Source organism: Pristiophorus japonicus, chromosome 7 (assembly GCF_044704955.1).
Source record: "Pristiophorus japonicus isolate sPriJap1 chromosome 7, sPriJap1.hap1, whole genome shotgun sequence".
Taxonomy (NCBI): Eukaryota; Metazoa; Chordata; class Chondrichthyes; family Pristiophoridae; genus Pristiophorus; species Pristiophorus japonicus.
Window position 1 is genome coordinate 60,087,646 of NC_091983.1, and position 72,089 is coordinate 60,159,734.

Below are 72,089 nucleotides of genomic sequence, written 5' to 3' on the forward strand. Positions count from 1 at the left end.
CATCTAAGTCTATCAGCATAACCTTCTATTCCCTTCTCCCTTACATGCTTGTCTAGCCTCCCCTTAAATGCATCTATACTATTCGCTTCAAGCATTCCCTGTGGTGGCAAGTTCCACATTCTCACCACCCTCTGGGTAAAGAATTTTCTCCTGAATTCCCTATTGGATTTCTTGGTGACTATCTTATATTGATGGCCTCTAGTTATGCTTTTCCCCACAGAGTGGAAACATTCTCTCTGTATCCACTCTATCAAAACCTTTTATAATTTAGGTCACCGCTCAACCTTCTTTTTTCAAGAGAAAAGAGACACAGCCTGTTCATCCTTTCCTGGTATGTATACCCTCGCATTTCTGGTATCCTCCTTGTAAATCTTCTCTGCACCGTCTCCAGTGCCTCTATATCCTTTTTATAATATGGCGACCAGAACTGTACACAGTTCTCTAAGTGTGATACAGGTTTAGCATAACTTCCCTACTTTTCAATTCTATCCCTCTAGAAATAACCCCTAGTGCTTGGTTTGCTTTTTTATGACCTTGCTAACCTGTGTTCTGACTTTGTGATTTGTGTATTTGTACTCCGAGATCCCCTTGTTCCTCTACCCCACTTAGACTCGCACCTTTCAAGTAATAAGTGACCTCCCTATTCTTCCTACCAAAATGTACTACCTCACTTTTATCTGTGTTGAACTTCATTTGCCAATTATATGCCCATTCTGCAAGTTTATTAATATCCTCCTGTAATTTGTTGCAGTCCTCTTCAGTATTGACTATCCCCCGCCCGCCCATTTGGTGTTCTCGGCAAATTTAGAAATTGTGTTTTTGGTTCCAAAGTCTAAATCGTTAATGTAAATTGTGAACAGCAGTGGTCCCAGCAATGATCCACCTTCTGCCACTCTGAATAGCTATCCTTTACTCCTACTCTCTCTGCTTTCTGTCTTGAAGCCAGCTAGCAATCCATTCTGCTACTTATCCCCTGACTCTGCATTCTCTGACCTTGTTCATCAGTCTATTATTGGGTACCTTATTGGTAATTAATGATAATGAAGTAGATGTAATTTATCTCCTACTCTCCCTGTTACCTCTTCAAAAAGTTCAATTGGGTTGGTCAACCAAGACCTTCCCTTTTGAAATCCATGTTGACTATTCATTATTATATTTTTGGTTTCTAGATGTTCTTCTATTTTCTCCTTTAGTAGGGATTCCATTATTTTTCCTACCATCGATGTTAAGCTGACTGGTCTATAATTCCCTGTACATGTTCTATTCCCCTTCTTAAATACAGGTATTATGTTAGCTATCCACCAGTAATCTAACGAATTATTAAATATGTGTAGTAATGCCTCTGCAATCCCTTTCCTAGATTCTTTTAAAATGTATGGATGCAAACCATCCGGACCAGGGGTTTTACCCTCATTGAGTTTGATTAGTTTATTTAATATATCCCCTTTTTAAATTTTAAATGCACTCATCTCATTACTAATCTCATCATCCAATGTCATGTCCACCTGTTCTATCTCCCTGGTAAATATTGAAGTTAAATAATTATTTAATATTTCTGCCATTTCTCTATCATAATATTATCCTGTCTATCCTTTAATGGCTCTATTCCCATCCCAACCTTCCTTTTTTATTCATAACAATATAAGAAATAGGAGCAGGAATAGGCCATGAGGCCCCTCGAGCCTGCTCCGCCATTCAATAGGACCATGACTGATCTGATCTTGGACTCAACTCCACTTCCCTACCTTCTCTCCATAACCCTTGACTCCCTGTAAAAGGGGCCAGTAAAATATTTTACTATTTTGTTTTATGTTCCTTGATCATTTAATTTCATAGTTCTTTGCCTTCCTAACTTTTTTTTGACCTCTCCTAACCTCTTCATTTTCTCCCTTATCATGCACTCCCTTGCTGTCTATGTACTTCATGTATGCCTCTTTCCTTACCCTCAATTGTCTTCATGGAGTCCCATTAATGTTTAGTTTGTTCTTTCCTTTTAGCAGAATATAATTTTCCTGCACTCTGATGAACACCGTTTTAAATGTTTCCTATTTCTGTTCTACATCATGTTTTGCCAATATTGTTGCCCATTTTATTTTCCCCAAGTTCTATTCTCAACCCCTCAAAATCAGCTTTTCTCCAATCTGTTAATCTGGTTTTTGTCATACTTATGTCCTTCTCAATTATCTCTTAAAGCGTATTATATTATTGTCTAGATGTTCCCCTACTTTTATTTCTCTTATCTGCTCTGGTTCATTCCCCATTACTAGATCCAGTAGCGAATCCTCCCTTGTTGGGCTTTCTACATATTGGGTTAGAAAGGAGTCCTGTACACATTGTAGGAACTCCATTCCCCTTATTCTCTTTACCTACTTCTTTTGTCCAATTAATATCATGGTAGTTGAAATCCCCCATGATTATTATTCTATGTTTTTTACTCATTTACTATGTTTTTAACTCATTACGTGTTGCCGTCTCCCAAATCTGTGACCATCTTTCCATGAATTCAATGTTTGAATCCCTTCAATCTGGTTTTCGCCCCTGCCACAGTACAGAAACAGCTCTCGTCAAAGTCACAAATGACATCCTTTGTGACTGTGACAAAGGTAAACTATCCCTCCTCATCCTTCTGGACCTGTCTGCAGTCTTTGACACAGTTGACCACTCCATTCTCCTCCAACACCTCTCCACCAATGTCCAGCTGGGTGGGACTGCACTCGCCTGGTTCCATTCTTATCTATCTAATCATAGCCAGAAAATCTCCTGCAATGGCTTCTCTTCCCACTCCCGCATCGTTACCTCTGGTGTCCCCCAAGGATCTGGCCTTGACCCCTTCTAATTTCTCATCTATATGCTGCCCCTTAGCGAGATCATCCGAAAACACGGAGTCAGTTTCCACATGTACACTGGTGACACACAGCTCTACCTCTCCACCACTTCTCTCGACCCCTGCTTGGTATCTAAATTGTCAGATTGCTTGTCATATATCCAGTACTGGATGAGCAGAAATTTTTTCCAATTAAATATTGGGAAGACCGAAGCCATTATCTTTGGTCCCCGCCACAAACTGCGTTCCCTAACCACTGACTCCTTCTCTCTAGCATCAATCTGAGAGTGAACAAGACTGTTCGCAACCTAGGTGTCATATTTGACCCTGAAATGAGTTTCCAGCCACATATCCACAGCATAACTAAACCACCTTTTTCCACCTCCGTAACATTGCCCGCCTCCGCTCCTGCCTCAGCTCATTCATGCCTTTGTTACCTCTAGACTTGACTACTCCAACTCACTCCTGGCTGGCCTTCCATAGACTACACTACATAAACTTGAGGTCATCCAAAACTCAGCAGCCCATATCCTAACTTGCACCAAGTCACGATCACCCATCACCCCCTGTGCTTTCTGACCTACATTGGTTCCCGGTTAAACAACCTCAATTTCAAAATTCTCATCCTTGTTTACAAATCACTCCATGGACTTGCCCTTTCCTATCTCTGTAATCATTTTCAGCCTCACAACCCCACAAGATGTCTGCGCTCCTCAAATTCTGATCTCTTGAACATCCTTGATTATAATTGCTCAACCATCGGAAGGCCGTGCCTTCAGCTGCCTGGGCCCTAAGCACTGGAACTCCCTCCCTAAACCTCTCCGCCTCTCTACCTCTCTTTCCTCCTTTAAGACGCTCCTTAAAACCTACCTCTTTAAACAAGCTTTTGGTCATTTGTCTCAATTTCTTCTTTTGTGGCTTGGTGTCAAATTTATCTGTTTTGTCTTGTAACACTGTTGTGAAGCACCTTGGGATGTTTTACTATGTTAAAGGCGCTATATAAATAAGTTATTATTATATCTCTAATTTGTCTGCATATTTCTTCCTCCACCTCCCTTCCACTATTGGTTGGTCTGTAGACTACACCTATTACTGTGATTGATCTTTTATTATCTTTTATCTCTATCCATATGGATTCTAATTTTGCCTTGCTGATAGCTGCGTCATTTTTTTCTGCTGCCATTATGTTATCCTTAATAAGTACAGCTACTCCACCTCCCCTTTTTCAATCTCTATCTTTTCTAAATATGTTATACCCTGACATGTTTAATTCCCAGTCCTGGTTTTGCTGCAGCCATGTCACAGTAATCCCCATTATGTCTGGTTCCTCACAACGCATGATTGCCTCCAGCTCCCCTGTTTTATTACGGAAACTGTGTGCATTGCTGTACAAAGTTTAACTCATTTTTAATAGGATTTCCTTTCACTTTATGTTTAACCATCTTTTTAGACTCCAGGGTGCAGAAATTCATCACACTGCTGCCCACGACCGGCGAGCTACTGCCCAAAAATCCCAGTTTGGTTAAAAAAAATCACCTACCGCCCAACTAGCGTCTGGCGGTAAATTCATCAGAGAATTACTGTCGGCAGTAATCCATACTGTGTATCCATGGGAACATCCCCCAAAATGCCAGTTTCATCACTAAGATCGGCTAAGATCCTGCCAAAATGTCCATTCTGAAAAAGATGGTCTTACCTCGATCTTGAGCGGACGGTACGGACAATATGAACATAAGACCATATGAAATAAGAGCAGGAGTAGGCCATACGGCCCCTCGAGCCTGCTCCACCATTTAATATGATCATGGCTGATCCGATCATGGACTCAGCTCCACTTCCCTGCCCACTCCCCATAACTCCTTATTCCCTTATTGGTTAAGAAACTGCCTATCTCGGTCTTAAATTTATTCAATGACCCATTTTCCACAGCTCTCTGAGGCAGCGAATTCCACAGACTTACAACCCTCTGAGAGAAGAAATTCCTCCTTATCTCAGTTTTAAATGGGCAGCCCCTTATTCTAAGATTATAGAAACATAGAAATTTGCAGCGCAGAAGGAGGCCATTTCGGCCCATCGTGTCTGTGCTGGCCGACAAAGTGCCGCATGGCCCTTCGTCAGCAGTCCTAAAGGTTACATACAAACCCATGAACAATAACAGAAAGGCAAAGCACCCAGCCCAACCAGTCCGCCCCACACCACTGTAACACCCCTTATACTAATCGTTCCCGCTTTCATTTTCATCAGACAGCCTCTTAGCGTCCCCCTCACAGCTCACACCACCACTCAGTTTAGTGTCATCTGTAAAATTGGAGATATTACACTCAATTCCTTCATCTAAATCATTGATGTATATTGTAAAGAGCTGAGGTCCCAGCATTGATCCCTGCGGCACTCCACTAGTCACTACCTGCCATTCTGAAAAGGACCCGTTTATCCCGACTCTCTGCATCCTGTCTGCCAACCAATTCTCTATCCACATCAGTATATTACCCCCAATACGATATGCTTTGATTTTGCACACCAATCTCTTGTGTGGGACCTTGTCAAAAGCCTTTTGAAAGACCAAATACACCACATCCACTGGTTCTCCCTTGTTCACTCTGCTAGTTACATCCTCAAAAAATTCCAGAAGATTTGTCAAGCATGATTTCCCCTTCATAAATCCATGCTGACTTGGACTGATCTTGTCACTGCTTTCCAAATGCGCAGCTATTTCATCCTTAATAATTGATTCCAACATTTTCCCCACTACTGATGTCAGGCTAACCGGTCTATAATTACCCGCTTTCACTCTCCTTCCCTTTTTAAAAAGTGGTGTTACATTAGCTACCCTCCAGTCCATAGGAACTGATCCAGAGTCGATAGACTGATGGAAAATGATCACCAATGCATCCACCATTTCTAGGGCCTCTTCCTTAAGTACTCTTGGATGCAGACTATCAGATCCTGGGGATTTATCGGCCTTCAATCCCATCAATTTCCCGAACACAATTTCCAGCCTAATGAGGATATCCTTCAGTTCCTCCTTCTCACTAGACGCTCGGTCCCCTAGTACTTCCGGAAGGTTATTTGTGTCTTCCTTCGTGAAGACAGAACCAAAGTATTTGTACAATTGGTCTGCCATTTCTTTGTTCCCTATTATAAATTCACCTGACTCCGACTGCAAGGGACCTATGTTTGTCTTCACTAATCTTTTTCTCTTCACATACCTATAGAAGCTTTTGTAGTCAGTTTTTATGTTCCCGGCGAGCTTCTTCTCGTACTCTATTTTCGCCCCTTAATTAAACCCTTTGTCCTCCTCTGCTGAATTCTAAATTTCTCCCAGTCCTCAGGTTTGCTGTTTTTTCTGGCCAATTTATATGCCTCTTCCTTGGATTTAACACTATCCTTAATTTCCCTTGTTAGCCACGGTTGAGCCACCTTCCCCGTTGTATTTTTACTCCAGATAGGGATGTACAATTGCTGAAGTTCATCCATGTGATCTTTAAATGTTTGCCATTGCCTATCCACCGTCAACCCTTTAAGTATCATTTGCCAGTCTATTCTAACCAATTCATGCCTCAAACCCATCGAAGTTACCTTTCCTTAAGTTCAGGACCCTAGTTTCCAAATTAACTGTATCACTCTCCATCTTAATAAAGAATTCTACCATATTATGGTCACTCTTCCTCAAGGGGCCTCGCACAACAAGATGGCTAATTTGTCCCTTCTCATTACACATCACCTAATCTAGGATGGCCAGCTCCCTATTTGATTCCTTGACATATTGGTCTAGAAAACCATTCCTAATACACTCCAGGAAATCCTCCTCCACCGCATCGCTACCAGTTTGGTTAGCCCAATCAATATGTAGATTAAAGTCACCCATGATAACTGTTGTATCTTTATTGCATGCATCCCTAATTTCTTGTTTGATGCTGTCCCCAACCTTAATACTACTGTTTGGAGGTCTGTACACAACTCCCACTAGCGTTTTCTGCCCCTTGGTATTCCGTAGCTCCACCCATACCGATTCCACATCATCCAAGCTAATGTCCTTTCTTACTATTGCATTAATTTCCTCTTGAACCAGCAATGCCACCTTGCCTCCTTTTCCTTTCTGACTATCCTTCCTAAATGTTGAATACCCCTGGATGTTGAGTTCCCAGCCTTGGTCACGCTGGAGCCATGTCTCCGTGATGCCAATTACATCATACACGTTAACTGCTATCTGCGCAGTTAATTCGTCCACCTTATTCTGAATACTCCTTGCATTGAGGCACAGAGCCTTCAGGCTTGTCTTTCTAACACACTTTGCCCCTTTAGAATTTTGCTGTAATGTGGCCCTTTGTGCTTTTTGCCTTGGGTTTCTCTGCCCTCCACTTTTACTTTTCTTCTTTCTATCATTTGCTTCTGCCCCCATTCTACTACCCTCTGTCTCCCTGCATAGTTTCCCATCACCCTGCCACGTTAGTTTAACTCCTCCCCAACAGTGCTAGCAAACACTCCCCCTAGGACATTGATTCCGGTCCTGCCTAGGTGAAGACCGTCCGGTTTGTATTGGTCCCACCTCCCCCAGAACCAGTTCCAATGTCCCAGGAATTTGAATCCCTCCCTTCTGCACCACTGCTCAAGCCACGTATTCATCTGAGCACGTGGCACTGGTAGCAATTCTGAGATTACTACTTTTGAGGTCCTACTTTTTAATTTAGCTCCTTGCTCCCTAAATTTGTCTTGTAGGACCTCATCCCGTTTTTTTTACCTATATCTTTGGTACCTATATGCACCACGACAACTGGCTGTTCACCCTCCCTTTTAAGAATGCTCTGCACCCGCTCCGAGACATCCTTGACCCTTGCACCAGGGAGGCAACATACCATCCTGGAGTCTCGGTTGCGGCCGCAGAAACGTCTATCTATTCCCCTTACAATTGAATCCCCTATCACTATAGCTCTCCCACTCTTTTTCCTGCCCTCCTGTGCAGCAGAGCCACCCACGGTGCCATGAACTTGGCTGCTGTTGCCCTCCCCTGATGAGTCATCCCCCCCAACAGTACCCAAAGCAGTGTATCTGTTTTGCAGGGGGTTGACCGCAGGGGACCCCTGCACTATCTTCCTTGCACTGCTCTTCATGTTGGTCACCCATCCCCTATCTGCCTGTGTAACCTCTACCTGCGGTAAGACGAACTCATTAAACGTGCTATTCACAACATTCTTAGCATCGTGGATGCTCCAGAGTGAATCTACCTGGAGCTCCAGTGCCACAATGTGGTCCGTCAGGAGCTGCAGGCGGATGCACTTACCGCACACGTAGTCGTCAGGGACATCGGAAGCGTCCCTGACTTCCCACATAGTACAGGAGGAGCATAACACATGTCCGAGCTCTCCTGCCTTTATTTTACCCTTAGATAAACTTAATTTGGCAACAACAATGCTAAAGGTTATTTACTGATAAAGAAAAGAAAAAGAAAAACTACTTACTAATCACCAGCCAATCACTTACCCCCTTGGCTGTGACATCACCTTTCGATTTCTTTCTACTTATTTTTAGCCCTCTCACCCTGCTGCAGCTGCATCGGCTGGCCTCACGAGCTCCTGCCGTGCCTTTTATAGGCCTCCCCATGCTGCCTCATGAACAACACTGCTCCCCACTGGCCTCGCGAACTCCGGCTTGGTCTTTTTATAGGCCTCCCCATGCTGCCTCATGAACAACACTGCTCCCCGCTGGCCTCATGAACTCCTGCTGGGCCTTTTATAGGCCTCCCCATGCTGCCTCACGAACGACACTGCTCCCCTACGTTAAAGGCGCTATGTAAATGCAAGTTGCTGTTGATATACTACCATGGGCCTCAGCTTTGCCAGACAGAATCAGCCAGGGACGGCGGCTGTGCTGTTCCCCATCATTGAAATGTTGGCAGCTCAGTGTCTAGGCTCTCAAGCTCAGAATTACCACTTAGCAAGGTACTGGAGGGCAAACAGTGACTGGGACCACACCCCACCATCACACAGCACTTTTGGGAGAGAAATCCAAGCCTGCAATGAATTATTGGTTGCCCTCACGCATCTCGTTGGTCGCCGACGAGACCACCTCTGCTATCTCGGTCCATATTTTCTGGTATGCCTTTGGGGTGGGCTTCCCACGCCCTTACTGTGTCAAATCCACCCCAGTGTGACTCGACCTCCTGCAGGAGGGAGGCATTTGCCTCGTCCGAGATACTCCTGGCTTTTTTGCACCCTCCAATGTGCTCCTCTCCCAGCTCACTGCTCTCTCCAGCATCAGTCTCCACAGCGTGTTGTGATGCCTCCTCCTCTCTCTCCATTATAGGCCAAATTCAATGAAATATGTGGCTGCTAACACCTACCTTTTGTTTGCCTACTTGCTGTGAAGCTCTAAAGTCTCCCTCCTTCCTCCCAAAGCAGCCACACCACACCCAGCCACGCCTTCAGTCCCTCTGAGCTCCCTCTCTATCTGTCTCCTCTTCTATGCATTTCATGGTGACCCTTGACCTCCAGAATCACGGGAATCGAGCGTTGCCATGCCATTGCTAAGCACAGCCACACTTTACGGCAGAAGGTCAAAAAAATGTAACGCTACCGTCCATTTTATATCTCTCGTGGTAACGCCCATTTTCAAAAGTGGAGACTTGGTGGTTTGAGAATGGGCGAAAAGCCGGCGATCTGAAAACCCTTTTTTACCACCCACGCCGGAAATATCACTCATTTTTGGGCGATAACCACAAAAGTGGAGATTCTAGCCCATAGTCTCAGAATAAGGGACCACCCATTTCAAACTGAGATGAGGAGGAATTTCTTCTCTCAGAGGGTTGTAAATCTATGGAATTCTCTGCCTCAGAGAGCTGTGGAGGCTGGGTCATTTTTGGTGGGCCCAATTTTGGTGGACCGCCCAATTCTTGGCGGTCTCGCGGTGGTTGGTCAATCTTCACCGCCCAGTCCCGCTGGGGCGGAGTGCTGGCAACATTGGTGTGGGCGGTCCTGAGTGGTACCTCAGCAGAGTGCGATGGACGGTCAGCTCCGGCGGTGCAGGGTAAGTTGTCTGGGACTCGGGACTCTTTGGGTCCCCAGTTCTGCGCATGCGCACTCTTCCATCAAACTCCCCCCCCCCCCCCCCCCACCCCCCCCGCCCCACCGAGAAGAGCAATTTGGAGGCTGATGTTGGATCACAGGTATCTCCAGGTAAGTTTAGATTTGTAATATTTTTGTGCAGTGTTTTTGATTTATTTATAATACTTATATTGCTATTTTACTTTTATTTATTTATGTATGTTCCCGATGTTGGGGAAGTCCAGAACCAGGGGACCTAGATAAGGGATAAGCCATTTAGGACTGAGATGAGGAGAAACTTCTTCACTCAGAGTTGTTAACTTATAGAATTCCCTACCGCAGAGAGTTTTTGATGCCAGTTCATTGGATATATTCAAGAGAGAGTTAGATATGGCCCTTACGGCTAAAGGGATCAAGGGGTATGGAGAGAAAGCAGGAAAGGTGTACTGAGGGAATGATCAGCCATGATCTTATTGAATGGTGGTGCAGACACGAAGGGCCGAATGGCCTACTCCTGCACCTATTTTCTATGTTTCTATTTGTTTATTTATTTATTTTTGTATTTTCCGGGGGGAGGGGGGAGTAGATCTCTGGGGGTGGGGCCGGCGGGGAGGACTAGATCTCTGGGTTGGGATTAGATCTCTGTGGGGAGGACTAGATTGCTGGGGGTGGGGTGAACATTGTAGTTTACATACCGCCGACAAACCATTAGCATAAAACCACATTTTTTTCAGAATGGTGTGCAGCTCCGGTGGCATGTTGGCAATATGCTACCAATGTTGGACTTTTGGGCAGTCTGTAGGGTGCTTCGTGTGGGCGGACGGTATGCATACCACCCGGCGGTATATCGCTGATGAATTTCCCGCCGGTCGGTATGTGGGCGGTATGTAGGTATTTTTTGATCAATTTCGCGATTTTGGATGGTGTGGTGGCGGTATGTCCACCAGTTTTGGCCCTTAGTCACACCCTGTGAGTCTCCAGAGTTAATGAGCTCGTGAAAGTATATAGTTATTAATAAAATCCTGTAAATTTCTCTTAGGTGTCAGGATGAGATCTTGACAAGAAAATTTGCTCAAATAAAGATGTTGCGCATATATATATAGTCCACTGTTATAATTTGATTCAATAACATGTAATGTTAGGGCTGGGTTTCGGTGATCTGTTAGCTCAAAAACTGTACACTCAAATACCAACCATAATGTCTGGCCTCCAAGTTCTGGAATTATCTGTCATTCAAAGCCACCCGTCCTGGATTGGTAACCCTTACTTGGTCTTAGCTAAATGAGGTACTGTCAGGACCCATTCTTGTTGTGATAGGCAGATGTCTCCCTACCAAAATGACGCGTCTCTTATCCTCTACCATTGTAATTTTTACATCCTTCCTCATCAGTGACAGTCGCACCATTGCTTTGTTGTAGTTATTGGTTAAAAACATGAGTAAAATAAAAATCCTCATTCCCTTGATCGAATCAGCTGAAGAACATAAGAAATAGGAGCAGGAGTAGGCCACCTGGCCCCTCAGCCTGTTTCGCCATTTAATAAGATCATGGCTGATCTGATCATGGATTCAGCTCCACTTCCCTGCCCACTCCCCACAACCACTTACTCCCTTATCGATTAAAAATCTGTCTATCTCCGCCTTAAATATATTCAATGCCCCAGCCTCCACAGCTCTCTGGGTCAGAGAATTCCATAGATTTACAACCCTCTTAGAGAAGAAATTCCTCCTCATCTCAGTTTTAAATGGACAGCCCTTATTCTGAGACTATGGGCTAGACGTTCCACGTTTTTTGCATGCTTAACGGCCACTTAACGTCCATTTTACCGCTGAAATGACATATAACGGCCATATATCGCCCATTTAGCCACAAAATGGAAACTGATGGGCATTTTTCGGAAACTTATCAGCGAGCGTTACTTTCCCCATGTGCTTAACGCCGGGAAAAAATAATACCGCCCGGCCACTTTTTTTGGGCGGAATCATCAGAATGGGCGAAATCAACGCCCATAATATCACCCAGCGTTACTTTCTGCATGAAATTAATGCCGAGATTCATTAATACCGCCCACCCATTTTTTTTGTCGTAAAGACCACAGTTGGCGAAACTAATGCCCAGGAGATCGCCCACCATCGTTTTCACCACCTCATGTACATATTGCCCACAATATCGCTCGCCCAAAAAACCGCCCAGAAAAAGTGAAACTGTTCTAAATTAAAGCCAGCGGTATGGCTGCCATTTTTAAAATCGAAGATCGCTTCATTCAAAAGGCTGCTTCAACTTCGGGGGAGTTTGCATTGACTCTGGAGTTCTTCTCAGGTGAAGTGACCATCTCAACAGACATATTTTCAGACTCTGGACTATTGAGGGTTTAACCTAGGTGTATTTTAGTGAGGAAATTATTGCTTCTGATCAATCGCTATTATACTTTCATTGCAATGGGGCCAGCCATTTCTCAGCCTGCATCGATTAATACGCAGATGCTGCAGAGTGCAGATGGCTCAATATGTGATGCACATCATTATGTGCACAATTTAAGATGTGCAAGAATGAGGAGGAGGGCCAGACCATACACACCCCGCAAGTACAGGGAAAAGAGGTCTTACCTCGACGTGTCCGACCACACCTGCCTTTAGAGACTGCACTTCCACAAGGTGGTGATCAATGAAATATGTGAGCTCATCAGGCCACATATGCAGCCTGCCATCAGGACATCAGTGTCGGTCGAGGTCGAGGTCAAGGTCACCGTGGCACTGTCTTTATACGCGTCCGGTTCCTTTCGGGCCTCCGCGGTCGAGATTTGCCCTCTGTCTCACTATGCCACCCATCGCTGCATTAGACAGGTCACGGAGGCCCTGTACGCAAGAAGGATGGACTTTATCAGCTTCCCCATGACCGCGGAGGCTCAGACTGACAGAGCTGGAGTATTCAACCGCATTGCTAAGTTCCCCAGAGTGCAGGGAACTATACAGTGCGCTCACATCGCCATTGGGCCACCTACTCAGGACACGGAGCGTTTTCGTAACAAAAGGATTTCACTCCCTGAAGGTCCAACTAGATGTCGACCACAACCAGATAATAATGGCACTGAATGCTAAATGTCCGGGCACCTTTGATGAGGCTCACATCCTGCGTGAGAGCACTGTCTCCGACATCTTTAAGAGTCAGCCACAAGGACAATGCTGGATGCTTGGTGATAACCGATATGGCCTAGCCATCTGGCTGATGACCCCACTGCGTGACACCCACACCGAGGCCGAGAAGTGATCCAACCGGAGCCACAGAGACATACGCAATGTGGTCCAGAAAACAATAACTCTGCTTAATTTAAGCAACACTTCAGATGTCTGGACCACTCAGACGGAGAGCTACAATACAACCCTGACCAAGTAGGTAAATTTGTGGTCGTGTGCTCCATGCTGCACAACCTGGCTATCAGGAGGGGACAAGAATTGCCAGAAGGGACTGATGCTCCTCCTCAGGAGAGAGAGAGAGAGAGAGAGAGAGGAAGAGGACGACGAGGGCTGGACGCTGACCTAGGGGCAGACAATCAGGCTGGCTATGCAACCATGCCCACGACACCCTCCAGACTGCAGGAAAGGGCCCATGGTGGCTACATAGCTGCAAGACTCTTACGTGAGGAACTGATATCTCAGCGATTTGCCTGAAAGAACGTTGCTGTGAATGACAATGTTGACACACTGCTGTGTGTGTGCAGCTTAGACATCAATGGTGCCCATCACCTTGGTGCCAGTTAAAGTTTACGTTGATTGAAGTTAAGTTGTACTTAACCCTTTCATGATAAGGAATCACCAGTGTGTAATGGTGCAGCTATCTGAAACAATGCGCAACAAGGTTATGTTCAATAAAAAAAAATTTATACCACCATTGATCTTAAATCGTAAGTATTACAGGCAATAACACCCAACCCCTGCCCACACCACACTTTTTCCACCATTGACATCAATCAAATGTTCAACATGTCCATCAACACAGAATACAAAGGCAAAGCAGGAGCCTGGTCCCCTCCCCCCCATAGATTACAACAAATTGCATACACCCAGATGGAGATATAACACAGCCATCACCTGTGGACATACACCTCACTTTCCTTCCCCCCTCCCCTTCTTCTTCCCACCTTTACCTCCTCGCTCCACGGTGCCTGGCGAGTAATGCCTCAGGTGGTGCCTCATTGGGGGATATAAACGCAGAGGCAGTGCTTGCACGGGAGCGGGGGTTGCCGAGGGGGCAACATTCTCTGATGCAGAAGCAGGATCTTGGTCCTTCCTCTCATCTGTCGTTGCAGTGGTGGTGCGGAACCTAGGGGTGGAGTGCCGCGCTCTGGGACCACTGGGAGGCCTGTGCCAGCAATATTCCTGGCTATCGCATCCAAGGCCTCCGCCATCCATGGAATGTACTCAGTCACGGTGGCAAGCTGTCGCAATATGTCCCCCAATGCTTCGATGAGCTGGTCACCAATGTCTATAGTCCTCCTGGACAACTGTACCATTTCTCCGCTCTCCGCTCTCGTGGCGCTCGTGAACCAGAACTGCCGCGTCCACAAGGCCTTCGCAGGGTCGGCACTGTCCTGGGGACAAATGGGTTGCCCTGTGGCGAGGTGCTTGGGGCCGGTACCTCCAGAATGGAGGCGGAAATGACCGGAGGATCACCAGATGGCCTTGGGGTGGAATGGCTTCTGGAGCGTGGCGATGCAGGTTCCTCGAAGTCCACACTCTCATCCAGCGGATTGACGGACGAGAATCGGAGCTCGTCATGTAGGATCGTCCGGAGACAATCAGGCTGGCTATGCAACCATGCCCATGACACCCTCACCTTCTGACCTCTCTGGTCTTTCCTGGGGCCGCGCTAAGGTTATTAGTGGAGAAGAGGGTGCTAGGGTCGCAAAGTGAATCCAACGCTACACACAGCATATGCATGACAAAAGCACCACCGCTCTCAAAATCATCAGACATCACATTTCATGACCATCAACACATTTGCATTGCAATGATTATCATTAGGTCAGCATTATTTCTAGGACAATTTTAGAAATCATCTATCATATATGATTGTTTGGATTTGAGTTGGTGTGGCATCTATTGACTTTACATCAAGCAATGGTTAAAGCTTTACTCACGTGGCATCACTTCAGGGTCTGCAGATGCTTCCATGGCTGTCCGGGTGTGCTTCCCCACGAGTGCGAGCACCCGCTCCTCCATGTCAGTGATGTCGCTGCTGACTGGTGACTCCCCACCCGTTCGTCTCTGCATGGACCTCATCGTCGATAGCTTCTTCTGCAAAAGGTGACAGGATGACATGGCGTGATATCATTGCTAGGTACTGTCACAGAGACTGATATAACACATAACCGACAGATGTACAGGCCTTGGTGAGACCACACCTTGAGTATTGTGTGCAGTTCTGGTCTCCTAATCTGAGGAAGGACATGTTTGCTATTGAAGTGCAGTGAAGCTTCACCAGACTAATTCCTGGAATTGCAGGACTGACAAATGAAGAAAGACTGGATCGGCTAGGCTTATACTCACTGGCATTTAGAAGAATGGGAGGGGATCTCATAGAAACATATAAAATTATGACGGGACTGGACCGGTTAGATGCAGGAAGAATGTTCCCGATGTTGGGGAAGCCCAGAACCAGAGGTCACAGTCTAAGGATAAGGGGTGAGCCATATAGGACCGAGATGAGGAGAAACTTTTTCACCCAGAGAGTGGTGAACCTGTGGAATTCTCTACCACAGAAAGTTGTTGAGTCCAGTTCGTTGGATATATTCAAGAGGGAGTTAGATGTGGCCCTTACGGCTAAGGGGATCCGGGGGTATGGAGAGAAAGCGGGAGTGGGGTACTGAAGTTGTATGATCAGCCATGATCATATTGAATGTCGGTGCAGGCTCGAAGGGCCGAATGGCCTGCTCCTGCAACTATTTTCTATGTTTCTATGTAATCATGCTTATGATCATTATCATTCTTTACCTAAAAATGTGCAGTGTGACCGCAGGCTTTGAGTAAAACATTCCGGGTAAAAGTGGAAGACCTCACATCTGCTGATAGTCACTCATGACTTTTACAAATCAAATTATATAAATACATGTAAATAAATGTTGTACTTACTCTTGCGGATCCCACAAGGTCATTCCATCGTTTGTGACATCGGTTGCCCTCACGCATCTCATTGGTCGCCGACGAGACCACCTCTGCTATCTCGGTCCATATCTTCTGGTAGGCCTTTGGGGTGGGCTTTCCACGCCCTCCCTGTGTCAAATCTCTCCCGCGTGACTCGACCTCCTGAAGGAGGGAGGCATTTCCCTCATCTGAGAACCTCCTCGCTCTTTTGCGCCCCCCAATGTGCTCCTCTCCCAGCTCATTGCTCTCTCCACAGTATGCTGTGATGCCTCCTCCTCTCCCACCATTATAGGCCAAATTCGGGCAAATATGTGGCTGGTAACAGCTAATTTTTGTTTCCCTATTTGTTGTGAAGCTCTAAAGTCCAAAACCAGCCACACCACACCCACACTTGCCTTCAGTCCCTCTCCTCTCCCTCTCTCTTTGTCTCCTCTTCTGCACATGTCATGATGACTCTTGACCTCTTGAATCGTGGGAATCGAGCACTGCTAAGGACGCAACACTTTATGGCAGAAGGTCAGCGAGATTTAACGCTACCACCCATTTCATATCGCTCGCGGTAACGCTCAATTTCAAAAATGCAGACAAGGTGCTTTGAGAATGGGTGAGAAGCCGGTGATCTGAAAATCCATTTTTACCGCCCACGTCAGAAATAACGCCCATTTTTGGGCGATAAGCACAAAAGTGTAAAATCTAGCCCTATGTCCCCTAGTTTTAGTTTCCCCTTTGAGTGGAAATATCCTCTCTGCATCCACCTTGTCGAGCCCAATCAATGGGCCCAAGTTTCGGCCTCAGTTGCTCCTGATTTTTAGGAGCAACTGGTGTAGAACGGAGTATCTTAGAAATTCAAATTCTCGGCATTTAGTTTGCTCCAGTTCTAGTCAGTTAGAACAGTTTCACTTTGGAACAGAATTTTTTTTCAAAAGGGGGCGTGTCCGGCCACTTACGCCTGTTTTCAAAGTTTCGGCAGTGAAAACTTACTCCAAACTAACTTAGAATGGAGTAAGTGAAGATTTTTGTACGCTCGAAAAAACCTTGTCTACACTTTATAAAATCAGGCGTAGGTTACAAATCAGGCGTAGGGAATGGGGAGGGGGGTTTAAAGGGAAGTTTATAAACATTAAACACTTCAGTTTTACAAATAAAGAGCCATCATCAATAATAAATGATAAAAACATCAATAAATCAACCAATAAATCAATCCAAAAAAATTAATAAGAAAATTTTTTTTTTTTTAAATGCAATAAATAAAGCATTTTCTACTTACTGACTGCAGCACCGGGAGCCCTCCAACAGCGTGCTGGGATGCCCCCCCCCCCCCCCCCCCCCGTGTGTCTCTGTCAGTGTTTCTATCTCTCTGTCTGTCTGTGTGTGTGTGTCTCTCACTCTCTGTCTGTCAGTGTCTGTGTTTCTGACAGCGAGGGGAGGGGGAGGAGTGGGGTAGAGGGAGAGAGGGGGGGGAGGGGAGGAAGGGGGATGGATGGGGGAGAAGGGGGGAGAAGGGGAAGGGGGAGAAGGGGAGGCGGGGAGAGGAGAAGGGGGAAGGGGGGAAGAGGAGAAGGGGAAGGGGGGGAAGAGGAGAAGGGGAAGGGGGGAGAGGAGAAGGGGAAGGGGAGAGAAGAAGGGGAAGGGGGGATGAGGAGAAAGGGAAGGGGGGGGGAGAGGAGAAGGGGAAGGGGGAAGAAGGGGAAGGGGGAAGGAGGGGAGAGCAGAAGGGAAGGGGGAAGGAGGGAAGAGGAGGGGGGAAGGAGAATGGGGGGAAGGGGAAGGGGAAGGGGGGGGAAGGAGAAGGGGGGGAAGGAGAAGGGGAGGGGGGGGAAGGAGAAGGGGAGGGGGGGAAGAAGAAGGGGAGGGAGGATGAACGGGCCTGGCCGGGCCCAAGACTTCGGGCAGGGCCCATCCCCAGCACCAGATTTACAGGTAGGTGGCATTGGGTTGGGGTCGGGAGCGCGGGTCGGGTCGGGTCGGATCCGGGGGGTGGCGGTCGGCAGGTCGGGTCGGGGGGGGGTGGGGGAGGATGGAGGTCGGGTTGGTTCAGGTGGGGGGTGCGGGGTGGGGAGGGAGGGAGCGTGGGTCGGTTCGTGTCGGGGGCGGGGGGAGGGAGGTCAGTTTGGGTCGGGTCGGGACCGGGTGGGGGGTCGGGTCGGGAGCGCGGGTCGGGCCGGGGAGGGGGGGTGGTGGGAGGGAGGGAGGGAGGGAGGGAGGTTCGGGTCGGGGGGAGAGCGCGAGTTTGGGTCCAGTCCGGGGGGTCGCATTCGGTCTGGTCGGGGGGCGGTGGGGGGGGCGTGGTGAGAGTCGGGTCGGGGTCCGGGGTCAGGGGGTGAAGCGGGAGTCGAGTCGGTCGGGAGGAAGCAGGAGCCGGGCGTGGGAGGCAGCCTTATGCATGCAGCCCCAGTGAGGCCATTCGGCCAGGGCTAGGGGCTGCGTGCTTTGGGCCCCTCCCACACAGTTTTGGGCACCTGGAGCTACTGCACATGCGCGCCCACTGTAGCACGCATGTGCAGAGGTCCCGGCACTGTTTTCAGCGCAGGGACCTAGCTCCGACCCCTACAGCTCGTGCTGTGCCGCGCCAAGGACCAGTGGACCAGCAGGGAGCCGGAGAATCTGGAAGTTTTTTTAGGCGCACTTTGTGGCGCGAAAAACGGGCGTCCAGGTCGGGGCTGCGCCGTTCTAGGCGCAGCCCGAAACTTGGGCCCATTATCTTAAGTTTCGATAAGAGCACCTCTCATTCTTCTGAACTCCAATGAGTATAGGCTCAACCTACCTTCATAAGTCAACCCCCTCATCTCCAGAATCAACCTAGTGAACCTTCTCTGAACAACCTCCAATGGAAGTATATCCTTCCTTAAATACGGAGACCAAAACTGTAAGCAGTACTCGAGGTGTGGCTTCACCAATACCCTGTACAGTTGTAGCAGGACTTCTCTGCTTTTATACTCTATCCCCCTTTCAATAAAGGTCAACACTCCATTTGCCTTCCTGATTACTTGCTGTACCTGCATACTAACCTTTTGTGTTTCATGCACAAGGACTCCCAGGTCCCTCTGTATTGCAGCACTTTATAATTTTTCTCCATTTAAATTATAATTTGCTGCTCTTTTTTTTCTGCCAAAGTGGATAACCTCACATTTTCCCACATTATACTCCATCTGCCAATTTTTTGCCCACTCACTTAGCCTGTCTATATCCCTTTGCAGATTTTTTGCCTCCTCCTCACAACTTGCTTTCCCACCCATCTTTGTCTCCTCAGCAAACTTGGCTACATTACACTCGCTCCCTTCATCCAAGTCATTAATATCAATTGTAAATAGTTGAGGACCAAACACCGATCCCTGCGATACCCCACTAGTCACTGTTGGCCAATCAGAAAATGACCCATTTATCCCGACTTTCTTAGTTAGTCAATCCTCTATCCATGTTAATATATTACCCCCACCCCGGGAACTTTTATCTTGTGCAGTAACCTTTTATGTGGCACCTTATCGAATGTCCTCTGGAAATCCAAATACACCACATCCACCAGTTCCCCCTTATCCAGCCTGCTCGTTACATCCTCAAAGAACTACAGCAAATTTGTCAAACATGATTTCCCTTTCATAAAACCATGTTGCCTCTGCTTGATTGAATTATGCTTTTCCAAATGTCCTGCTACTGCTTCCTTAATAATGGACTCCAGCATTTTCCCAACAGCAGATGTTAGGCTAACTGGTGTATAGTTTTCTGCCTCCTTTTTTAAAATGGGGATGTTACATTTGCGGTTTTCCAATCCGCTAGGACCGCCGCAGAATCCAGGGAATTTTGGTAGATTGCAACCAATGCATCCACTATCTCTGCAGCCAATTCTTTTAAGACCCTAGGATGTAAGCCATCAGGTCCAGGGGACTTGTCCGCCTTTAGTCCCATTATTTTACCGAGTACTACTTCATTAGTGATAGTGATTGTATTAAGTTCCTCCCTCCCTACAGCCCCTTGATTATCCACTATTGGGATGTTTTTAGTGTTTTCTACCATGAAGACCGATACAAAATATTTGTTTAACATCTCTGCCATTTCCCTGTTCTCCTTTATTAATTCCCCAGTCTCATCCTCTAGGGGACCAACATTTACTTTAGCCACTTTTTTCCTTTTTATATACCTGTAGAAACTCTTACTATCTGTTTTTATATTTCGATTCGCTTTTATAGCTTCCGTCACAGAATGACAGCTACATAATAAGCAGCACACTCACATACTAGAAATCAGATTCATGGTTTGAAAATCATTATAAAAAGATCTAGAAGGCAGATGAGGGGTGAAAATCAATCGGAGAGTTATCGGGATCTGGAACGCACTGCCCAAAAAGGTGGTGGAAGCTGATTCCGTCAAAAAAAACCCCAAATAAATCCCAAATCTCGTGCATGCACTGTACATGGCCTTCGATCTTTTCCGAGTCGAGAGGCCTGCACCTACCGCCTACTCCCGCTACTGCCCACTACCTCCCGCTGCCTGCCGCTCTTTCTCCCGCCGAGAAAACCAGGATGAACCTCCCGCCCAATCGGCCCCAGCGGTAGCGGACAGTAAAAAAGCAAGGACTGCCCGGGTAACACTGAGAAACGGGTAGGAGTGGCAGTTGACGAATTTCAGGCCCCTGTTTTATAGCTCATTTATAGATATAGATTTATATATAGATTCATCGCATCAGATCAATTTTGCACATGATGTTCATTTCATAGAAACATAGAAACATAGAAAATAGGTGCAGGAGTAGGCCATTCAGCCCTTCTAGCCTGCACCGCCATTCAATGAGTTCATGGCTGAACATGAAACTTCAGTACCCCATTCCTGCTTTCTCGCCATACCCCTTGATCGCCCGAGTAGTAAGGACTTCATCTAACTCCCTTTTGAATATATTTAGTGAATTGGCCTCAACTACTTTCTGGGGTAGAGAATTCCACAGGTTCACCACTCTCTGGGTGAAGAAGTTTCTCCTCATCTCGGTCCTAAATGGCTTACCCCTTATCCTTAGACTTTGACCCCTGGTTCTGGACTTCACCAACATTGGGAACATTCTTCCTGCATCTAACCTGTCTAAACCCGTCCGAATTTTAAACGTTTCTATGAGGTCCCCTCTCATTCTTCTGAACTCCAGTGAATACAAGCCCAGTTGATCCAGTCTTTCTTGATAGGTCAGTCCCGCCATCCCGGGAATCAGTCTGGTGAATCTTCGCTGCACTCCCTCAATAGCAAGAATGTCCTTCCTCAAGTTAGGAGACCAAAACTGTACACAATACTCCAGGTGTGGCCTCACCAAGGCCCTGTACAACTGTAGCAACACCTCCCTGCCCCTGTACCCAAATCCCCTCGCTATGAAAGCCAACATGCCATTTGCTTTCTTAACCGCTTGCTGTACCTGCATGCCAACCTTCAATGACTGATGTACCATGACACCCAGGTCTCGTTGCACCTCCCCTTTTCCTAATCTGTCACCATTCAGATAATAGTCTGTCTCTCTGTTTTTACCACCAAAGTGGATAACCTCACATTTATCCACATTATACTTCATCTGCCATGCATTTGCCCACTTACCTAACCTATCCAAGTCACTCTGCAGCCTCATAGCATCCTCCTCGCAGCTCACACTGCCACCCAACTTAGTGTCATCCGCAAATTTGGAGATACTACATTTAATCCCCTCGTCTAACTCATTAATGTACAGTGTAAACAGCTGGGGCCCCAGCACAGAACCTTGCGGTACCCCACTAGTCACTTTCTGGTGAGGAATTTGAAATGACCAGGGGAAAATATTTTAAAGTCAAATCTAAAGGCAATATATCTGAATGTGCGAAGCATTCACAACAAAATAGATGAATTAATAGTGCAGATAGAAATGAATAGGTTTGATCTAATAGCCATTATGGAGACGTGGTTGCAAAGTGACGAAGATTAGGAACTAAGGCACCGATTTTCAGCACCCCACCGCCCGCTGTCGCTGACTGCCGCCCACTCCCGCTGACATTCCTCCTGCAGATCTGCCCAGTGCCACTTTGGAGGTGGCCTGGAACGGGCGGGAGGGGAGAGCCGACGGGAACAGTGTTCTGACTTCAGTGGACGGCCGAGTGGCGCAATTGAACTCCCGCCTGCTGAGCTCCAAGATTCCTGTGGGCGGGAGTCGGCGGCAAAGCTGGAGAGGACCGCTGGCTGGAGGCTGGTTCCCGACGGTAAGTCTGAAGAACTTGGAAAAAAAGGTAAGAGAACATTTTTAAAAAGAAATTTCAACCATGACTTACCTGCATGGGGTCCCCTGAAGGTCTTCGGATAGTTTTTGTATTTTTTTATTTTCAGATCTTCGACCCTCCGTGGGCCCAACTCCATCCTCGGCGGCAAGCTCCTCTGCCGCTGAGACTGCGACCTCCCGCCCGCTGCCGCCCAGATTGGCAGCGTACGTCTTCCATTTGCCACCCGCCGACCTTCGAGGGACCTTCTTCATGAATATCCCGCCCAAAGTACCGTCCGGTACATCGGCGGCACTTGGGCAGGCGGAGGCCTTGCTGAAAATCGGCCCCTAAATATTCTAGGATACTTAACTTTTAGAAGATATAGGCAAAATGGAAAAGATGGAGGGGTAGCCCTGAAAATAAAGGATGGGATAAAGACAATAGAGGGGAAAGGATCTTAGCTCTGAAAATCAAAAAGTAGAATCAATTTGGGTGGAGCTAAGAAACAGCAAGGGGCAGAAAACATTGGTGGGAGTTGTTTATAGTTGTAATGTAGGGCTGAGTATAAATCAGGGACTCAGAGACACATGTAACAAGCATAATACAGTAATCATGGGGGACTTTAATCTACATATAGACTGGGCAAACCTAATTTGCAGTAAGAGTGTGGACGACAAATTCATGGAATGTATACAAGATGGTTTTCTGGATCAGTATGTTGAGGAACCAACGATGGAACAAGCTATTTTAGATCTAGTATTGTGCAATGAGAAAGGGTTAATTAATAATCTTGTAGTGAAGGGGCCCTTAAGGAAGAGTGACCATAATATGATTAGAATTTAATATTAACTTTGAAAGTGATTTAGTTAAATCCGAAACTAGGGTTTTAAATCTAAACAAAGCAAACTACATAGGTATGAGGGGCGAGTTGGCTCAGGTAGATTGGGAAACTACATTAAAAGGTGTGATGATAGACAAACAATGGCCGGCATTTAAAGAATTAATACATCATTTACAACAAATATACATTCCTTTAAGGCACAAAAACCCCACAGGAAAAGTGGTCCAAATGTGGCTAACAAGAGAAGTTAAAGATAGTATTAGATCAAAGGAAGGGGGTTATAATGTTGCCAAAAGGAAGATTGGAAGGATTTTAGAATTCAGCAAAGGAGGACCAAGAAATTGATAAAGAAAGGGAAAATAGAATGAGAGTAAACTAGCAAGAGACTTAAAAACAGATGGTAAAATCTTCTATAGGTACGTAAAAACGAAAAGATTAGCGAAAGTAAATGTGGGTCCCTTACAGGCTGCGACAGGAGAAATTATAATGGGGAATAAGGAAATGGCAGAGAAATTAATCAAATACTTTGTGTCTGTCTTCACAGAAGAAGATGCAAAAAACTTCCTGGAAATAGTGGAGAACCAAAGGTCTAGCGAGAATGAGGAACTGAAAGATATTAGTATTAGTAAAAATATAGTACTGGAGAAATTAATGGGACTGAAATCTAATAAATCCCCTGGGCCTGATGGCCTACATCCTAGGGGTTTGAAAGAGGTGTTAATACGGATTCTTTTTCCCTCAATCTGTTTCAGCGAATACACTGACGCGAACACCTTCTTGCCTTTTCTGTAAAAGACCTTTATTGAAGATTCTCCAGCCGGGACTTGTCAAGACAAAGGAACACTCTCAATCAGAGCCTGTTTACCTTCCTCTGGACAAGCCCCTTTACAGCGCGAAAAGCACGGTAGTTATACATTTTCAAAACATAACACATTTGATTAGCACTTGGTCTGTCCACTCCCTTTCTTCCTCCCCCCCGCCCCCCGAGTATGTCCAATGGCAGGCGAGGAGGTCTCCTAATTAGAGCTGGCCCCGAGGTCAGCTTGTTTATAGCCTCATTAAATTCTTCTTCTTTATCAGTAAAACCTATTTCCCTCTTATCAGTAAAAAGCATTACGTTATTCTTCCCTCCTTATTAGTGAAAACCATTACGTTATCTTCTCCTATCTGTGATTGCTTTTTCTTTCCCGTGACCCGTGTTTAACCTCAACTCTCAGTAACCCCCTTTTTTTCTGTCGATTCTGCAATGTCTGCATCTTGACATTTCTTTAGCTATTTTCCCATGATTCCCTATCTCCATCCCTCTGCCACATTTACAATCCTTCTGTATCCATTCTCAGAGGTGGCTATAGAGATAGTGGTTGTCATCTTCCAAAATTCCATAGATTTTCGAATCGTTCCCATCGATTGGAAGGTAGCAAATGTAACCCCACTATTTAAGAAAGGAGGGAGAGAGAAAATGGGGAACTACAGACCAGTAGTTAGCCTGACATCAGTAGTCGGGAAAATGTTAGAATCTATTATTAAGGACGTGGTAACAGGGTACTTAGAAAATAATAATAGGACAAGGCAGAGTCAACACGGGTTTATGAAAAGGAAATCATGTTTTAAAATCTGTTGAACTAGCAGATAGATAAGAGGGAACCAGTGGATGTGGTGTATTTGGATTTTCAGAAGGCATTTGATAAGGTGCTGCACAAGAAGTTATTAAACAAAATTAGGGGTAATGAGATTGGGGGTAATATACTAGCATGGATTGAGGATTGGTTAACTGACAGAAAACATAGAGTAGGAATAAACGGGTCATTTTTTTGGTTGGCAAGGATCAGTGCTTGGGCCCCAGCTATTCACAATCTATATCAATGATTTGGATGAGGGGACCAAATATAATATATCCAAGTTTGCTGATGATACAAAGCTAGGTGGGAATATAAGAGGAGGATACAAAGAGGCTTCAAGGGGATATAGACAGGCTAAGTGAGTGGGCAAGAACACGGCAGATGGAATATAATGTGGAGAAATGTGAAGTTATCCACTTTGGTCGGAAAAATAGAAAAGCAGAGTATTTTTTAAATGGTGAGAGATTGGGAAATGTTGCCATTCAGAAGGACCTTGGTGTCCTTGTACACAAATCACTGAAAGTTAACTTGCAGGTACTTTACTGTCTTACTTGTGTAAGACCCTGGTAAGACCACACCTGGAGTATTATGTACAGTTTTTGTTATGCTCATAATAAATGGTCAGACCGAGTACTGTGTGTAATGAGCAAGTGTGCCCTTAACTCCTTTATTGTAGTTCCAGAGTGCAGGTACCTCGTAGGTCGTCTGCTTATATACTGTACTCCCAAGGGATGCTGGGATCCCTTGGGACTCCAACAGGTAGGCCCTCTGGTGGACAGGTGTGATGCAGGTTACAAGGTTACAAGGGATTAAATACATAACATCACTCCCCCGTGAAGTCAACAATATACTTATTTACAAGGTGAGATGATCTGGGGCTTTGCGCTCCCTTGTCGATCGTCTCAGTACAAATGTTGGTGTGGTTGGGTTGGTCAGTTCTTCATTGGGCTGTTGGGCAGCCGGCCTTGCCGGGCTGCTGGGGATTATGAGTTCTGTTTCGTGGTCAACTGTGATGTCAGTTGCCACGTGTGTGTGTGTTGGAAGATCAAAGTTGGTGGTGTCCTCTTTAGGTTGTACGTAGCTGTTGGTGAACCGCAGTTTAATTTGGTCCAAGTGTTTTCTGTGTGTTTGTTGACCTAAAATACCCTACTCCCCTCTTTGGCTGTGACCGCGCCAGCGAGCCATTTGGGACCATGTCCATAATTGAGCACAAACACATGATCATTAATTTCAATATCGTGTGACAAGTTTGCGCGGTCATGGTACACACTCTGTTGATGCCGCTTGTCCTCCACATGATTATGTAGATCAGGGTGGACCAGAGAGAGCCTTGTTTTAAGCGCCCTTTTCATGAGCAGCTCGGCTGGGGGAATCCCTGTGAGTGAATGGGGTCTGGTGCGGTAGCTGAGCAGTACTCGAGACAACTGGGTCTGCAGGGAGCCTTCCGACACGCGTTTCAAGCTTTGCTTGATGGTCTGGACTACCCGTTCTGCCTGGTTGCTGGATGCGGGCTTGAATGGCACAGATGTGACATGTTTGATCCCGTTGCGGGTCATGAACACTTTGAATTCGGCACTTGTGAAGCACGGGCCATTGTCGCTGACTAAGACATCAGGCAGGTTGTGCATGGCAAACATAGCTCTTAGACTTTCAATGGTGGCCGTGGACGTGCTTCCAGACATTACTGCACATTCAATCCACTTTGAGTAAGCATCTGCGACAACCAAAAACATTTTGCCTAGGAATGGGTCTGCATAGTCTACATGTATCCTTGACCATGGTTTGGATGGCCAGGACCATAAACTTAGCAGTGCCTCTCTGGGTGCATTGTTTAACTGAGAGCAAGAGTTGCACTGGCGTGCACATGACTCTAAATCTGAGTCGATGCCTGGCCACCACACGTGGGATCTGGCTTTGGCTTTCATCATCACGATGCCTGGGTGGGTGCTGTGTTGTTCCCCAATAAATGTGTCTCTGCCTTTCTTGGGCAAGACCACACGATTGCCCCACGAGAGACAGTCCGCCTACAGGACAGCTCATCTTTGCATCTGTGGAATGGCTTAATCGCTTCCTCCATCTCCACTGAGACACTGGACCAGCTCCCATGGAGGACACAGTTTTTTTTACCAGGGACAGTAAAGGATCCTGACTGGTCCAGGTCCTGATCTGGCGGGCCATAATGGGGGATTTCTCATTCTCAAATGCCTCCATGACCATAAGCAAGTCCGCTGGCTATGTCATTTCCACTCCTGTGGTAGTCAACTGAGAGCATCTGCGCAGTTCTCTGTGCCCGGTCTGTGGCGAATTACATAGTTGTATGCCGACAGCGTGAGCGCCCATCTTTGGATGCGGGCAGAGGCATTGGTATTGATCCCTTTGCTCTCTGAGAATAGCGATATGAGCAGCTTGAGGTCTGTTTCAAGCTCGAACTTGAGGCCAAACAAGTACTGGTGAATTTTTCTTACCCCATAAACGCACGCCAGAGCCTCTTTCAACCATGCTGTAGGCCCTTTTGGCCTTGGACAAACTCCTGTATGCATACGCAACTGGTTGCAAAATTCATGATTCATTAGCCTGTTGTAACACACACCTGACCCCGTATGACGACACATCGCAAGCTAATACTAGTTGTTTACATGGGTTATACAGGACAAGCAGTTGTTAGAACACAGTAAATTTCTGGCTTTCCTAAAGCTGTCTCTTGTGAATTCCCCCATACCCAGTCGTCTCCCTTGCGCAGTAGCGCGTGCAGGAGTTCTTAACCCAGGTAAGAAATTACCAAAGCAGCTCCGTTATGTTCCGTGGTCACGGTGCGTACTTGATGGCCTCCGTCTTGGCGTCGGTGGGTCTGATGCCGTCTGCCGCGATTCTCCTTCCTAAGAATTCGACGTCCTGTGCCAGGAAAACACACTTCGAGCATTTCAACCTGAGCCCCACGCGATCCAACCGACTAAGAACCTCCTCCAGGTTCTTTAAGTGCTCCATGGTGTCCCGACCTGTAACTAATATGTCATCCTGGATGACCACTGTACAAGGAACTGACTTTAGCAGGCTTTCCATGTTTCGCTGGAAGATCGCTGCAGCCGACTGAATCCTGAACGGGCACCGGTTGTAAATAAACAGACCTTTGTGTGTGTTGATGCAGGTGAGGCCTTTTGAAGGCTCCTCCAGCTCCAGCATTATGTAGGCCAAGGTCAGGTCCAGCTTGGTGAATGTCTTCCCTCCAGCCAGGGTCGCAAATAGGTCGTCTGCCTTGAGTAGCGGGTACTGGTCCTGCAGCGAAAAACGATTAATTGTTACTTTATAGTCACCGCAAATTCTAACTGTACTGTCCTCCTTGAGTACCGGAACAATTGGACTGGCCCAGTCGTTGAACTCCACCGGCTCGATTTCCACTTTTTCACGCATCATGTACGGTACCGCCCGAGCCTTGTGGTGGATGGGTCGCGTACCGGGAACCAAATGGATCTGCACTTTCATCCCCGAGAAACTTCCAATGCCTGGCTCGAATAACGATGGGAACTTGCTTAGTACCTGGGTATATGCGGTGTCATCAACTGACGAAAGCGCTCGGATGTCGTCCCAGTTCTAGCGGATTTTCCCCAGCCAGCTTCTGCCAAATAACGTGGGGCCATCCCCTAGCACAATCCACAGCAGGAGTTCGTGTACTGCTCCATCATAGGAGACTTTGAATTCAGCACTGCCAATTACCGGAATTAGTTCCTTTGTATAAGTCCTTAGCTTTGTGAATGTGGCTGAGCTTGGGCCTGTGTGCCTTCTTCCCCCACAGCCTGTCGAAGGCTGTTTTACTCATTATGGACTGACTTGCTCCCGTGTCCAGCTCCATAGACACTGGAATACCATTCAGTTCAACTTTCAACATTATTGGTGGGCATTTCGTCGTGAACGTGTGTACCCTGTACACCTCTGCCTCCTCTGTAGGAGTTTCCAATTCCGTCTGATCCACTGTGGACCGATCTTCCCTTGCACCGTGGTGGTTTGCAGGGTTTGCAGCTCGCCTGCACATTCGTTCGAGGTGTCCCATTGTTCTGCAGCCATTGCACGCATAGTGCTTAAAGCGGCATTGATGGGGCGGATGATCACCCCTGCAGTGCCAACAGGGTGTTAACTGCCTCGCATTAACAGATGATGGCAGACTCTGGGTCAATAGAGGTCGGGCCACAGCAGCCGGCGTGTACATTCTGCCCTGTACATTTCTGCTCAAAACCGACATTACTTTATGCACAGTACTGGCCGAAACGTCTTTGTTCTGCGAAATCTGCTTGGTGTTGTCGCTGGTGGACATAAATGCTTGGGCTATCGTTATGGCTTTACTCAGATTCGGAGTTTTCTACAGTCAACAGTTTGCGAAGAATTGTCTCATGTCTGATGCCCAGTACAAAAAAGTCTCTTGAGCATTTGTTCTAGGAATCCCTCAAACTCTCAATGTCCTGCAAGACGCCTTAGTTCGGCGATGTAGCTTGCCACTTCCTGGCCCTCCGATCGTTGACACATGTAGAACCGATATCTCGCCATCAAAACATTTTCCTTAGGATTTAGGTGCTCCCGGACCAGCGTACACAGTTCTCAGTAGGATTTCTCTGTTTGTTTAGCCGGGGCCAGGAAATTCTTCATGAGGCCATAGGTAGTGGCCCCACAGACAGTTAGGCGGATCACCCTTCGTTTGATCGCGTTCTCGTCCCCTTCCAGCTCTTTGGCTACGAAGTATTGGTTGCGTCTCTCCATGAAGGCCTCCCAATTATCGTCCTCCGAGAACTTCTCCAGGATGCTGACTGTTCTTTGCATTTTCGCGCGGTTCATTACCTCGTCGCCAATTATGCTCATAATAAATGGTCAGATCGAGTACTGTGTGTTATGAGCAAATGTGACCTTAGCTCCTTTATTGTAGTTCGAGTGCAGGTACCTCGTGGGTGGCCTGCTTATATACTGTACTCCCAAGGGATGCTGGGATCCCTTGGGGCTCCAACAGGTAGGCCCTCTGGTGGACAGGTGTGATGCAGGTTACAAGGGGTTAAATACATAACAGTTTTGGTCTCCTTACCTAAGGAAGTATACACTTGCCATAGAGGGAGTGCAACAAAGGTTCACCAGACTGATTCCTGAGATGGGAGGATTGCCCTATGAGGAACGATTGAGTAGACTAAGCCTATATTCTCTAGAGTTTAGAAGAATGAGAGGTGATCTCGTTGAAACATACAACATTCTTACAGGGCTTGAGGCCGGGTGGATGCAGGGAGGATGTTTCCCCTGGGTGGGGAGTCTAAACCAGGGGTCACAGTCTCAGAATAAGGGGACGGCCATTTAGAACTGAGATGAGAAATTTCTTCACTGAGGGTGGTGAATCTTTGGAATTCTCTACCCCCAGAGGGCTGTGGAGGGTCAGTCTTTGAATATATTCAAGACAGAGATCGATATATTTTTGGATATTAAGGGAATCAAGGGATATGGGGATAGTGCAGGAAAGTGGAGTTGAGGTAGAAGATCAGCCCTGATCTTATTGAATGGTGGAGCAGACTTGAGGGGCCGAATATTCTTCTGCTTTTCTGCTTTTATTTCTTATGTTCTTATGATTCTGTATTAGGCACGCACGAACATTTTGGAGCTGCCCATATAAAATGGCCATCCAGGATTATTAAGGACTCCGCTGTATACTGAAGTTTGTTTAAACTACCCAGTAATAAGATTGTTTTTCCAACTTTCCAGCCATTCCTTAACGGTTTGTTTTTATTTTTCTGATATTGTTTAAATGATCAGGAGCCTTTCCCCATGAGAATCATCCTTTGTTTTCTGGAGAAGAAAAGGAGGACCAAAACACAATGGCAAGCTGACTGGAGAAGCTCTGCACCAGTACTCCCACATCAGAATTTACAAGCCCTGATGCAGACAGACAGGCAGTGCCTGCTGAGGCTTTATTTACATTGTACGCCATGATAGAATTGTCCCAAATGCTCCATGGTGACTTGCAAGCAATGTATTCCATTGGCATGGCACTTATGGTGGTTGTCAAGATAATGGTGCCCCTTAAACTTTTATGCTTTAAGTGCGTTCTGGGCCAGCCTTGGGGACATCACATCATATTCACATCAATAAGCTGAATAGCCGTTCATAGATGTATTAACCAGCTGCTTGCTGCCCTATTTACTCAAGAAGGCATTTTTATTACCTTCTTCACAGACAATTAACAGCAGCACAAAAGGCTGTGCAATCTTACACAATAGCAGAATTCCCATCAGTCAAGGGTGCTCTAGATTGCATCCACATAGCCTTATGTGCTCCTTTGCATGATGCCAGTACTACATGATTAAGAAAGGATTTCACTCTCTGACTGCACAGCTTGTTTGCAATTATCAGGTGTACATTATGAAAGTCAATGCTAACTTCCCAGGCAGCTGCCACAATGCCTTCATTTTAAGGCAGTCCATCGTCCCATCAATATTTGACTCTGAATGGCAAGTGTCAGGGTGATTCCTGGCCAATCAAGGCTATCTTCTGAAGCCAGGGCGCATGACAGTTCTGCGGTATCCCAGGACAGCAGGTAAACACAGGTAAGTGATCATAAAGTGCACCATTGTTGAAGCAGCACTTCAGGTGCCAAGACTGCAACATCCACTGTTTGCCCACCACTTAAAGATTTCCTATTGAGGGTGCTGATGGTACTCGGAGCTCACCATGAATATTTAATGAAGATGCACTGAAGAATATTGGATTGTTACTTAGAGGTGTAGCATCAATGGGTGATGTGCAGCTTTGGTGCACTTCCAGCAGTTAAAACCTCCGCAGTGGAAAATCTTGATCTTGCTCTTGTACAACGTCTGTATATGCAGTTGGCCCAGGGATATAGAGGCCAACTGTAGCATCCTTACTGCTGTCTAATCTGACATCAGCCAACTCCACACAGGCTGTGGGGGTCAAACCTAGGACCCTCCTGCTGGGCACTATTGTTTTGTACTATAGGTGTGCTATAGGCAGAAGAATTCAAGTGCATGAATATAATTAACTAAGAAAAAGTATTTAATATATTTTTAATAACATGAATTATTTTAAGCTATAGGCAGCCCAATAGGGAAATGCCAATCTCCCCTAGGTTAACCGTTCATGTCAGCTCACATATCTTGTTACGATAACAAACAGTAATATTACAGTAATAAACCTACTCAAAGGTTTATATAATTTTATATCATTTTCAATACTGTAATATTAACCCTGGACTACATAAATAAACACAGGGGTTACTGACTACCCCCTAAGAATTCTCAATATTGCATTTGTCTCTCTCTGCATAGCATTATTTCTATGTTGCCTGGATACACATGGAATGATAATAAGCAAGGTCACGGTTTTATGGTTTACGCAGAAAAATTGGCAAAAGAATGAAATGAGATTCCCAAAACAATCATAGAAATCCTGTAAACCCGTGCAATAAAATATAATTTGACTTATTCAGTCACTGCAGACCACTGATATTGATTATAAGTAGCACTAATGGCATCTTATTTTCATTAGGGAAATATTTAACAATCTGATAAGTTAACATTATGAGCGAATGTAACATCTACCATTTGGCTGATTCAGTCAAATCCAACCAATTGGCTTGATTGAGGGTAGATTTTATTTTTCAGAAAATGATCGGGTTTATTTATTTTTCAAGGTTTGCAAACTAGAGTGGGCAAAAGGAAAACATTGAAACTGACTGACCCAAGATTTTACTCATTCGACGTGGCTCCAGGATGATCAGGGCTGGGAACTCAACATCCAAGGGTATTCAACATTCAGGAAAGATGGAATAAAAGGAAAAGGAGGCGGGGTAGCATTGCTGGTTAAAGAGGAGATTAATGCAATAGTTAGGAAGGACATTAGCTTGGATGATGTGAAATCTATATGGGTAGAGCTGCAGAACACCAAAGGGCAAAAAACATTAGTGGGAGTTGTGTACAGACCTCCAAACAGTAGTAGTGATGTTGGGGAGGGCATCAAACAGGAAATTAGGGGTGCATGCAATAAAGGTGCAGCAGTTATCATGGGTGACTTTAATATGCATATAGATTGGGCTAACCAAACTGGAAGCAATACGGTGGAGGAGGATTTCCTGGAGTGCATAAGAGATGGTTTTCTAGACCAATATGTCGAGGAACCAACTAGGGGGAAGGCTATCTTAGACTGGGTGTTGTGTAATGAGAGAGGATTAATTAGCAATCTCATTGAGCGAGGCCTCTTGGGGAAGAGTGACCATAATATGGTGGAATTCTACATTTGGATGGAGAATGAAACAGTTAATTCAGAGACCATGGTCCAGAACTTAAAGAAAGGTAACTTTGAAGGTATGAGGTGTGAATTGGCTAGGATAGATTGGCGAATGATACTTAAGGGGTTGACAGTGGATGGGCAATGGCAGACATTTAGAGACCGCATGGATGAAGTACAACAATTGTTTATCCCTGTCTGGCGTAAAAATTAAAAAGGGAAGGTGGCTCAACCGTGGCTATCAAGGGAAATCAGGGATAGTATTAAAGCCAAGGAAGTGGCATACAAATTGGCCAGAAATAGCAGCGAACCCGGGGACTGGGAGAAATTTAGAATTCAGCAGAGGGGAGGACAAAGGGTTTGATTAGGGCAGGGAAAATAGAGTACGAGAGGAAGCTTGCAGGGAACATTAAGACGGACTGCAAAAGCTTCTATTGATATGTAAAGAGAAAAAGGTTAGTAAAGACAAACGTAGGTCCTCTGCAGTCAGAATCAGGGGAAGTCATAACGGGGAACAAAGAAATGGCAGACCAATTGAACAAGTACTTTGGTTCGGTATTCACTAAGGAAAACACAAACAACCTTCCAGATATAAAAGGGGTCAGAGGGTCTAGTAAGAAGGAGGAACTGAGGAAAGTCCTTATTAGTTGGGAAATTGTGTTGGGAAAATTGATGGAATTGAAGGTCGATAAATCCCCAGGGCCCGATGGACTACATCCCAGAGTACTTAAGGAGGTGGCCTTGGAAATAGCGGATGCGTTGACAGTCATTTTCCAACATTCCATAGACTTTGGATCAGTTCCTATGGAGTGGAGGGTAGCCAATGTAACCCCACTTTTTAAAAAAGGAGGGAGAGAAAAAACAAGGAATTATAGACCAGTCAGCCTGACATCGGTAGTGGGTAAAATTATGAAATCAATTATTAAGGATGTCATAGCAGCGCATTTGGAAAGAGGTGACATGATAGGTCCAAATCAGCATGGATTTGTGAAAGGGTAATCATGCTTGACAAATCTTCTGGAATTTTTTGAGGATGTTTCCAGTCGAGTGGACAAGGGAGAACCAGTTGATGTGGTGTATTTGGACTTTTAGAAGGCTTTTGACAAGGTCCTACACAAGAGATTAATGTGCAAAGTTAAAGCACATGGGATTTGGGGGTAGTGTGCTGACGTGCATTGAGAACTGGTTGGCAGACAGGAAGCAAAGTGTAGGAGTAAATGGGTACTTTTCAGAATGGCAGGCAGTGACTAGTGGGGCACTGCACGGTTCTGTGCTGGGGCCCCAGCTGTTTACATTGTACATTAATGATTTAGACGAGGGGATTAAATGTAGTATCTCCAAATTTGCAGATGACACTAAGTTGGGTGGCAGTGTGAGCTGCGAGGAGGATGCTATGAGGCTGCAGAGTGACATGGATAGGTTAGGTGAGTGGGCAAATGCATGGCAGATGAAGTATAATGTGGATAAATGTGAGGTTTTCCACTTTGGTGGTAAAAACAGAGAGACAGACTATTATCTGAATGGTGACAAATTAGGAAAAGGGGAGGTGCAACGAGACCTGGGTGTCATGGTACATCAGTCATTGAAGGTTGGCATGCAGGTACAGCAGGCGGTTAAGAAAGCAAATGGCCTTCATAGTGAGGGGATTTGAGTACAGGGGCAGGTAGGTGTTACTACAGTTGTACAGGGCCTTGGTGAGGCCACACCTCGAGTATTGTGTACAGTTTTGGTCTCCTAACTTGAGGAAGGACATTCTTGCTATTGAGGGAGTGCAGCGAAGATTCACCAGACTGATTCCCGGGATGGCGGGACTGACCTATCAAGAAAGACTGGATCAACTGGGCTTGTATTCACTGGAGTTCAGAAGAATGAGAGGGGATCTCATAGAAACGTTTAAAATTCTGATGGGTTTAGACAGGTTAGATGCAGGAAGAATGTTCCCAATGTTGGGGAAGTCCAGAACCAGGGGTCAAAGTCTAAGGATAAGGGGCAAGCCATTTAGGACCGAGATGAAGAGAAACTTCTTCACCCAGAGAGTGGTGAACCTGTGGAATTCTCTACCACAGAAAGTTGTTGAGGCCAATTCACTAAATATATTCAAAAAGGAGTTAGATGTAATCCTTACTACTAGGGGGATCAAGGGGTATGGCGAGAAAGCAGGAATGGGATACTGAAGTTGCATGTTCAGCCATGAACTCATTGAATGGCGGTGCAGCCTCGAAGGGCCGAATGACCTACTCCTGCACCTATTTTCTATGTTTCTATGTTTACTTTGCCACAGCAACTACCTCAGATGTAGTTCGGAATATGATGAGCTCGGGGCAGTTTGATTCAAATTAAATTGAAGTGTGAAGAGAGGCTATTTCACCTTGTGGTGAGCACCTTGACTGCAATCCGTCAAGTAACAATGTCGTTGAAAAGATTGCAAATGATTGAATATTTTTATTAGTGTGTGAGAGAGAAATAGAACTTGTTGTTAGATCCTCGTAGGGTCAACAGTACAACATGCACAAGAGTAGCAGGTATTTCTGTGTAGTATTAGGACAGCACTCTACTGCCACAGATCGTGAGTGTCCAACAATCTACTCCAAAATGACAGCATTAAATGGTGTTTAGAGAAAAGAATTGTGTTATGGCGCAAGGTGCAGCTAAAAAAATACTGTAGCAGCAATAAGGTGTGCTCCAGTTTGATTACCATTGGAATGGCAGATTGTTGTTTAATTTAATTGTATGATGATTGTGCTGCTAAAGGGAAACCACAGTGGGAAATAATTAAATTAATAAACAGCTGACAAGTGCAAAGCATTAACTTGTTTTTTTTCTTTCCATAGAGTCCAAAGAAAATAGCTATGTTTATTGCGCAGTGTTTATTTCATAAAGGGCATCACCAGGGAATGAAGGCAGGGACCTTTCCAATGAACATGCTCACCAGCTGCGCTCTCAGCAGCACCATTCGGAATGCGGACTTGTCTGAACTGTGGCTGAGTCAACACTAATTATGCACAGCCATTTTCCAAGGGAATGAAAGAAAAGATTCCACTGTTGTTTTTAAAGAGAAACCATGTGGTCATTAGCCCTGAAGAACATGTACAAGAGGATGCATTGGCTTCCAATGTTTATTCATTTTAAATTGGGACTAAGCCTGTGGTACCTAGAGTCTCATGTAACTCAATACATTTGGTACATTTTTATTAAGGCAAACAACTTCAATTTAACATATTGAATACTCTCCCAAAATCTACTTCCTATCACCAAATGCAATTTTTGAAGTGAAAGCTCCCTGTTTTTTGTCCTTTTTCCTTCTCTATCATATGTTTCCCCCATGCCAGGCAATGGCATTAGGTGGGAGGCAGGCTGGTGATCTGTTCCCAGGCCTCGGCCCATGCTCCCCTTGAGCAAGCTGTTAGGAGTTGCATGAAAGAGTATAGGGTAATACGGCCGCCATTTTTTCCTTTCTCTAGGACCGATTTTTACTTTAATTGCCTGCTGTTAATGGGGTGGTGACAGCCACAAATGGAGTCAGTCTCCATGCTGCCCTATAACATCGACAAAGAGGTCAGCGCTATTTTGAAAAGGGTTTACCATTGGTCGTTCAAAGCGCTCGCCTATTTCAGGTGTTAGGCTTCTTTTCATATTCAAATTGTGGTCCTAAGACCCCAATTGCCATTTTACCATGGAGGCGAGGGCCATCCGCCATCGTGGACAGGATGATGCTGCCATGATAAGGTTATCTGAGGTGGAGTTGTTAGCCCTACCGTAGGCCTTCAACCTCATCTGTTGACCTTCGACCCTGATGCTAAGATTTCCCTTGGACATTCTAATACACAATGCATTACTACATTAATACATACCACTGCAGCACTGCCAGTGGCGGTGAGAAGATGGGGGGAGGTTGGGTCCAATTTACGTCATTCATAGGAATAGGTAAGCAGCAGAAGCGGTTTCTGTGCGTTAATGGGCTACCTACACCTGAAAGATCAAACAAACTTAAAAAGCTCAAAGGTCAGATTTCCATATTGCAGGCAACAACAAGCAGTGTGACACAATCTTGTGACAAGAGGGCGATGTTATGTTCTCACCAAAGCAGCTAATGGCTGGAATCTGGTGAGGAGACAGTGTTGCAAAGGAAAAAAAACACATTTATAACGTTCATTTTAATGGGATTATATAACATTGGCATTGAAGGCTTTTTTTCAATTTTTAAAATGACATGCAAACACTCAGCAATAAGTTATAAAAGTAGCAGCTTCATTTTGCATCCTTGAGAAACTCAATTAAAAATTATATACATGCATAATAAATGGTAATGCATCTATTGGGAGGGTGAGAGGGCAGTGAAGTGGATAAACATGGACTTTTGAGTAGACTCAATCACTGAGGTATTTGCATTTTTATAAATAATTCAAATTCACTGTTTTTTTGTAAGTTATCCTTTCCTTTGTTTTCCCCTAGTTTCCTTGCCAAGATGATGGCTTGAAAAGCTATTACTAAAACTCAGCCATACTGGTCTATAACTAGGAGCTGTGTGAAATTGAAACAAAAGCACAAAACACTGGAGACACTCCACAGATGAGGCAGCATCTGTCGAGAAAATGGTTTTATACCTGAAATGTCAATTCACTTGTGTTTTATTGACAGATGCTGCCTGACCTGCTGAGTGTCTCCAGAATTTCTGTTTTTGTCACATTTTCAGCATTTTGCTTTCTTTTGGTGTGCGAACTTCACCTGGGGAAAACTGGGTCTCCTCCATGTCTTTGCTACCTGTTAGAAAGTATCTTACTTTAGTTTGGTGTCTTCTAATGTGAAGGTTTGTGAGTGTAGACCTTTGTCCGATTGCTATACGTTGCGACAAAGGCTCCAATGCACTCTGTATTCAATTCACTGTGAAAAGGGCTCAGTGTCACAGTAGGAAATAAATGATTTTATCAGTAGTGAATTGTTAACACGAGGCACATACTTTAAGTCACACTTTGTCTTCAGTTTATCAATTAATCTAACATTTCCTGTCTTGTGTGATTGCAAATGCAATTGTTCTGGTGCAGGCTTGCTAATGAATAGCACAAACTGTCATATATCTTACATATATCTTATATATAACTGTATCCTAAGATGCTATACATGACTGAAATAAGATATGACCTGTAACTACCAGCATACCTTATCACCAGGGGTGCACTTGCAAGAGACAGGTATATAAGGACAGGTCTCAGGCAAGTGCAGCTGTGAAATAAAGGTGCAGGTCCAGAGTGACCTTGATTTCACTACATGCCTCGTGTGAATCTGTACTGAGGGGACAGGACTTTACACAAACAAACCTTGATGTGAAAATATGAGGTTAAATCAGTTTCTTTCAGATGTCTAATTTATCAAAAAAAAACTTTTTTCAAGAATGGCCTGGCTATTGAAATACTGCGACCATATCAGATCTATATTCTCTGCAGTCCCACAGAGTTTGAACAGGAGAGGCAAGGGAGGAAGGTGATGTGATCAACCGTGTGAAATACTGTCAAAAGGTTAAAGATGACTATGATCACAGACATTGAGGCTGTCATTAATAACTTTATCAGGGATTATTTCAGTGCCATAAGTGGGATGGAAGCTGAACTGGAGTAGTTTAAAAAGAAGGACCTCCACCCCCTTCACAGGACAACCACTGATGAGCAATATATGTAGGCTTGGCAGCATTGCCCACAACACAAGAATGAAAGTTTTCAGTACTGTTGAGGGGGATGACTCATCAGGGGAGGGCAGCAGCAGCCAAGTTCATGGCACCGTGGCTGGCTCTGCTGCACAGGAGGGCAAGAAAAAGAGTGGGACAGCAATAGTGATAGGGGATTCAATGGTGAGGGGAATAGATAGACGTTTCTGCGGCCGCGACCGAGACTCCAGGATGGTATGTTGCCTCCCTGGTGCAAGGGTCAAGGATGTCTCGGAGCGGGTGCAGGACATTCTGAAATGGGAGGGAGAACAGCCAGTTGTCGTGGTGCACATTGGTACCAACGACATAGGTAAAAAAAGGGATGAAGTCCTACGAAACGAATTTAAGGAGCTAGGAGCTAAATTAAAAAGTAGGACCTCAAAAGTAGTAATCTCGGGATTGCTACCAGTGCCACGTGATAGTCAGAGTAGGAATCGCAGGATAGCTCAGATGAATACGTGGCTTGAGCAGTGCTGCAGCAGGGAGGGATTCAAATTCCTGGGGCATTGGGACCGGTTCTGGGGGAGGTGGGACCAGTACAAACCGGACGGTCTGCACCTGGGCAGGACCGGAACCAATGTCCTAGGGGGAGTGGTGCTAGTGCTGTTGGGGAGGATTTAAACTAATATGGCAGGGGGATGGGAACCAATGCAGGGAGACAGAGGGAAACAAAAAGGAGGCAAAAGCAAAAGACAGAAAGGAGATGAGGAAAAGTGGAGGGCGGAGAAACCCAAGGCAAAGAACAAAAAGGGCCACTGTACAGCAAAATTCTAAAAGGACAAAGGGTGTTAAAAAAACAAGCCTGAAGGCTTTGTGTCTTAATGCAAGGAGTATCCGCAATAAGGTGGATGAATTAATTGTGCAAATAGATGTTAATAAATATGATGTGATTGGGATTACGGAGACGTGGCTCCAGGATGATCAGGGCTGGGAACTCAACATTCAGGGGTATTCAACATTCAGGAAGGATAGAATAAAAGGAAAAGGAGGTGGGGTAGCATTGTTGGTTAAAGAGGAGATTAATGCAATAGTTAGGAAAGACATTAGCTTGGATGATGTGGAATCTATATGGGTAGAGCTGCAGAACACCAAAGGGCAAAAAACGTTAGTAGGAGTTGTGTACAGACCTCCAAACAGTAGTAGTGATGTTGGGGAGGGCATCAAACAGGAAATTAGGGGCGCATGCAATAAAGGTGTAGCAGTTATCATGGGTGACTTTAATATGCACATAGATTGGGCTAGCCAAACTGGAAGCAATACGGTGGAGGAGGATTTCCTGGAGTGCATAAGGGATGGTTTTCTAGACCAATATGTTGAGGAACCAACTAGGGGGGAGGCCATCTTAGACTGGGTGTTGTGTAATGAGAGAGGATTAATTAACAATCTCATTGTGTGAGGCCCCTTGGGGAAGAGTGACCATAATATGGTGGAATTCTGCATTAGGATGGAGAATGAAACAGTAAATTCAGAGACCATGGTCCAGAACTTAAAGAAGGGTAACTTTGAAGGTATGAGGCGTGAATTGGCTAGGATAGATTGGCGAATGATACTTAGGGGGTTGACTGTGGATGGGCAATGGCAGACATTTAGAGACCGCATGGATGAATTACAACAATTGTACATTCCTGTCTGGCGTAAAAATAAAAAAGGGAAGGTGGCTCAACCGTGGCTATCAAGGGAAATCAGGGATAATATTAAAGCCAAGGAAGTGGCATACAAATTGGCCAGAAATAGCAGCGAACCTGGGGACTGGGAGAAATTTAGAACTCAGCAAAGGAGGACAAAGGGTTTGATTAGGGCAGGGAAAATGGAGTACGAGAAGAAGCTTGCAGGGAACATTAAGGTGGATTGCAAAAGTTTCTATAGGTATGTAAAGAGAAAAAGGTTAGTAAAGACAAACGTAGGTCCCCTGCAGTCAGAATCAGGGGAAGTCATAACGGGGAACAAAGAAATGGCAGACCAATTGAACAAGTACTTTGGTTCGGTATTCACTAAGGAGGATACAAACAACCTTCCGGATATAAAAGGGGTCAGAGGGTCTAGTAAGGAGGGGGAACTGAAGGAAATCTTTATTAGTCGGGAAATTGTGTTGGGGAAATTGATGGGATTGAAGGCCGATAAATCCCCAGGGCCTGATGGACTGCATCCCAGAGTACTTAAGGAGGTGCCTTGGAAATAGCGGATGCATTGACAGTCATTTTCCAACATTCCATTGACTCTGGATCAGTTCCTATGGAGTGGAGGGTAGCCAATGTAACCCCACTTTTTAAAAAAGGAGGGAGAGAGAAAACAGGGAATTATAGACCGGTCAGCCTGACCTCAGTAGTGGGTAAAATGATGGAATCAATTATTAAGGATGTCATAGCAGTGCATCTGGAAAATGGTGACATGATAGGTCCAAGTCAGCATGGATTTGCGAAAGGGAAATCATGCTTGACAAATCTTCTGGAATTTTTTGAGGATGTTTCCAGTAAAGTGGACAAAGGAAAACCAGTTGATGTGGTATATTTGGACTTTCAGAAGGCTTTCGACAAGGTCCCACACAAGAGATTAATGTGCAAAGTTAAAGCACATGGGATTGGGGGTAGTGTGCTGACGTGGATTGAGAACTGGTTGTCAGACAGGAAGCAAAGAGTAGGAGTAAACGGGTACTTTTCAGAATGGCAGGCAGTGACTAGTGGGGTGCCGCAAGGTTCTGTGCTGGGGCCCCAGCTGTTTACATTGTACATTAATGATTTAGACGAGGGGATTAAATGCAGTATCTCCAAATTTGCGGATGACACTAAGTTGGGTGGCAGTGTGAGCTGCGAGGAGGATGCTATTAGGCTGCAGAGTGACTTGGATAGGTTAGGTGAGTGGGCAAATGCATGGCAGATGAAGTATAATGTGGATAAATGTGAGGTTATCCACTTTGGTGGTAAAAACAGAGAGACAGACTATTATCTGAATGGTGACAGATTAGGAAAAGGGAAGGTGCAACGAGACCTGGGTGTCATGGTACATCAGTCATTGAAGGTTAGCATGCAGGTACAGCAGGCGGTTAAGAAAGCAAATGGCATGTTGGCCTTCATAGCGAGGGGATTTGAATACAGGGGCAGGGAGGTGTTGCTACAGTTGTACAGGGCCTTGGTGAGGCCACACCTGGAGTATTGTGTACAGTTTTGGTCTCCTAACCTGAGGAAGGACATTCTTGCTATTGAGGGAGTGCAGCGAAGGTTCACCAGACTGATTCCCGGGATGGCGGAACTGACCTATCAAGAAAGACTGGATCAACTGGGCTTGTATTCACTGGAGTTCAGAAGAATGAGAGGGGACCTCATAGAAACGTTTAAAATTCTGACGGGTTTAGACAGGTTAGATGCAGGAAGAATGTTCCCAATGTTGGGGAAGTCCAGAACCAGGGGTCACAGTCTGAGGATAAGGGGTAAGCCATTTAGGACCGAGATGAGGAGAAACTTCTTCACCCAGAGAGTGGTGAACCTGTGGAATTCTCTACCACAGAAAGTAGTTGAGGCCAATTCACTAAATATATTCAAAAGGGAGTTAGATGAAGTCCTTACTACTCGGGGAATCAAGGGTTATGGCGAGAAAGCAGGAAGGGGGTACTGAAGTTTCATGTTCAGCCATGAACTCATTGAATGGCGGTGCAGGCTAGAAGGGCTGAATGGCCTTCTCCTGCACCTATTTTCTATGATCAAAAACCACCAGATAATTTTGGGAAAGATTATAAGAGCTGGAATGTGACAATATCTTCAAGGACCTCGGAAAGTAAAGGGAGGTTGGAAATGGAGTGTTGGGAGCAGACAGATGGATTGAGAGTTCTGAGGGTGTGTGTGATGCTGGTAATTTTGAAAGAGGTGGGATGCTGCCTGAGGAAAAGGAACCATTGATGAATTCAGTTAGCATGGAAGCCAGAATAGGTGATCAGGAGTTGAGAGCAAATCGGGGCGGATGGGGCGGGGGGTGGCGGGGGGTGTAATTGGGAAGAGGAAAAGGTGAGTCTCATGGATGAGATAAATTTGGATGGGGCAGCCAGCATAATAGAAAATCAATAAAAGTATGAGTGAAAGTTTAGAATGGCAAGAGACTGGGGAGAAAAAAGGCAGAGGGCAAGTGGGAATTGGGAAAGGCAACTGCTCAACAATCTTAAATCTTTGATATGAAGGAATCCATGAGCTACTCACACTTGGGATCAGAATGGGGGAGTGGGGAGAAGGGGTTTAGGAGGTGGTTGGTCATCAAGAAATAACAATTTGCCTTACCTTGGATTCAGACATACTTCCTAGCCTGCTGAGGGAGGCCATCAACTACAAGTAAACTTCCATCAAGATAAAGCTCTTTGAAATATTTCCCATATCCTTAAGGATAATTGAGCAGATTTCCAGTTATCATTCTGCATTCTACAAGTGTCCTGTCCACCATGCCAGAAGCACCTGAACAACAGTATCCTATTGACAATTTGGTTCTTACAATCTTCCATCCCACTCCTCCCCTTGCCCAATTCACACCTTTTTGCCTCTCTTGAAGGTGGTGCCTCTGACTGACTGCGTCTTGATGCCTTACCCAAGTGGCCATGCTTTGTGTGTGAGGCAGTATATATCAGCAAGTTATTCAAACATGATGGGAATGGGAATGTCACAGTTGAGTCTGCTCTCTCCTCACATGCACACTTATCAACAGTTGCCGAATAACGACCCAGAATAGAGGGCCTGGCCAAGAGAAATGGCCACAGATCCAATGGACAAAGAAAGGAGAGCCATACCAATGAAAGAATAGAGCAAAATTAGATAAAAGCTGAAAGGAAGAGGTTCCGAGAAAAACTGAAGAGGAGCAGGATGTGAGCTTTGTCAGTTTCCTGGTTCAGTAAATTGCTAACCTGTGCCAACAGGGTAAGCCAGAGTATGGGTTGGGTGTTGTGCCACAGGAAGAGAGGAAACATTTGGAGGGAAGTCAACCTCATGCTGCTATCTTACCTCCTGGTGTGAACATGTTGTATATGGTCCTCAGCATTTGAAGACAAAAATGCTCTGATCCTGAGATCCAAAACAAAATCTGTAGTCCTGATCTCCAATTTATGCTCTCCCTCATTTGGAAATATCTGAGCCAAGTAATATGAGCTGTTCAAGAATGATACAGTACTGTCTTTCTTAACTGATTCTCTCCCCCACCCCCCTGTGGAGAAGCACTTGGTCTCTGCTGGCATTTCCCCACAGCAAGCACATGGTGCTCTGCCAGTGTTTTAATGTGATTCAGAGCAAAGACCAGACAAATTCATCACAGATAATGTATTGAGCTTGCATGTGTAGTGTATATTTTTCCTGTATCTCTTTATTGCAAAGCCAGGAAAAGAAAACATGGAATCATTTATTTCACGGTCTAATTCTTTGTGAAATAATGATTCATTCTATTCTTGCTATGCTGTCCTGTGTTTTCTTTTCTCTCCCTGTTTTTATTTCTGTCCATGCATTTTCTGATCCTTTCTGCTGCTGTTTTCTTTGTATTCTCTCAGTTTTCCATGCGGTTTGCTTTCTGTATTCTGTTGGATTGTTTTTCTTTTTCTTGGAGTTACCCATCTCCTGCTATTTCTTCGTGTCTTTTGTTCCTATTTAATTATTTGAAACTTTTTCTTCCCCATCTCTTAATGTCTCAGTCTATTTCTGTCACCCCCAAAATGCACAATAACCGTCAAAAATCTCTTTGGACAATTTATTAATAAAGAAAGCACAAGAATCTTGAAGGAATTCTTTGATGCCTTGCCAACCACAAGATCACAAATACTTACAGGTGAAGAGGACATTCTTAATATTTCCCTCCAGAACAGCCTTGCACTCCTCATTGTTAAAGAGTCCAGGATTGTTGCCACCACCACTCTGCCTGGAAGTCCATTCCAAGTGTTAACTTTCTACATGAAGAAAAACCTTCAAATATCAGTCCTAAAATTACTTTTTCCTAGTTTGAACCCACGTGCTCTTGTTCTGCTTTCACTATTTAATTTAAATTAGTATTCTAGAAGAACCTTTTGCATACCATTTATTATCTTGTATATCTCTATAATATCATGTCTCAGACTGAAAAGCCCAATGTCGCTTCAGTCTTTCCTTATAACTCAGACCCTTGACAGGAGGGATCAGCCTCATGGCTCTTCTCTGCATTGCCTCCAGTGTTTGAATCTCTCTCATTTCTCAGCCACCAGAACTGGGCACAGTACTTGAGGTGTGACTAGACCATTGCATTGTTTAATCACCACTTCCTCTGACATGTATTCTACTGTTCTAGCCATGCAGTTCAATATTTTGTTGGCTTTAATTCCTGCTTTGCATTGTTGGACATATTGAGCATTCAGTCTACTAAGGCTTCTAGGGCTAGTAATTCGATTGACCCCGAAAACGGGCACGGGGATCGCGATGTGTGATCATAATAATGCAGGCAGCACGCCAACTTTGTGCTGTCTGCTGATGAACATGATTATGGCGTGCAGCCTAGTTCTGAATGTGCTGAGTGGCTGCATGCTCAACATTCATGCAAGGCTAACACTAATTAAATCTAGTCTGTACTTAGTCAGTCTGCACCTCTTAAAGGGGAGGTGCATTATGGCTGTAGCAGGTGGTTCAACTAGCTGGGGAACAGAGTGTGAGCAGGCAGAAGTAGTACTGATGGCACTACAGGGGAGAGAGAATGCGGTCCCAAGTTTCTCCCATGCAGCACTAGAGGCCTTGGCGCAGGAGATGGACAAGAGGGAGGTCCTGTTTGCACAGGGGACCAAGAGGCCTTCCAGGCAATTCAGAAAATGTAATGGGAGCAGATAGCCATCGTGGTGAATGCCAGTGGCCCTGGATGCAGTGCAGGAAGAAGTTTAATGACCTCACACGAGTGGTCAAGATCAGAAAATTCATCTCCAAATACCATAGCCTATCATCTGCACCACTAGCCTGACATACTGCTCAATGCACCACACTCCATCACTCACCTACCAAAAATCTCTACCAAACACGACCCATACCTCAAATTCACAGCTTCACCTTACTCTTACACACTTACCATTGCTGCAAGCCTCACACCCACATCATACAGCTTGCATACACTTTCAGCTATTCAACCATGACTGGCATATCACCCAAACACATTGCACCACACTCACTGACACACTTCCCTTTCTCTTGCATGACAAGGCAGCAGGACCTAATCGACGGGGGACAGGCACTCTTGCATAAGCTTACCCTGATGGAGAGGACAGTGCTGGCCATTATTGGGAAGGCCATCGCTGAGCCCATGGTCAGTGGCGGGGCTGAAACAATGCAAGATGATGGTTTGCTACATTACAACACTGACTACACTCCAAAAAGTACTTATTTGGCTGTAAAGCGCTTTGACATGTCCGGTGGTTGTGAAAAGCGCTATATAAATCCAAGTTTTTCTTTCTTTCTATCCTCATACATAATTCTCCTTCTCACTTCCCACTTCCCCCTCATCCCACAATCTCTTCTGATTTACAAGTTGCACATGCACCTCTTGCTTTCTCCCCTCCCATCACCACATCCTTACCCTTGTGCCTTTCTCCTTTCAGATAGCCAAGAACTGCCACATGGCCAGGCAGCGGTGGAGGAGCAGGAAATGGAAGAGAAAAAAGGCAGTGATGTAGAAGCTACAGCACCATCACTCGATTTCACACTCCCAGCCACCAGCTCAGATACTGACACTCCGCATACTTTAGAGGATAGCTTAGACGTGGAATCTGCACAGGCTGAGTAACCGGGCATGAGTGGCCAGGGCATGAGGAAAGGATAGCATAGGTGCCAGCTTCCCAGAGGGTGAGGCTGTACACAGGTTCTGCTGCAGATGACTCAGATGAGGACTTTGACGGGGCGGCCTACAGAAGAAGACTGATGGGTATGCACAATGAAATGCTTGGTGCATTCGCAGGTCTGCCAGGAATCCTGAGTGCAATGTCAAGGAGTATGGAGGAGTCTGGCACCAACCTTGCACAGGGCTTTTCCCAGAGTTTGGAGCCCATGATTTCCAGCATGGAAGTGATGGGCAACTCCATTACTACACTTGTGGACCCAACTATGTTGCAGCGTCTGATGGCCGATGTCTCCGCTTCCAATGCAGCACAAGCAGAAGCCATTCAACGTCTGAGTGCTGCAATGGAAGGTCAGACTGCTGCCATCGTGGCTGGATTTACCTTTGTGGAAAAGGACCTTGCAGGATATCACAGCAACCCAGCAATCTGTCCTCCAATGGATTACTGGAATTGCTGAGGTGCCGTCCGGGGAGTGACAGTGGCTCCGTGGAGGAAGAACCTGCTGTCCTATCTCAGGATGACAGCATTTGTCCACTTGCCACTGCCACTCTGCCAGTGCCCTTGCTGTTGTCCATCAGCCAGCCAGTCCAGACTGCTGCTGCCCATGCCAAGGTGGTGCAATCTAAAGCTGGGCCTTCTAGGCCCAGAGCTGCTGGAAGTCATCCTGCAAGGTCATCTGCAATTTACCAACTGAAAGCAGCATTCCACCAGCCATGCTCCAGCCACAGGATTAGCATTTCATAGGAGTACTAGGACAGGAAAAGGCACACTGAAGACAGGCACAAGGGTGATTAGTTGACTTTAACTAATATTGGATGGATTCATGTATAAAGTTGGTGTGGAATGTTTCTTTTGTGGTGGCTTTTATTTTAGCATTGTGCTTAAGAGGACGCTGTGATGGTCTGGAACAGAGGGAAGGGAAGGTGTGTGATTGTTGTACAATGGGGCTTTGGGGTTGTGTTCAGTGGAACTGTAGCCGAATGAGGTGATCACGGACAGCCCGGCCAGAGACGGGATGTGCTGATTGCCTCCTACCTTCTTCCTGCTCCTCCTCCTTCCTCCTCCATTTCCTCCACTTCCTCCTCCTCCTCCCTCTGTAAGCAGTTTGTCCTCTTCTTTGCTGCCTCTGCTCTATCTCCCTGTCATGCTGCAGGCCAAGGGGGATGACAACTACAGCACCCATGACTGGGAGCAAATGGTCTGATCAGAACCCCTGAGGTTTCTTCACTTACAGCATCACTCCCTGTCATCTCACCAACTTTGAACAACTCTGGAAACCTCCAAACATTTCCACAAACTTACACACAGCCAGTAGAAATCAATCAGCAACTAACCTGTGAGTGTTTGCTGATCCCTTTACATATAGCTGGTGGGTGTCCTTGCTGCTGAACACATGTTTAGCTGTCTGAGGTTAAGACTTGGCATTAGCGCCAGCCTTGAAGACGAAAATGGCAGCATTGCACGCTGATTGACATCATGATCTGCCCACTCAACATACTTCCGGCGCATGCTCCTGATGCCAGCCCGACCATCCTCACCGAAATGTAATCCAACGCGGCCCACACCAGAAGTGTGCATGCATGGCGCAGACGGAATTTTCGACACAAAACAGCATTTGGAGTGCTGAACAATTGGGCTAGTTCAGCGTCAATCATAAAGTATGCATCTTGCCTATTTTTTCTTTCTATGTGGAATATTTTGCACTTGTCTGCATTAAACCTTATCAACTATTGTTCAGCCCACTCACCTACAAATGCCAGCCTTGCCAGCAACACCCACGTCCCAAGAATGAATATTTCAAAAGTGCACAGCAGGCCAACCTAAAAGAGAAAGATGGCTTAATAGTTAGATATTGCTGCTCAGCAGAACTGCCAAGCTGACAGATCTGAAACATTGGTTTTCAGATACTGATCTGCTATTTATTGTTACCAGTTTTACAAACAAAGTGCAGGAAATATATATTCTATAAAACTGTCTACAAAAAGTAGAGTAGTTTAGAGACTTTTACTTCTGTAATTTTCCTATTAATTGGGATATAATACATACAATGTATAACATACACTGAGTGATAAGGGAGTCGAGGGTTATGGTGAGCGGGTGGGGAAGTAGAGTTGAGCCCAAGATCAGATCAGCCATGACCTTATTGAATGGCGAAGCAGGCTCGAAGAGCCAAATGGTCTACTCCTGTTCCTATTTCTTATGTTCTTATGTAAGAGCAAGCCTAAATTTATTGTATAATAATACTCCAACTATGAGCTTGCTGCCTGTATTTATAGAGCACACAACTATTCTATACTGAACTGTTTATGTAACTGATAGATTAAAATATACTAAAACAAGACCGTGAAAATGAGATATGGAGGCAGACAGTGTCTTTCCTCATCATAAGATCATTTCATTTATGAAAAGGCAACTTGAATTTTGAAAGCAAACTAATTTTGATGGTAACAGGTTGAGGATGAGGGGACCTCTGTCCTTTTGCCATGGACCCTGGGGAGGGAGTGGGGCAGGGGGTGGGGTGTGGGAGAATGAGGGGTGTGATTGGGGGAGTGATTGGCTGTGAGAAAAAGAAAAAAAGAAAGACTTTGATTTATATTGAGCCTTTTTTGACCTCAGGAGGCCCTAAACGCTTACAGCCATTGAAGTGCTTTTCAAGTGTTGTGACTGTTGTAATATTGGAATGAATGGTAGGTGAGGTGAGTGGCAGCAGAGTCAGGAAGATGAGGATACCATGGTTCAAAGGGCAAAAGGGAGGGGTAGGAATGTGAGTGAGTAGGTGGCAGGGAGGGGAAAGAGTATTGGGAAAATGGAGGGAATATGCAATGGGAGTGAGAGGTGAGACAATGCTTGACTGGTGGTAGGAGGGCCTGGAATGGAGCTGCTGGAAGTTTCAATTTCCCTGCCACCCCCACCGGAAAATGCAACGTACAGCTGTCAGCAGCTCCTTTCCCCAACATTTCCCTTCACAATATGCCACCTACAAAGAAAAGAAAGAGAACCACAGGAAATACAACTAGTAATATAAAAATGTTACATCCAATATCCAATTTCATCACGTTTCCTGCAGTGCAGCCTGGTATGACTTTATGCAACATTTTTCTATCCTCACTTAGTGCAGTAGCTAACTGATGTTGCGCAATGCAAATTATTTAGAGCTGATTGGCTAATAAGCAGATTTCATTTTTGTGATTCAAATTTATTATTGCGGTTAGGTCATATGTAAATTTATTAGTACGGAAAATACAAAGAAAGCAAATTATTTAAATGCTCAAACTACTTTCAATTTTTTGTCTTCCATTTTTCCCTTCTAATCAAGCAACTAGAAACTTAAAGTAAGGCTGGTATTTTGTTTAGCTGGTCGGGTGCGGGCGATCAGTGTGGCAGGTCATGACCCTGTTGTTGCTTCCATCCTGCTGCAGAAATTGACTTTGTACTAATGGGACCTATTAACCCCGCCCTGCACATTATCTGGCCCAATTAAATGGTGCGGATCTGATGTCATCCATGACACGTTTTCAGCCGGGATATTTAAAGGAGCCATGGCCACATTGCATTTGACGGTTCATCTCAGAGTGTGCAGTCACTGGAGGCTTTGATTAGTCCAAACACTGGACATGACTGCACAGAGGCAGAGGGCTACACCCGGGTTCTCTGATGACTCCCTCCATATCCTTGTGAAGGGAGTCAGAGCACACAGAGAGGTTCTCTTCCCTTTGAATGGGCGGAAGAGACCTCCCCAGGAGTCAAAAAGTGCCTGGCTCTAAATTGCAGCGGTGGTCAACAGCAGGAATGCATTCACTTCACCTGGGCGCAGTGCTGGAAACCTTTCAATGATCGATTTAAATGGCGGAGAAGGCTCGAGGGGTCGTATGGCCTACTCCTGCTATTTCTTATGTTCTTATCTCATTAGCTCAGGAAAGGTGAGTACAAAGCCACACTCAACTTCATCCTGCTGTGCCTCTCATCACATCCCCATAACTCTGCCTTCCCAGCCCTACTCTTGCACATCCCTACTCACACCAACATACCTTGCACGTTCACCCATCCCCCTCTCGCTATCGACATTATCACATCCCCATCTTACTAACCACCCCTCACGCTCACCGTCTTCCTAATGCAATCATACAAACTAACAACACGAAAGGAGGTTAATTGCCATTGTGACCCCACTCCATCATAGCCTCTATCTAAATATGTAACCCATCCATTCCTTACACTCATTCAATCACTCTCACTTAACCTTCTCTTCTTTTCCTCCTTGCAGGGAAGGAGAGCGCACAATAAGGTGAGTGAGAGAACTGGCGGTGGGCATCCATCATTTTCCACCCCCACAACAGCTGAGGAGACTGCGTTAGAAGTATCAGGATTGGCCAAGCAGCTGCAGGGGAGAGAGGGGGACATCTCAGCAACCTGGTGACAGAATAACATATCACACATGGCATACAGCAATCACTCATATAGTAACTGATGTCATCAGCCACTGAATGGTAATCATGTGCATAATGGTAACTGTATCCATTCTTCATATGGCATATCTAACGCATTTCTTTACCACAGGTCCATCAAGAGCCCCCCCCCTCCCCCCACCACTGTCCACGAGGAAGAGGAAGACGACTTCTCAGAGGAGCTTCCAGCCTCTGAGGGCGCAGCATCACCAGACATGAGCACGCCCAGATAGAGTGGTGTTGTCACCTGGTCTGTCACAAGTGAGCAAGAGCAGATGGTGGAGACAGGGACAGCAGTGGAGATTCCTCGCCGGAGGACACGGGACGCTCCCAGCTCTGATCAGCTGCATGCAGACGCTGAGCCTCGGGCCATCCAGAAAGAGGGCGATCCTGGAGTTGCAGGAAGAAGTGCAGGAGGCTCTGACAGGTTTTGTGACTGTGATGTCTGCAAGTGTTCAGAAAATTGAGGGGTCCATCTCCAACATGAGCATCACCGTATCGCAAGCAATGGCGACTGTAGGCTCTTCTGTGGATAGGATGGTCAGCTGCATGGAGCAGCTGAAGTGCCAATCACAGGAGCACATGGTCTCTATGGAGAATAGTTGGCTATCTGTGCAGAATAGATGGTAGATGCTCATAGACCTCCTGTCTAGGAGGGATGTCAGCATCGACGTGGGTCCTCATGGCTCCACTGATGTGCAGCAAGGTGCTCTCCAAGGTGACCCACGAGACGGCTGACAGTGAGAGAGGACATGGAAGTGTGGGCTCCTCGCAAAAGTGCTCACAGTTCTCCCCCAATGTCCACCCCCTACTCTCAGTCAGAGCCCCAGATGCCCCCTCAGACAGCGATGGTTGAGTCTGCCCCTGCACAGTCGTAGGAGGAGCAAACTTTGGCGGGGCCATCACAGGCTCCAAAGTCCAGAGGATGTCCTTCCATCTAAGTGAGCAGCCTGCCTCTACCTCTGCTGAAGCCACAGGAGTAGAACTTTGTAGAAGCACAGATAAGAGATTCACGAGGGTAAGGTATTGGTGAGGCCACACCTGGAATACTGCATGCAGTTTTGGTTTCCATATTTACAAAAGGATATATTTGCTTTGGAGGCAGTTCAGAGAAGGTTCACTAGGTTGATTCCGGGGATGAGGGGGTTGACTTATGAGGAAAGGTTGAGTAGGTTGGGCCTCTACTCATTGGAATTCTGAAGAGTGAGAGGTGATCTTATCGAAACGTATAAGATTATGAGGGGGCTTGACAAGGTGGATGCAGAGAGGATGTTTCCACTGATGGGGAGACTAGAACTAGAGGGCATGATCTTAGAATAAGAGGCCGCCCATTTAAAACAGAGATGAGGAGGAATTTCTTCTCTCAGAGAGTTGTAAATCTGTGGAATTCGCTGCCTCAGAGAACTGTGGAAGCTGGGACATTAAATAAATTTAAGACAGAAATCGACAGTTTCTTAAACGATAAGGGGTTATGGGGAACGGGCGGGGAAGTGGAGCTGAGTCCATGATCAGATCAGCCATGATCTTGTTGAATGGTGGAGCAGGCTCAAGGGGCCGTATGGTCTCCTCCTGTTCCTATTTCTTATGTTATGTTCTTAACCACTTGGGTGTTTTATTCAATGTTAATGTCAAGTTTCCGTTAATGTGATGTCAATCATAAAAATCTTTATTTTCAACACAATGGACAAATTGGTACCTCCAGCAATGGTGGTCAGTGTGAAAGGAATGGCTTGGTCATTGTAGGGGATGCTTTATTGGGTAGCTATGGTGGTGACAACCTGGCGCAGCATGTGGCAGCCATATGGGTGTATTGCGTAAAGTTAAATAAATCTAGCCACAGATTGAGCCATTCCTGCCCTCCCCGGGCAACAATGTGCTTGACTACTGGTGTGATCTGGGCCACAGATCCCTCCAGCTCCTGCTCATCCTCCTCTGAAGAGGCTGTGCACTCAGTGCCTTGCTCCTCATGTAGCGATAATCCTCGCTGCTGTGCTATGTTGTGCAGGGCGCAGCAGACTATGACGATTCTGGAGACGCTGGCTGGCGTGTACTCAAGGGCTCCTCCAGATCTGTCAAGGCATCAGAAGCTCATTTTGAGCATGCCTACTCTCTGTTCTTCGACACATCTGGTGGAAATGTGGCTTTCATTGTACCTCTCCTCAGCCTCAGTACTTAGCATCCTCAAGGGTGCCATTAGTTACATCTTCAATGGATAGCCCTTGTCTCCAAGCAGCCAGCCAGGAAGTCTGTTTGGTATACAGTCAGGAGGGAGTGGCCCTGGGAATCCTCAATATTGACTCTGGGTGGGGGACTTCAATGTCCTTCACCAAGAGTGGCTCGGTAGCACCAGTACTGACTGAGTTGGCCAAGTCCTGAAGGACATAGCTGCCAGATTGGGCCTGCAGCAGGTGGTGAGAGAACCAACACGAGGGAAAAACCGACTTGACCTCGTCTTTACCAATCTACCTGTCGCAGATGCATCTGTCCATGACAGCATTGGTAGCAGTGATCACCACACAGTCATTGTGGAGACTAAGTCCCGTCTTCACACTGAGGACACCATCCATCGTGCTGTGTGGCACTACCACCGTGCTAAATGGGATAGATTCAGAACAGATCTAGCAGCTCAAAACTGGGCATCCATGAGGTGCTGTGGGCCATCAGCAGCAGCAGAATTGTATTCCACCACAATATGTAACCTCATGGCCCGACATATCCCTCACTCTACCATTACCATCAATCCAGGGGACCAACCTGGCTCAATGAGGAGTGTAGAAGAGCATGCCAGGAGCAGCATCATGTGTAGCTAAAAATGAGGTGCCAATATGGGCAATCTGCAGCACAGGACTACATGCATGCTAAAAAGCGGAAGGAGCATGCCATAGACAGAGCTAAGCGATCCCATAATTAACAGATCAGATCAACGCTCTGCAGTCCTGCCACATCCAGTCATGAATGGTGGTGGACAATTAAACAACTAACAGGAGGAGGAGGCTCCATGAATGTCCCCATGCTCAATGATGGCAGAGCCCAGCCCGTGAGTGCAAAAAATAAGGCTGAAGCGTTTACAACCATCTTAAGCCAGAAGTGCCGTGTGGATGATCCATACCGGCATCCTCCTGAGGTCCCCACCATCACAGAAGTCAGTTTTCAGCCAATTCGATTCACTCCACGTGATATCAAGAAACGGCTGAGCACACTGGGTACAGCAAAGACTATGGGCCCCGACAACATTCCGGCCGTTATGCTGAATACTTGTGCTCCAGAACTAGCCATGCCTCCAGCCAAGCTGTTCCAGTATAGCTACAATACAGGCATCTATCTGACAATGTGCAAAACTGCCGTGGTATGACCTGTCCACGAAAAGCAGGACAAATCCAATTCGACCAATTACTGCCCCATCAGTCTACTCTCAATCATCAGCAAAGTGATGGAAGTTATTGTCGACAGTGCTTTCAAATGGCACTTAGTCACCAATAACCTGCTCACTAACACCCAGTTTGTGTCCTGCTAGGACGACTCGGCTCCAGACCTCATTATAGCCTTGGTCCAAACATGCATAAAAGAGCTGAATTCTAGAGGTGAGGTGAGAGTGACTGCCCTTGACCTCAAGGCGGCATTACCATCGCCACATCCCCCACCATTAACATCCTGGAGGTCACCATTGACCAGAAACTTAACTGGACCAGCCACATAAACACTGACAACAAGAGCAAGTCAGAAGCTGGGTATTCTGCGGCGAGTGTCTCACCTCCTAACTCCCCAAAACCTTTCCAGCATCTACAAGACACAAGTCAGGAATGTGATGGAATACTCTCCACTTGCCTGGATGAGTGCAGCTCCAACAAAACTCAAGAAGCTCGACACCATCCAGGACAAAGCAGCCCACATGATTGGCACCCCATCCATCGCCTTGGAAGTCTATCGCCATTCCTTCATCGTCGCTGCTTCAAAGTTCTGGAACTCCTTCCCTAACAGCTCTGGGAGTACCTTCACCACATGGACTACAGCAGTTCAAGAAGGCGGCTCACCACAATCTTCTCAGTTGCAATTAGGGATGGGCAATAAATGCTGGCCTTGCCAGCAACGCCCACATCCCATGAACGGAAAAAAAAAATCACTATTGTAATGTAGGCAAAGTTGAATCTAGTAGCTAAAAAATATTACTGGTAAGGGTTTGCTGTTTATTTCACGGTTCCACTATTGAAAGTTTACCTAGATCTCAATGCAAGGATAGATACTCTTGAAAGTATGGAGATTGGGACTCACCCAAGAGTCATCTCAATTTGACAACCAAAATAACCTAGGGTAAAATAATTAGCAAAGGCACAAAACACAAGGGAGGCAACATACGATGAGATTCATGGAGCTCACTGAAATCTGACACACAATTTAAAATAAGCTGAATATTAATACTGTAACAGTAGAAAAAATACAAACAATATCTGCAGAAAGAAAGAAAGATTTAGGGCTAGCGCTGAAGGTGAAGGTTTCAACCAATGTTGTTGAGACATGAAGAGTGCAGCAGATGTGAAGAGAGAAAATTACAGAAATTTGAGGCCAATGAGAAGGAGAAACAGCATCAGCATGTCACTGGTGAGAAGGAGACACAGTATTGTTGTGCTCTTTAACTGGCAGAGAAACCCATCGGCAGAGAGTCTGGTCGGTGAGGCTACAAACCAAACAACTTGTAACTTTACTGGAATTCATTTAATTATTTACACATTTTGAAGCAGACAATATATATTTTTTATACTTTTATTTGAGCTCTTAAATTATTAGCAATTCCATCAGTGGAAGAAATAATTGGAATAAGTGTCAATCCTTGGCTCCAGTTGATCGCACTCTCGTCTTTGAGACAGAAGTTATAGGTTTGAGTCCGACTCCAGAGACTTGAGCACACAATCCAGGCTGACACTTCAGTGCAGTACAGAGGGAGTGCTGCACTGTCGGAGGTGCGCCTTTCAGATGAAACGTTGAACCGAAGTCCCGTCTACTCTCTCTCAGGTGTATGTTAAAGATCCGATGGCACTTTTTTGAAGAAGAGCAGGGGAGTTTTCCCCGGTGTCCTGGCCCAATATTTATCCCTCGACCAACATCACTAAAAACAGATTATCTGGTCATTAACTCGTTGCTGTTTGTAGGAGCTTGCTGTGCCTGTAAATTGGCGCACAAACTTGTGCGGACCGCTGCACCATCTACATGATAAATGGTCTGAGGCCCAAAACTCCGGGCTCCTCGGACCTCCCCATTTGAGAGTGGGCTGTTAGTGTTCTGCGGGCAAGGTGCCAAAAATGGACCCTACTGAACTTCTAGGCCAAAGAATCTGTTCTTCTACCCAGTTCGATTGTGTACAGGCTTGAATATGAAATGACTATTGCTTATCTATACTTTTGCAAGAGTGGAAATGTTAGCTGTCATCTATATACATTTGTTACATCCTTAATAATTATTTGAATTGTGATCTGCCCTCACTGCATTTTGCCTCCTTACATTTCCATTGTTGCCACATAACTTGTTAATAATTAAAAGCTCTTGCATGGTTGTGAGAATGTAATGATATAGGCAACAAGGTCTCAGATGAGCCAAGCGCTGTTCTCTCTTTCCATCCTATTAAATGACTGCTGATGAAAGAGTCTTTATTTTTTGGAAGAGAAGGATTTTAATCATTGATGGGATGGACAAAAGGAAACAGGGCAAAACAGGTTGCTGAGGGTTTTCTATGGATATTGGTCTACCTTTTGTTGTTGGAGAGGTCTGGCTTGGGAGCTGAAAGTGACAGTTTAGGGAAAGGAAGCAAACAAGAGGTGAGACCATGAACAAGCGGCATTAAAAACCTCAAGTCAATTATACCCTGGTTGTTTTCTCAGAAGCTGCAGACTTCATTTCTTATTACATTCAGATGTATTTTTCATTATTCCTATTTTCCTTTTTAAAACAATTTATGATTGATATTCTGTATTACTGTAAATTATCCCCCATATTACAATGCAGTATATAGGAACAGGATTAGGCCACTCAGCCCCTCAGCATTCAATTAGATCATGGCTGATCTGTACCTCGACTCCATTTATCCGCCACCTTCGATACCCTTACCTAACAAAAACTTATCATTCTTAGTCTTGAAAATTTAAATTGATCTAGCAGCTGCAGCTTTTTGGGGAGAAAGTTTTCCAGATTTCCACCACCCTTTGTGTGAAAAAGTGCTTCCTGATTTTGCTCCGAAATAGTCTAGCTCTAATTTTATTGCTCCCTTGTTCTGGATTCCCCCACCAAAAGAAACAGTTTCTCCCTATCGAGCCTATTGAATTCCTTTTATTATTTTAAACACCTAAATAGATCACTCCTCAACTGTTTGCCGTACTGAAAGTTTTCATATCCAATATGAAGTTATAATTCAATCATGCAGGCAGGAGTTGGGTGACTATTTAGGGGTCTGGGGGCTTTGAAGTTCTCATTTAGTCCCTTTTGAAATATCTACTGGGAATGGATGCAGGGTGACGACGGCTGTGCTGAGCTAGCTTGGGCTAAATTTTTATTTTTTGATGGTGCGATGTGCTCCGAGGTCTGGAAAGAGAATTGTACACAGCAGCTATTACAAAGCATTTTCTTGTTTGGTTTTTACTTTACTGTAGTTAGAGCTGGGCCTAATGGAATAATAAAAATGTAAAAAATATGCCAAAAATGAGCATAAGATTTTATATAAATTGAATCAGGTTCAATTATATGAAGAGTTCATTACTTTTTAATTAGGAAGAGTCTTGAGAAAAATAAATGCAGAATTGCCAAGTGATGCAATTTCCTGAAATCTCCAGCAAAGCTTTCCTGAACTCTGAGCTCGCAGTAATCGTTGATGTATGTGAAAGTGTGCGGAGAAATTCTCCACTTGCACAATTTTAATGACATTTCTGGTTTAAGATAAACTTTACAAAAACAGATCTGGAAAACTCTTATTTGCACTGAGGATAATATTTTTCAATAATTCTAAATGTGCTTTAACCAAATGAACCAAGTATTCCACATCAAGGAAGAAGCATTTCTTTTTCTTTGTTCCAGAGACTAAATAACATCATCTCTATCATTTTCTTCGTAATTGTTTTTTTTTTCTTCCACAACGCACGGTACCTAATTTAAGATTACTTTACTGCTAAACTAATTTCACCATTACAAATTAATGGAATAACTGCTTCAAGTTAGAATATAGGTTTACAATCTGCGGTGCACAAGGGGATCTCGGGAGGTCCTGCTGTGTGCCAGGAGCTCAGTATCTTAAATTCGTATTCTATGATCGGAACTTTCTGTCATCCTTTGGGGCACATCTCCAGGAGGGCAGGGCTTCTGCTCTCCACAGACACGTGTCCATGACTCTGGTTGACCTTCTGAACTCTGGACCACTAATACTTTGGCAGTGGGCCCATCTCTTTAGCCTGTGCAAGGTCACGCTCTGTGGGTGCTTGCACAGGCCCTGATAATAAACAAACCCCTTGGGGTCTCCACCTTTATCAGAAGAAGGCTGGACACCTGGGCCTAACAGGTGTTCCTTGTCTCCAATCTGCCACAGACCGAAATGAAGAGAAACATGTCAGAGCCCATATTTAATTGATTCGCATCTAATTGCAATACACCCACTCATATATAACCCTCCTCCACCTGGCCCAGGGACCAAGAATTGGCAGAGGAGAGGCAAGTTTGAGCACAGGAGGAGGTGGAAATGCAGCCGAGCCCTTCACTGAGCAATTTTCCACCTCTGCTCACTGAATCCACAGAAGAATTGGCAGGGGGTGGGTGTGAAATGTAAGCCTATATTTTTCTGTACTGTTGACTTACTGGCACTTGTGTTACTGTACACGAATGAAAAATAAAATTCTGCAATCATACACTATTTTCTTAGGCTAGCAGATGCCGCCTTTCTGACAGAGGTCCTGGTCCGTGTCAATATTTGCAGGAGTTCCCACGTAGGAAATTTTGAAAACCACTAGACTAGGTTGGTAAAGGATTCAATCGCAGTTATTACAGCATGACGGCATTCTCCTCCCTAGGTGTAAATGTATCAATTCTTTTGGGTCTAAACAGCAAAGTTGAATGTGGTGGTCATGTTTCAGCAATCCACCATGCAAACAAAAAGAGAATTATAAAAAATATTAATAAGTGAGAATGTAAGTAAACTACTGTGCCATCAAGATTACAACCAGTAGCTTTTCTAATGTGTTTATTCTACAGTTCCACAATGTGAAGGCTGTTTGGTGCTCTGGTACCCTGTATATACTTTAGTGCTATTAAAGGTATCCTAACACGCGGCTACTGTTATAAGAACATAAGAACATAAGAAATAGGAACAGGAGTAGAGCATATGGCCCCTCGAGCCTGCTCCGCCATTCAATAAGATCGTGGCTGATCCGATCATGGACTCAGTTCCACTTCCCGGTCCGCTCCCATAACCCCTTATCCCCTTATCGTTTAAGAAACTGTCTATTTCTTCTTAAATTTATTCAATGTCCCAGCTTGCACAGCTCACTGAGACAGCGAATTCCACAGATTTACAACCCTCTGAGAGAAGAAATTTCTCCTCATCTCAGTTTTAAATGGGCGGCCCCTTATTCTAAGATCATGCCCTCTAGTTCTAGTCTCCCTCATCAGTGGAAACATCCTTCTGCATCCACCTTATCAAACCCCCTCATAATCTTATACGTTTCGATAAGATCACCTCTCATTCTTCTGAACTCCAATGAGTAGAGGCCCAACCTACTCAACCTTTCCTCATAAGTCAACCCCCTCATCCTCAGAATCAACCTAGTGAACCTTCTCTGAACTGCCTCCAAAGCAAGTATATCCTTTTGTAAATATGGAAACCAAAACTGCACGCAGGTGTGGCCTCACCAATACCTTGTATAGCTGTAGTAAGACTTCTCTGCTTTTATACTCCATCCCCTTTGCAATAAAGGCCAAGATTCCATTGGCCTTCCTGATCACTTGCTGTACCTGCATACTATCCTTTTGTGTTTGATGCACAAGTACCCCCAGGTCTCGCTGTACTGTGGCATTTTGCAATCTTTCTCCATTTAAATAATAACTTGCTCTTTGATATTTTCTGCCAAAGTGCATGACCTCACACTTTCCAACATTATACTCCATCTGCCAAATTTTTGCCCACTCACTTAGCCTGTCTATGTTCTTTTGCAGATTTTTTGTGTCCTCTTCACACATTGCTTTTCCTCCCATCTTTGTATCGTCAGCAAACTTGGCTACATTACACTCAGTCCCTTCTTCCAAGTCGTTAATATATAACACATGCTTTAATAAATTGCAGTATATTATATGTATCAAAGCTACTGTTTAGTTTTTCCTCACACATTTCAAATGTATTTAATGGCCATAGTTGCACCTTTTTGCTGAAGTTCACATTTCATACAATTAGAAGATCATTTTGAGTGATTCATACAGAAGCAAAGTGTGTGGGACACCAAAACCTAATAAGCTTGTATTTCTACCGTCAGATTGTTTTTGGTATTATTGCTGAGATTAAGGTACCTGCATGTCATCCTGTTAGCTGTAATTGTGTGTGCGTGTGTAAATAATTTGGTTCTTTCTGGCAGTAAAAGCATACAGGTGGCATCACCCAAATGACGTGCACACTGCTAGATTAGAGCCAAATCCAACATGATGAATGTAGTCACTCAGTAATATCATTATTTAAGACTGTATGGAATGATCTAATTTTGCAACTTGCAGCCAAGAAAATATACTGCACGAGAATACTTGATTACACCTCCACAGTCTGGCTGTCACTCATCAATGATCTTCAATAAGACCCCCCCACCACCATTAACCATTATGGAATTTGGATCAGCCTCCCTGGTTTTGTACTTCATAAAATTGTAGCACTGTAAATTAAATTAAATGTTCCCATCTTATGGCTCATTTACATGAGCCCTTACTTTGGGAAAGTGGATTAGCTCTGTTATTGCAGATATTTTTTCTCAGGATATGGCACACACACTCATCCCTTCCCTCCTTTTCCGTTCCCTCACAGATTCCTCCAGTCATGTGCGTCCTGTGACTTAGAGGATGGATCAGCTGCTCCCAGGCCACCACCAGTGCTGCCTTTGGCCATCTACCAGGGGAAGCCTGGTGGAGACTTCTTCATTCGCTATTTCCTCCTGTAGGCAGACACCTGCCTTTTGCTGTGAACCTTCCCATAGCAGCACAGCTGAAATCAGGAACTCAGTTTGTCATGTAACCTACATGGCTACTGTTGGTACTATCACAAGGTGTGCCTCCAGAGGGCACAACAGTGGGAGACTTGTTGGCTACCTGTACAGGTGTGCCTGGCCTAGTATAAAAGGCAGGCCACCAGGTGTGATCCTCACTCTGGAGTTAGCAAATAAAGGACTAAGGTCACTACAGTTCAAGTACAACACATTGCCTCATGGAGTCATTATTAGAGCATCTAATGACACAACAATTGGCGACGAGATTGCGAACGTTCACGCGAAAATGGCTACCCTTGGTATGTTGCAGCAGTTCGCCGAAGATGATGATTGGGATGCTTTTGTGGAGAGATTCGACCATTTCTTCACAGCAAACAACCTGGCTGGAGACGACCCAGCCACACTGGCTGATGAGCGCAGAGCTAAATTGCTAACCAGCTGTGGGCCGACCATCTATGGCCTCGTCAGGGACTTGCTGGCACCAGCGAAGACAACGACCAAGACGTACAAGGAGCTCGTAACCTTGATCCATGAGGAACTCCAGCCCAAGGAGAGCATCCTCACAGCCAGACACTGGTTCGACACCCACCCATGGCCCGAAGGCCAGGAAATCGCGAAATACGCTGCAGACCTCAGGAGGCTGGCGGCACGTGAGTGCAGCAACCACCTCAACGAAGCGTTGTGGGACATTTTTGTCATGGAATTGGCCATGAGGGCCACCTTCATAAGCTACTGTCGGCAGATACCTCGGCAGATACCACAATCACACTGCAGAAGGCCATCTCCGTGAGTTAAATTTAAAAAGTAGGCTCAAAGTTAGTAATCACAGGATTGCTACCAGTGCCACGTGCTAGTCAGAGTAGGAATCGCAGAATAGCTCAGATGAATACGTGACTTGAGGAGTGGTGCAGAAGGGAGGGATTCAAATTCCTGGGACATTGGAACCGGTTCTGGGGGAGGTGGGACCAGTACAAACCAGACGGTCTGCACCTGGGCAGGACCGGAACCAATGTCCTAGGGAGAGTGTTTGCTAGTGCTGCTGGGGAGGGGTTAAACTAATATGGCAGGGGGAGGGGAACCTATGCAGGGAGACAGAAGGAAGTAAAATAGGGGCAGAAGCAAAAGATAGAAAAAAGAAAAGTAAAAGTGAAGGGCAGAGAAACCCAAGGCAAAAATCAAAAAGGGCCACGTTACAGCAAAATTCTAAAAGGGCAAAGTGTGTTAAAAAGACAAGCCTGAAGGCTCTGTGCCTCAATGCGAGGAGTATTCGTAATAAGGTGGACAAATTAATTGCACAGGCAGCAATTAACGAATATGATATAATTGGCATCACGGAGTCATGGCTCCAGGGTGACCAAGGCTGGGAACTCAACATCCAGGGGTATTCAACATTCAGGAAGGATAGACAGAAAGGAAAAGGAGGTGGGGTAATGTTGCTGGTTAAAGAGAAAATTAATGCACTAGTAAGGAAGGACATTAGCTTGGATGATGTGGAATCTGTATGGGTGGAGCTGCGGAATACCAAAGGGCAGAAAAAGCTAGTGGGAGTTGTGTACAGACCACCAAACAGCAGTAGTGAGGTTGGGGACAGCATCAAACAAGAAATTAGGGATGCATGCAATAAAGGTACAGCAGTTATCATGGGCGACTTTAATCTACAAATAGATTGGGCTAACCAAACTGGTAGCAATACGATGGAGGAGGATTTCCTGGAGTGTATTAGGGATGGTTTTCTGGACCAATCTGTCGAGGAACCATCCTAGACTGGGTGATGTGTAATGAGAAAGGACTAATTAGCAATCTTGTTGTGTGAGGTCCTTGGGGAAGAGTGACCATAATATGGTAGAATTCCTTATTAAGATGGAGAGCGACACAGTTAATTCAGAGAGTAGGGTCCTGAACTTAAGGAAAGGTAACTTCGATGGTATGAGACGTGAATTGGCTAGAATAGACTGGCAAATGATACTTAGAGGGTTGATGGTGGATAGGCAATGGCAAACATTTAAAGATCACATGGATGAACTTCAACAATTGTACATCCCTGTCTGGAATAAAAATAAAACGGGGAAGGTGGATCAACCGTGGCTAACAAGGGAAATTAAGGATAGTGTTAAATCCAAGGAAGAGGCATATAAATTGGCCAGAGAAAGCAGCAAACCTGAGGACTGGGAGAAATTTAGAATGCAGCAGAGGAGTACTAAGGGTTTAATTAGGAGGGGGAAAATAGAGTATGAGAGGAAGCTTCCTGGGAACATAAAAACTGACTGCAAAAGCTTCTATAGATAGGTGAAGACAAAAAAAATAGTGAAGACTAATGTAGGTCCCTTGCAGTCAGAATCAGGTGAATTTATAATGGGGAGCAAAGAAATGGCAGACCTGTTGAACAAATACTTGGGTTCTGTCTTCATGAAGGAAGACACAAATAACCTTTCGGAAGTACTAGGGGATCGAGGGTCTAGTGAGAAGGAGGAACTGAAGGATATCTTTATTAGGCGGGAAATTGTGTTAAGGAAATTGATGGGATGGAAGGCCGATAAATCTCCGGGGCCTGATAGTCTGATCCCAGAGTACTTAAGGAAGTGGCCCTAGAAATAGTGGATGCATTGCTGATCATTTTCCAACAGTCTATCGACTCTAGATCAGTTCCTATGGACTGGAGGGTAGCTAATGTAACACCACTTTTTAAAAAAGGAGGGAGAGAGAAAACGGGTAATTATAGACCGGTTAGCCTGACATCAGTAATGGGGAAAATGTTGGAATCAATTATTAAAGATGAAATAACAGCGCATTTGAAAAGCAGTGACAGGATCAGTCCAAGTCAACACGGATTTATGAAAGGGAAATCATGCTTGACAAATCTTCTGGAATTTTTTGAGGATGTAACTAGTAGAGTGGACAAAAGAGAACCAGTGGATGTGGTGTATTTTGGACTTTCAAAAGGCTTTTGACAAGGTCCCACACAAGAGATTGGTGTGCAAAATTAAAGCACATGGCATTGGGGGTAATGTACTGACGTGGATAGAGAACTGGTTGACAGACAGGAAGCAGAGAGTCGGGATGAACGGGTCCTTTTCAGAATGGCAAGCATTGACTAGTGGGGTGCCGCAGGGCTCAGTGCTGGGACCCCAGCTATTTACATTAATGATTTAGATAAAGGAATTGAGTGTAATATCTCCAAGTTTGCAGATGACACTAAACTGGGTGGCGGTGTGAGCTGTGAGGAGGACGTTAAGGGGTTGCAGGGTGACTTGGACAGGTTAGGTGAGTGGGCAAATGCATGGCAGATGCAGTATAATGTGGATAAATGTGAGGTTATCCACTTTGGCGGCAAAAACACAAAGGCAGAATATTATCTGAATGGCGGCAGATTAGGAAAAGGGGAGGTGCAACGAGACCTGGGTGTCATGGTACATCAGTTATTGAAAGTTGGCATGCAGCTCCAGCAGGTGTTGAAGAAGGCAAATGGTATGTTGTCCTTCATAGTTAGGGGTTTTGAGTATAGGAGCAGGGAGGTCTTACTGCAGTTGTACAGGGCCTTAGTGAGGCCTCACCTGGAATATTGTGTTCAGTTTTGGTCTCCTAATCTGAGGAAGGACATTCTGGCTATTGAGGGAGTGCAGCGAAGGTTCACCAGACTGATTCCCGGGATGGCAGGACTGACATATGAGGAGAGACTGGATCAACTGGGCCTGTATTCACTGAAGATTAGAAGGATAAGAGGGGATCTCATAGATACATATAAAATTCTGACGGGACTGGACAGGTTAGATGCGGGAAGAATGTTCCCGATGTTGGGGAAGTCCAGAACCAGGGGACACAGTCTAAGGATAAGGGGTAAGCCATTTAGGACTGAGATGAGGAGAAACTTCTTCACTCAGAGTTGTTACCTGTGGAATTCCCTGCCGCAGAGAGTTGTTGATGCCAGTTCATTAGATATATTCAAGAGGGAGTTTAGATATGGCCCTTATGGCTAAAGTAATATGGAGAGAAAGCAGGAAAGGGGTACTGAGGTGAATGATCAGCCATGATCTTATTGAATGGTGGTGCAGGCTCGAAGGGCCGAATAGCCTACTCCTGCACCTATTTTCTGTATTTCTATGTTTCATGACCTCAACCTGCGGCTCTAGGCAGATGTCTCACCCTCAGGACTCAAATCTGGCAGGTACTGTGCAGAGTGGCGCTGTTTAGAGGCTGAACTGTAGAGTGCAAACCCTCTCGGGAGACAGAACAGGTCCCCAAGTAGCTCCATGCTGGTGTTGTGGAGGAATCACAGGGCTCATCAGTGCCATTTTAAAGACTATGTGTGCAAGGGCTGCAGCACAAAGGGCCACCTCCAGCGAATGTGTAAGAGAAATATGACTCACTGTGTCGATGAAGAGTCTGCAGATGGCCATGAATCCAGCGTGGATTATAGGCAGAGAGGCAGCTCAGCCCCACGATGAGGTATATGGCATGTTTACCTGCACCACCGAGTGTTCCCCGCTGAAGATGGAAGTCGAGATAAACAGCGCTCCAGTCTTCATGGAAGTGGACATGGGGGCGAGCCAGTTAGTAATTAATCAAGAAGCCTTTGAGAGGCTATGGGACAATCAAGCTGAACGACCCAAGTTGGTCCCAGTTCAGGCAAAGCTGCGCACCTACACTAATGAACTTATCCCAGTCGTTGATAGCATGAATGTAAAGGTACTCCATGATGGCGCACTGCACAATTTACCTCTGTGGATTGTTGCAGGTGATGGACCAACGCTGCTCGGCAGAAGGTGGATGGAGAAGATCAATTGGAAGTGGCAAGACTTCAACCCTCCAACGATCGATGTCCTCCACGTTCAGAGGCACAGCAAGCCCTCACTTGAGGTGGACCCAGCACCAGAGAGCAGACCAGCACAGCACCCGAGGCACAGACCGCTCAGCATGACTGCATGGAGATGATCCAGCTGAGACGACCCGAACGCACCTTCCAGGCTTCAGTGGCAGGACTCCGGAGGAAGAAAATTGGATCCAGAGGCCAATTCCCAGCTTCGGTGGCAGAACCCGGGAAGAAGAGGATCACCGCAGTCGACATCATGGATAGAGGAAAGATGGCGCCCAAACCACGAGGTGAGGCGCTGAAGAAAAAGATGGCCACGGCCAGACCACGAGGTGCAGCGCTGACGGAGCAACACGTGGCAACAAACAGAGAAGAGGTTTGGGGTAAAGCAAATAAGGCTCTCTTAAAGGAGGCCTGCAATCCACTACAATTAAAGGGACAGTTCCACACACTCAAGCAATGTAATATCAACTGTAAGTTAGAGACAAAATGTGTAACTGACGATCAGAGTTGTGTACATGCAATAAGCAAGGAAAACTCACGTGATCATGTAATATGTGTAAGTAATGATCAGAATTGTATACATGCAACCAGCGAGGAAAAGTCGTGCGATCGCGATTGGAGCTAGAGTATCCATCATAAGTAATGAAAAGTTGTGTGATGTAGGATTTCAACTGTACGCAGCCAATGCAGCGGACAGACACCCATCGGGAGCACACAGGTCCAGCGAGCTACCCAATGCTGTAGCCTGCATTCCAGGGACCAGAGTTATGCACCATGGAGCGTGGCCAAAGTAGCCAATACACACGAGCCGCAGAGCAAGCGACTTCAGCAGGGCAACGGCACCGGTATCGATACCCTGCCCCTGATCGGCTCCATCTCTCAGGCACCTGACGGCACCCACTGCCATGAGCCTGAAAGAACAAAATGTGCAAAGGCGCAGCCCCCAGACCCCATCGCCACCAAGGCCATACCCGGAAACGAAGGGTCACCCGCTACAGTCCCCCCAAAGGACCAGCCAGGATCCCAAACAACGCCCAGGCCAGCGATGCAGCAGTTCACTGTGCATTGCTAGATGACAGCTCCTCAGGGAGCAGCCGCGACCCAGGGCGCAAAGAAAGGACAGGGAGGTCACAGGCATCTGTGAACCGGCCCGACACTCGGAGCCCCAAAAACAGGCAACGTGAGCCAACCGGGTTCCCACTGGGCACCGCGCCACCACCAGACTGCAGGGACACCATCCAGCAGTTCTGTAACTAGTTTGTCCTTACGCAACAGTAACCGCATCGATAATGTATTTCACCAGTCTAATGTACTTGTCTCACAACGGAACCACAAATGTAATGCAAACTTGTTTTTCTGAACTTGATTGTATATGAATGCAATGAGCCTCCGGCATAATCTATATGGGGGGGGCGGGGAGAATGAGTGGTCAGGGACGCACACAAACAGCAACCACCAGCACTCTACTGTACCAACCACTCACCCAAGATTGAAACGACCTGCCAAGGGTCAATCAGACAGAGCCCAGATAGAGCTAAGCCCAGAGCACAGTCAATGCAGAGGCGATTTGCACTAAAGGCTTAGGGGAGAGTGATGTCATGTATCCTACATGGTTACTGTTGGTACTATCACAAGGTGTACCACCAGAGGGCACAGCAGTGGGAGACTTGGAGGTTACCTGTACAGGTGTGCCTGGCCTAGTATAAAAGGCAGGCCACCAGGTGTGATCCTCACTCTGGAGTTAGCAAATAAAGGACTAAGGTCACTACAGTTCAAGTATAACACATTGCCTCATAGAGTCATTATTAGAGCATCTAAGGACACAACACAGTTGAAACGAGATCCAGTCAGTGCCTACCAATGCACTGCCAGCCATAAGTATGGCAGTCACTGGTAGAACTCCAAAAGGAAGGCACCGTTATATTATTGGTACCATTATCTTAACTCAAAACAGAACATAATGGCTTCCATCTAAATGCGTGAAAAATATGTTTTATAAAAGTACTGTCTGCAGATGTTTTTAAGAAGTGAGTAATAAGTAAAGACTATTCACTCCTGCAGCTTGCTCTTTTTTTTCAGTTCCTGCTTAAAGGACTATTCAAATTGATTGTATCTGATCTTTCACCTCTTTCCTTTCCTGAACCAATATCCACCTAGTCTTTGAACCTAGAGTTGATCGAATTCCTTCTGAATGCTTAAAGTAATTCAGTATCTGCATTAGGAGGCAATCTATTTCATAGGTTGAAGGTTCCAACTACGAAAAAAGAAAGACTTGGGACTGGATTTTCCCGAATCCGACCCGTATGATGTGGGAGCACCCGGGAGACGACGGAAAACACAGAAGTTCGGGTTTCCCAGCTCGCTGTGAAGTTTTAATGCGAAGGGCGGGGTTGTCCCCGCTGAAGTCAGCCCCAGGAAAGAATTATCATCAACACAGGCATAGAAAGAAAGACTGGGCATTTATATAGAGCCTTTCACAATATCAGGAAATCCCAGTGTACATTACAGCCTAATGAAGTACTTTTGAAGTGTAGTTGCTGTTATGATGTAAAAAAAACGCAGCAGCCAATTTGCGCACAGCAAAGTCTCACGATCAGCAATGAGTACATGACCAGATAATCTTTTTTAGTGATATTGATTGACAGATAAAAATTGGCCAGGGCACCTACCCTGCTCTTCTTCAAATAGCATTATGGGATCAATTATGTTTTTAGCATCTCATCCAAAAGAAGGTACCTCCAATAGTGCAGCATTCCCTCATTAGCCTGCATTACGTGCTCAAGCATTCGGAGTGGGGATTGAACCCACAACCTTCTGACTAGCCAAATAGTTCAACACAGAAGGTGGCTATCATTGCAGTGCATGTTTTACTGATCACATTTCCCTGGGGTTGTGCAGTATCCAGGTAGGTCCACAGTTTTGTAATCTATTGCAATTAATGAGGTCATTATAGGTCACATGTTCCTCCCCATTAGGTATGTCTGCAGAGTCGTCTGGTGGTAACATGGCAAGTCTTTGTTGAGGTAAAAAGAAATTAACATTAAAAAAAATTACCAAGCATTTTTTTATCAATGTATATTTTTCAATAGATAATAGGAGAGTATGTTTAACAAAGGTACTTGTTTTAGACTTTCTCCTTTATGTTTAGGTTTTGACCACGTTAGTTTGCACTCAGATAAGGTTCTTTCGCTTCTCTTTGTCGTTCAAATGACCTAAAATCCTTTTCTTTAATTCATGCTTGTGCTATCACTGGAGGCTGTTCCTGATGGATTGAGAGAGCATCATTCACAGGCAGTAGTCTAGGCCTCCCAGAAATAATTTCAGGGGATGGTTTTTGCTGCTTTGAGTTTATTGGGACGAGGCCATGAAGGGATTTAAAAACAAGGATTAGAAGTTTAAATTGGAGGTGTTGAGGTCTGGGAGTCAATGTAGGAAGGCACGGACAGGGGTGCAATTTAGTCAGCCGAATTTTGGATGAAGTTTACAAAGGGTGGAGGATGGGAGCCTGACCAGGATGGTATTGGAATAGTTATGTTCTAGAGGTGACAAAGGCATGTAGGAAGGTTTCAGCAGCAGAGGGGGTGAAGTAGGGAGGGAAGTAGATGATGTAGTGAAGGTAGTCGGAGGCAGTCTTTATGATGGTCATGATCGACTAGGATACCAAGCTTGTGAACAGTCTGGTTCAGCCGGTGATAGTGGCCGAGGAGGGGATGGAATCAGTTGTAAGGTATGGAGTTTGTGCCAGGTTATTTTTCCTTCTTAATCATGCTCGAGCCTGTTCTGCCATTCAATTAGCTCATGACTGATCTGTACATCAACTCCATTTACCCGCCTTTGATCCATATCCCATGATACCCTTACCCAACAGAAATATATCAATCTCAGTCTTGAAAATATCAAGGCTTCAATCTTTCAAATATTTAACTGGAGAAAATTGTAGCTCATCCAAGACTTTATGTTGGACAGTCAAATACAAAGGCAGTGGAAGGGTTGTGAGATGGATAGAGAGCTGGAGCTGGGTCTCACTGCCATCTGTCGGGTCCATTTTTCAGGTGTTCCGCTTAGTCACCTAAAACAGCTCTTAGGACCCTTGAAACATTAATACCTGTTGAGGTTACCTCTCTACGAAATTAGTTACCAAGTGGCAGGCCAACCCACTCAGGATTCTTCAACGGCCCCTACAGCTGCCAATTAAAAGTAAGTTATTTATATATTTAATTTTAAAAGACCTTTGTGGTGCCAGCACTGCTCCCATCACCTCCATAGTCCTAGCAATCGTTTCACATCCTCCCCTGTCCCCCACCCATTGCCCGTTCCAAACCCCCTTCCCAGAACGTACCTGAGGACTGCTGCCAACAAGGCAGGCAACCCAAAATTGATTTATTTAGTAGGCGAGCTGCTTGTGACAGTGCCAGCATCTTGCCCCCACTATATAGCTGAGGTCCAAGGTACACTGTCAGAACCGGACTAAATTCTACCTCTGTCTGCAAATGATTTTGAGGACTACCCATTAAGTTAGTTCTATGCATAAAGCCTTCACTAAAAAACAGATTATCTGGTCATTATCACATTGCTGTTTGTGGGAGCTTGCTGTGCACAAATTGGCTGCTGCGTTTTCTGCATTACAACAGTGACTACTCTTCAAAAAGTACTTCATTGGCTGTAAAACACTTTGGGTGGTCATGAAAGGTGCAATACAAATCTAAATCATTTTTTCTTTTAACTCTGGAGGCAACTATTAATATTTATTCAAATAAACTGATCCTGCAAAATTGCAGGCTGTCAACTCATTGTACAGTTGTGCCATCAGCTAAGCATACAAACATAAGAATTAGGAACAGGAGTCGGCCAAATGGCCCCTCGAGCCTGCTCCGCCATTCAATAAGATCATGGCTGATCTTGGACTTCAACTCCACTTTACTGCCCAATCCCCCCACCCCCCATATTCCTTGATTCCACTAGAGTTCAAACATTTATCTATCTCAGCCTTGAATGTACTCAACGATGCAGCATCCATAGCCCTTTGGGGTAGAGAGCTCCAAAGATTCACAACCATCTGAGTGAAGAAATTCCTCCTCATCTCAGTCTTAAATGGCCGGCCCCTTATCCTGAGACTATGCACCCTAGTCCTAGACTCCCCAGCCAGGGAAAACAACCTCTCGGCATCTGTCCTGTCAATCCCTCTAAGGCTTAACCCTAGCCTTCAAGCTTAACCCTAGCCTGGACCACAACACTAACCTTAAAGTTCCTAGGATTTTGCTACTAACCATTAAAGAAAATGCAAATATTTTACCTATTTTCTAAACTCTGAAAGAAGCCCCATATTTAATTATGTCACAAATATTGTCAAGAGCCAAACTTACTTTTATCATTTCCTGAAGTATTATTGTATACATTCCATCTGGTTGTGTTATCTTATAAATATTCAAACACTCCTGTTTTTAAATATCTATTTGATTATGATTCCACGTACTTTCTCCCAGAACTCGGGTTTATCTCTTCTTTTCAACTACCAATGGTTTTTGTTTTGAAAACTTAAGAAAAACTTGTTTCAAAAATTATTATTCTTTTTCCACTGCCTCACCCTCTCCTCATTAAGGGGACCCACTTGCTCTTTCCCTCCCCATAGTGGGCCCAAGTTTCCACCCTCTGTAAAAATGGTGCACCTCCATAAATTGCGCCGGCTTTCTGGAATAAAAAGGGCGCCGAAAACTTACCTTGTGATTTTGCAAGCTCCTCAGGATGTCTTTGACCCCGGCGTGGCGCACCACAAGGGGTTGGGGGCGGAGCCAGGTCCCGGTGCTGAAAACAGTGCCGGGACCTCTGCACATGCACGCTAGAGTGTGCGTGCATGTGCAGTAGCTCCTCGCAGCCCGAATCTGTGCAGGCTGTGTGGGAAGGGCCCGAAGAACGCCGTCCCTAGCCCTGGCCGAATGGGCTCACCGGGCATTGAAGATCGGGACTCTGGCTTCCCTCCCGTTCAGCTCCCCCTGCCCCCCTCCCCCCTCCTCTCGTTCAGCCTCCCTCCTGTTCAGCTCCCCTCTCTTCCATTCCGTTCATCTCCCCTCCCACCCTCCCGCCCCGTTTATCCTCCCCCTCCCTCCCTCCCGTTCAGCCTGCACCCCCTCCCATTCAGCCTCCCTCCCTCCCTCCCTCCCTCCCGTTCAGCTCCCCCCCTCCTCCCTCCCTCCTGTTCAGTTCCTTCCCC